At 22.8% G+C, this 72089-nt stretch overlaps 1 long non-coding RNA gene across 1 annotated transcript; it reads right to left on the bottom strand.

Annotated features, from left to right (window-relative positions):
• Positions 1-19214: 19214 nt before the first annotated feature.
• LOC145839432 (uncharacterized) lies at positions 19215-50055 on the bottom strand. Its single transcript, XR_014370061.1, has 4 exons — positions 49965-50055; positions 46222-46294; positions 38919-38983; positions 19215-19318 (listed from the first exon to the last, which is right to left on the bottom strand). It is a non-coding gene; the product is annotated as an uncharacterized LOC145839432 (long non-coding RNA).
• Between the last annotated feature and the right edge of the window lie 22034 nt (positions 50056-72089).

Raw genomic sequence — 72089 nt, 5'->3', positions numbered from 1 at the left:
AGAATATAAATATTATGAAGTGGAAAAATTGGAATCGTACTTTTATTTAAGTTGTAAAATAAAATAAAAATTTTGATATGTAAAAAACTTTTTTTTAACTAACTTAAAATCCAAAGTATCTATTTATTTAGCAAAGATGGTCTAAAAATAATTAAATAGATAACTTACAAACTTTGCTGAATTACTTAGAATAACTGAAATATTAAAACTTAACTACTACTAACTAGAAGAGATAAGTGCTCCTGGGACAATAAAATCCTATTTGTTTTGCAACTTTGACAGGCACTATCAAATTGGAACATTATCTTTAAATCTTAACAAAATTTTTGCGGTTGGCTTAACTGAAATTAGCGCTTTAAGTGATATGAATTCCTGTTAATTCAAAAAGGTTTTTAAAATAGATTAAGTTGAACTAGAACAAACACTTCAATTATAAAGTTAAACAAAAAATAAAATAAAACAACTTTTATACAAATACAAAATATATTTTATCAAACTTAAAATTTTACTAGAAAAAATTGTGTATTCACTGATAATACTGTTTATCATGTTTATAAGATTTTCGAAGTTAATTGAATTAGATTTAAATTGATTTCATATGCAAAAAATATACGTGAGGTACATTATTCTTCAATATTAAACGTTTTTAATAAATGAAAACTGTGGATTTTAATACACTTTGGAAAAGGTAATCTCTCAGTAAAAAAATTAAAAAAAGTTGTCTTTCGCACGTTGCTTGTGGTTGGTCTGATGGACCAGGTTGGCTACGGCGCGAAGAGTGTGAGTCAACACCCCTTTTGTTAATCCCTCTGTCTATGTTACGTTGGCTACAGCGAGTTTCGGGGTTGTTGACCTTGTCTAAAGTATGATGTATGTTCTCTTTAGAGAACATACTATCCTTTTTGGGGGGCTTGGATCTATTACTCATTGTGCTATACCAAGAGTTAGGTGTGGCCCACTAGTTTATTTTAAAATTAATTAAATTTGGTTTGTAAATTTCAGAGATTATTAAGAGCACCAAAAGCAGCTTGCTACTTAATTAATTATCAACAACAAAGCTTATTTATTCAATTTTATGTAAAACCAAATTACAGATAATTTCAATATAATTAACTATTAACACCAAAGTTTATTTATTTAAATTTATGCAAAACCAAATTACAGATAATTTCAATATAATTAACTATTAACACCAAAGTTTATTTATTTAAATTTATGCAAAACCAAAAGTACAATTAACTTCAATTTAATTTTATCAACAGCAGAGTTTATTTATTCAAATTTATGCAAACCAAAAGTACAATTAACTTCAATTTAATTTTATCAACAGCAGAGTTTATTTATTTAAATTTATGCAAACCACAGTAAAATTAACTTCAATTTAACTTTATTAGAAATTTCAATTTAAGAGACAGAACTAAAAAATAAGAGATTAATAACAATACTCACAATTTAGCACATAGAAAGTTCAGCTTGAGCTGCCACAAATCTAATAATATTCAATCTAAGGCGGCAATTTAGAAAGTTAACAAATTGATAAAAAACCCCTAATTAGAGAAAACTCTTTTGCTGAATTTAATTTATAGCCAGAGGCGTTACAAAGTATTGTTATATAAATATCTCACTAGTGGCCTGTGAATAAAACTAAATTATGGAAGTGTAAGTTCTTATTACAACAACCAACATCATCTTAGAAAGTATAACTTATATGCAGGGTTGCCACTCGTTTTTTCAATTTTTTTTCCAGTTTTTCTAAATTTCTTCAAGGTTTTTAAAAGTACACATTTTTAAGTCTATTTTTAGTTTTAAGTTAATTTCTATATATAATATAATACAAAGTATTTCTAAAAAAGAATATTTCAACTGCTTGTTGCTAAAATATCTTCATTTTTTTATGTTTTAGCATATATGATAAGAATTCTGTATACATATTTACAAAATCAAACAATCAATAGGAAATTAACTAATTTTAGGTTTATACAAGCAACATCCTGATGCCTATTGGCACTTTTTTTTTTTAATATCAAATAAAAAAATTAAATTAAAAATTTTAAGTTTTTAAAAAAATTTTTGTATTTACAAACACCATTTCAACAAAGTTTAAGAAAAATGCTAAAAAAGTTTTTCTAAATTAGTCTTACAGAAATTTTTCTCTAACATTCTGCAAGGAAATTTTGTCAAAACTATGAAGAATTTGGAGTAGTTTTCAAATTGTATAGGCAAAAACTAGTTAGATTTAAACTTACATAATTTCTTAAATACTTAAAGCAGAAAAAAACAAAACCAATTTTAAAACAAAGAAATCAAACTTTGTTAAACTATGTTTAACTGTTTGTACAATTTTTTTCAGCGAGATTATTTTATCATACTTAATGGACGACTGTGTTCAGGTAAAGTTTATACAAAATGATAGTATTTTAGAAAACAAGCATGCTTAATTAGGCCCATTTATGAAAAAAAATAATGATTTAACCTGTTACTGAAGTTTTAATCATGAATATCTATAAAAATTAGATGCAAATAATAGAGCAGCATGAAAATTAACTTAGTTATTTTTAAAACCAAGAAATGCTAACAAATTTTAATAAAAGTACCAAAGGCATAGGGGCGTTAAACACTTTTTTCACATTTTGATCTTATTTTATTGAGTTTTTAAGCTACAAGATGGTTTTTACTGATTTATAATAATAAAAAACAATTTTTGAGATATATCAGGTCAAAGTGGGAGGCAACAATAGGTTACTTTTAGGAGGGGCAAACTAAAACAGCAAAAAAAGAGTACTTCACTAAAAAACTATGTTCTCCTACTTTTTTTGAGATAAATACCTCAAACTTTCAGGATATGTTATTTAAAGAACTTTAAAACTTTTTCAGAAAGAAATGTTTTTAAAATTAATTTTTAACTTAATATATCTTATAAGTGAATTGAAACTGTTTTTAGTTGTATAAAATATCTTACTATAGACTTTATGGATGATACTATAAAAAAACTAATCTACTGATGTGAAATTTCTACATGATACAAACAAATTTTAAAACTGAAACATTATTTTTTAGCACAATCATTTTATCTAAAGTCCACCACAAAAATTAATGTACATTTTCATTGACTATTTGAATGCTTTAAAAGACATAATTTTATTTTTTTGCTCATATACTGTAGCATATGGGAAATGTGAGCTTAAAATTTTTAATGAAGCAAATCCATCAAATTTTCTTAATGAAAATTTTATTAAAACTGTTCTTAATGATTCCTCTTTATAATAATTAGATGATTAAGATCGATTATTTAACTACCATTTTAATATACTTATTACACATTATTATTTTACATAATACTTTGTTAATTTTTTTTAGTGAGTAAAAGACATTGTTTAGATTTTGATTTAAAAACAGCTTTTTTTAGAAAAATTTGTACAGTTCTAAACTTAAGCTATAAAATCATAACTTCTAGAATTCTTGAAAAACATGATTTATCAAAACCAAAATTGAAACAAAAGTATTTATCAAATAGCGGAAGAACTTATTTAAGAAATCAAAGAAGAGCTAAATAGAGTAAATAAAGTGTTAAATATTAAAAAGAAAACATTATATAACTGTTAAATTCTAAAATAATACGTAAAATGTTTTTTACTAGTCTAAAGTCATTTAGCTAATTCTTGAATAATTAATAAATATACAGTTAAAATATTTAGTTGTTACAAAAGGAGAGTCTTTAAAAATATATTTTAATAAGAGTTAGCTTATAAAACTGGACTAACTTAATAACACATGTTAACCAATTTTATTATTTTAATGGTTATTTTAATGGTTTAATGTGCAAACACAGTTATGCACATTTGTAGGCTACTTTGTATATGGCTACTATACAAACAGTCCTAGACTTTAAAAATGCGTGGCATTATTAAATTAAATTTTGCAGATAGGTTGTTTCAAGAAATCTTGATTACCCGTTTCATTTAGACTCAATCAGTTGTTTTTTTTTTTTTTTGAGTAAATAGTGACCAGCAAAAATGTGCAAAAATTAAGTCAAAGAAACATTTCTATAAATTAAAAAAAAAATTAAACCTTATTTTTGTTTTTGAAAAATTATAAACTTATGTTTGAATAAATAGTAATTTGAAATTTAATCAAGTCATTTAAAAATTCATTATAACATTCTAATATATTAATAGAATACAAAAATTAAGCTAAAAAGAAAACTTTTTGATAAAATCTTTAAGTAATTTAAAACTATAATCACAATTTATTTTTTTATTTCTAGGAAATTTTAAATTTTTATGGTAGACAACCATCAGATTTACTTCACCCTCTATTTTGCTTCTTAAAATTAAATGGAACACTTTGTAAATTAAAAAAATTGTATTTTCAGTGTAATTAAGGATTTGGCAATGTTTCATAAACAACTTACTAAGCTTAATATTTCGCTGAAAGTATTTCGTCTTATTTTTGTTAAACAATATAAAAAATTTTAAATAAGTTTAAATTAACATTTAAATACACTATTTAATTTTCTACTTGAAAAAATGAAAAATATATATATCTAACTGAAATTTTAAAACATACTAAAAATTAACTTTTTAATAATGATGATATTTTTAAAAAAGTTATGAGCATGAGCATTTTTTAAATATTTCCAAATTTAATTTATTTAAAGAGCAGTGTTCCTTTAAAAATTTTTATAATGTTTTAACTTGTCACAGTTTAAATTTATTATTTCAAACCTTACAACTTGTAGTTACAAGCATTGTTACTACAGTTTATAAAATTCGATAAATTATTTTTCAAAATGTTTTGTACAACGGGATTCCCCTTTACGTTTACGTGACGCCCCTTAAGGCCGTTCTGCTACAAAAATCAAAATTTAGGTTAAAAGAGGTTTATGCTAAGCTAACAGCTATTGTTTAAAATAGCTCATTTTTTAACAAATTTTCCGCGTCTCAGCTACATTTGGCTTCTATGATAAAAGTCTATAATATTTTTTATAACATCTTCATTTAAATTTTTTTTACCTGATATGATAGTCTAAATTTACTTCATAAAAAAGTAGCTTCACCTCAGAATTACAATAAGTCTCTTTCTCAGAGCTAAAAGAATTTAGTAGATATTTTTTAACCAATTTCGTTCAAAATCTGATTTATGTTGTTTTAAAAAGTTTTAAATTTTTTTTATTTATTCATTCTAAAGCTTTTAAAGACTTTTAAAGACTAAAGATGACTGAGGAAATTTTAAAGTCATATAATACAGTTTTTGATCGCTATATAAGGGTTTTGTCTATCAAAAAGTGACAATAGTGTAACATTTATCAAATAACAATATACTGCTATAAAGGGTAAGACCAAATTCTGAAAATGAAAACAAATATTACTAAACAATCAACTTTTTTATTTTAGCTAACAGAGCTTAAAATAGTATAGAAATTAATAAAAAATTTTAGCAATACTTATTGTTAAAAGATAAACCATTATGCTTGTTGTAAAAATTATGATTTATTGTTAATTTCTTATTTTATATAGAGTATAATAATACTACTTTGTAAGTATGTACAAAAATATTCCTAAGGTTCAAATACTTTCATATTAAATGTGTTTTTTTAATGCTTTAATTTAGCTCATCATCTATAAAACAATAATTCTGAAACTCATTTTATAGTTTGTATGAGTTTTGCAATTTCTTATTTAAATAAATGAAAAAATTTAGGAAAGTAGCTCAAAGATGAACTAATACAGAGTTGACACAGCCTTAGGCTGACATGTACTTTTAAATAGCAGTTTGAATAATTTAGATAGAATTTTTTTTTATTGTAGTTTGCAAGACTTTAGTTAGTCTGAAACTTTTTTCTCATACTTTAAACTAGTTTTTATGGCTAATTTCACAGGTTGACTTATATCCTTCAAAGCTAACAAACTGTTTCCTTTCATCTAAATACTAACTGTTTAGTTAATGCAAATTGCCTATTATACCATAAAATTCCAACTTCCTTAGTAAGATAGTTCTATTTACACCAGTGGTCGTAAAGGTGTACATTGATGCACACTAGTGTACATGAATTTTTTTTTTGGGAAATACCTTTCTGAATTAGGGGTGCAGGTATTTTTTAAGGTGTTTGAAAAATTTAAGTTAATTCAAGTTTTTTTTAAACGATTTGTTTCAATATAAAAGCTTAATACAGCCCTGGTTCTTTATTTTGCATTTTAGATATTAACTATTCTTCTCATTTGACCTTCTTTATATCTTAATTTTATATTACAATATTTTATATTTTTGAAGTTGCTTACTTCCTTTTAAATGGTTTACAATTCTAATGTTGTTATTGATTACTATTACATTCTTTTTTTACCTCTGTAGCCCTCTTTAAAATTTTTTTCATAAAAATTCCATTTAAGTTTTTGGGAATATTTTTAAATTGTTATAAATACTCCTTCTTAAAAATCTAAGCTTTATTACAAACATTCTATTCTAGAATAAGCAACTGTAATAAAAGTTTAGAAAATCTACAAGCTCTTTGTTGTTGTAAATTGGTTAACATTTAAAAATTTATACTTATTTCAACAAACACGAAGTAGAACCACAAAAGTCAGAAGCATAGCTAAAATATTAGTTTAAAACTGTTAACTAATTTATTTGTTAAATTTAAAAATTAAAGTTATATTTTTTATTGATGAAATATTTTAACTACTTGAAATGCAGTAAATTAAAAATTTAAAAAGTTAAAAATATCAAGTTTCTAGTAACTTTAGGAATGCCACAAACTCAGGATATTAAATCAGTTTGAAATTTTGAAAGCCTCAAAATGACTTAGAATGACTTGAGCTAGTCTTAAATTAAAAAATTAAACATTGGGATGACTTGTGCCAGCTTGGATATTTTATAATAAACAAAGAAAAAAAATGGTTTAATGATTGTTTGAAAATCACAAGCTATTTTTATCAAAATTCTAAATAAGTGTTAATTCTTCCTATTTCGATATATTGATATTTTGTAACAATTTTTTAAAAAATACTTAATTTAAAAAACCTTTTAAATTTTAAGTTTGTTTAGTATTTTATTTATTCAAATACGATTTTTTTTAAGTATAAACAACTCTAGATGACAAAGAACATTTAAGGTCCCTTAGTACAGTTTTTTTCAATTAAAAAGTGGCTACCATGTAACATTTTTGTAAAAATAATATTATGCTTGACAGGGCGTGTCCAATTTCTATTTTAAAATAAAAATTTATTAAACAATTATAAACTAGATTTTTGTATCCAATCTGAAAATAAATTACATACTAAAACCAAATTAAACAAAACAATATCAGTGATAGTTTAATTTAGGTGATTATACATTTAGATAAAATTAACGGGTTATTGTGATTTATTTTAAGTTTAATTGCACAACTTTATAATCATGTTTAAAGAAGTATAATTAAGGTTTAAAAATTTTCACATTTAGGAAATTTTTTTACTTTAACTTATCTTTTCTAAACATAATATTTTAAAAAACTTATTCATATTAAGACTTATATGAGTGTTTTTATTCTGATTTTAATAAGAAAATAATTAAATAATGGAAGATAGGCCTAGAATTAGATAATTTTTAAGTTGCCACAATCTCAGGCTACTTTTACCTTAACTGTTTAGTACTTTATTTTTTAGTAGTTTAATTTTTTGGTTCCAAGTTTTCTCACAACCTTTTAAAAACTTAAAATAGCTAGAGCTAGTTTGAAGTGACTCATACTAGTTTTTCAAAATTGTTGAGTATTTATTTCAAAAAATTTAAACTTGATAAAGTTATAATAAATAATTATAAATTCTTTTTGTTGGGACTTGAATACAAGTAATCTCTGTATTTTTATGCACCTACTAAAATATCTATTCAGTTTAATGAGATGGGTTTGTAGTATGACAGATTGATTGCAACGTTTTTATTTTAATTTTCTAAATATCCTTAAAGCTTGATATTTTGCTTCCAGCGATTAAAAGCTAAAGTTTAAGAATAAAAAGTAAGACCAAAGAATTTTGTAATTCACAAAATTAATATTAAAGTAGACAATTAACGCTTATCTTTGATATCAGAATAATATTTAAAGTTTTATAAGTTCTTTAGATTTTTACTCAAGCTAAAAGTTTGTAATGAATTGTTGTAATTAAAATGAAGTATTTAAACTGAAAAAATATTAACTTAGGTCATGAACAGTTTAAACATTTTTAAATAAATTTTGAACTCAAGCTGGTTAGGAAAAGTTATAATAATTCTAACTAGTTAAAACTTCTTTTAAACTTCAGACTAGTATTTTAGAATTGCATTAATTTTTTTCCTCTAGTAAGAGAAAATTTTAATTTCTTGTATTATGTTAACTTGTTATATCTAAAATATTTTTGGTTATCAATCTTAACTAGTAGTGTTGTGTTCCAGTTTTTGACTTTTAGTAATATTTTATAATTCTTTTTGTTAATAATTTCTATTCTCGGATAAGTTATTAAATCTTAGTTCAACATGTTAAAACAACTTACTTAATGTTTTTTTTTTTGGATTTTAACAAAAGTATTTATTCTAAGATCGGTTGGAAAGATATTTTAAAAACAAATAAACTTGCCATATATAAAGTGAGATATTTATTTTAATTGTATAACATTAACCTACAACTACATTTGTAACACTAACTAAGTTTAAGCACAACTTTTCTTCTGTTAGGTAATAAACTCGGAACTTTCATTTTATAGTTATAAAATAAGTTTAAATTACGTAAAAACATAAATTTTATATACCAACTAAGTATTTCACATATCCAGGATAACTAAGACTAGTTAAACAAATTCTAAATATATAAGACTGACATAGAATCTGATAGTTTTTTTTTGACTATTTTTCAACATTATTTATGTTAAGTTCTTTTGATATTCTATTCAAAATAAAAGCAGCAAAAATTTATAGTTTACCTATTACTTATAAATTAATTTTGAAAGTTTTAAATTTGTTGTTTTTTTTAGTAAATTTTTCTTAAAGTACCAAATATTAAAAAAAAACTCAGATAGAATTAAATCAGCTTTAATTATCTTAAACTTTTTTTTCTTGAAAATGCAATAATTGTAACACCTTTAGGATACAGAATAAGTTTTATCATATCAGCAACAAGTAAACAATTAAGTACAAATAATTTTGAAATCCTGCTTTTACAGTTTTAATCTTTAACTTCTGATAGAGTGTTTTTTTTAGCTTTTTCGTTTAAATTAATATTTAAGGTAAGGATTCGGCGGGCCGTACGTAGAAAAAACTTTGTAAAATGTGGGCTTGATAATTTCATTTTCATAACACAAAAATAACTTAGTTTTTTTTTCGAATAAATGCTAATCCTATGTGACTTCTTAATACTATGGAAGTTTTATATCTACCATAAGCTAATTTCAGGATTTTTTTTTTCCTTTTTATTCAATTATAGAATATCTAGTACAAGTATCAAAATTTGGTTTAGCAGACCAGGTTCAAATTCTTGTCGGCTGGTTTCCTCTTAAGTTTTGTAAACATTTGCGAACTGATCATTCTCGCTCCGCCGACCTGGCGAGCAAAGAAATAAAATATTATTAAAAAATAAGGATTTTTTATACAAAAATAAAACAATTAGAAAGATAAATAAGTGCAATAATTAAAGCCTTAGTTTTTGTGAGTTTTTAATTTTTGAATATGCTAGATTCAGTCAACAAAGCGCAGAAATTGGTGCAGTCTTCTTATAAAATTTAATTTAGTATCGTGTCCCGGCCATTTCAAACGCAGTATTTTGTAACTTGAGCACACATAAATTATAATGCGCAGTTATTTGTGCACATATTTTCAACAGCTTGACAACCACTGATCTACATTTCAAATGATTTTCTTAAATTCAAAAATTTTAAAAAAAACTTAACAGGCAATTGTAATATACTTATTTAGTTTTTTTCAATTAAACAGAAATGAGATAGGAGTATAATTTCCTGATAAAGTATTTGATTCTGCTTTAGAATTCGGAAATCTCTGATTTAAACGAGTAAAACTTATTAGTCTTATACATTTAGTTTTATTTTTATTTAAGTCAATATAATTGGGGTTGCTAGAAACTGACCGTTTATTTTGATTAAGAGGAATAAATTCTGGCTGTAGAAAATTTTAAACGTATAAAGGTTTATGGTGTTTTAATAAGTATTTTAGCTCAAATATGTATTAACTCAAATTTAAATAAAATAATTTAATTTTTGTTATTAATGTTTTATATAAAACTCAGAAATGAGATATGAAATTTTTTTATTAGCACCAATTTTAATTAATCAAAAAATTAAGATATACGTAGCAAAAGTTGTATATTGTGCTATTGTTTTAAATATATTATTCATAAATGTAATGTTTTCAGTACGTTTAAATAAAATAAAATAAAAAGGTTTTATAACTTACAGAACTATAACAAATAATTATAAACAAAATGGATATCTCCAACCAAGTAAAGATTGCAGCTGTTGAAAACGCCTTGAAGCCTTTTACTGAGTCTGAAAGATTTGAAGACTCTGAACTATTTCTATCAGATTTAGACTCGTGCAAATCTATAATCCGGTCATACAAGGAAAACAACTATAAAAACTTCATGTTATTTAGAGCTGTTTATAAAACTTTGTCTGCAACAATTGACAAGGAAGAAATCAAAGCTTGCAGAGAATATTGCAAGTTTATCGCTTACACCTGCCTTGGTGCTAGTAACAACGAAAACATTCTGGAAATTATGGCTTTATCCTTTGAAAAACTAGTCGACTTGTGTACTGACCACATACTATTTCAAGAAGTCGGTATTGCGTTACTGAAAAACATTATACATTGCAATTTTGTCAGCAAAGATGTAATTTTGAACACTCTGAAAAAGATACTTCTCAAAATTAAAATCCTAGAGAGTGATGTACATTTTGAAAACGCGAAGGAACTCGGCATGATAGAGGAAGAGCATTACGCACTTTTGTGGATGATATATATAATCCTGAAATACACAGACTACACGTTCAGTGAAAGTAGTTTCATTAAAATCTTGATACTTTTCTACCTCAACACTTACAAAAAATTTCAAAACAGAACTTACATTGAATGGAAAAACAGTGAAAAAGTACGCTACGGCTATGCAGAAGAAGATAAACTTGTTCTGGTTTTGAGCACAATCAAACACTTTATCCATGTTTTTCCATCGTACAAAACCTTTACTGTAGAAAGGTTGGTCAAGCACTGGCCAAAAAGCTTCTTCCACGAAAAGTTGGTAATTGAATTCTTTATGTCGATTTCAAAAATACTAAGTGAAAATGAAATAACAGAAAAACTTGAAGCCATTCTGGTCAAGCAGTTTGACAAACTCTTTCTTTATTCGCATAAAAAAATATTTGAATGCGCCTACGATTTTGCCATGGAATTGTTCGACAATCTTTTAACAGAAAACAATCAAAGAGTTTATTACGATTTCGTTGGATTTAAAAATTGCTTTGGTAAACAATTAAGTCTTTTTAGGGAAAATGAGAGAAAATTCTTAATTGCAGTTGATGGGTATGCTGCAAAAATTAGAAAAAAAGCTTTTATTCGAAAAAAAAACTTTGAAGTCGAATACAAAAAAAGGAAACAACAAAAATTGAAAACTTTATCCACAGATAGAAAAAAGCCTTTGAAAATACCATCAAGTACTAATAAGACTTTTAAGAAGAAAATTTATAAAAAGGAGGACAAAAAACTTGCTAGCGTTGTCAAAGTTGTGAAAAATAATAATTTTGTTAAAAGAACATCATCTTCTAAAGTTGAGTTTTCCGGAAAGAAGAAAAAAAACGACAAAGAACCAGTCGTTGATTCAGCTGAAGATTACCCGATCGGCTAGCAAACATTTGACTAATTTACATTAGATGACTTTAAAGATGCAAAAGAAGAGCGTTGTTACTTTTTAATTTGTTTTTGTTGTTTTAATAAAATTTTATGTAAGCTTCATGATTATAAAACTTTCAAGTTCGCAATTGTTCATTTATAAATAAATTACTTGAACAAAAAGTCAACTTAAACTATATATTTTTAGAAAAGATATATCTATATATAACTAAGAGCTATTCTGTCTAAAAAAACAGCGACGCAATCTTAAATGTAAAACGTAATGTTGTATTTATACATATTTATTTGTTTTTTTAAGAAAGTTTGACTTTTTTAAACCAAAACATAAGTTTCCTAAAAGCAAGAAAGTTGTTTTTAATTTAAGCTAGTAGGGTTGGAAAAGAATAAATGCAATTTTTTTTAGAAATACAAACAATGTATTTAATATGTTACACTGTATAACTTTGGGTTTGCAAATAGGGATGATAACCGACAAGGCAGCAACAATTAACATGTACTAGATACTCTTTGGGGACTTAAAATAAATAAAAACTGTTTGAGAGATAATTGATGCGATATTTAAAACTTTAATAAAGTTTTAAAGGTTCGCTTGCCGATAGCTATAAAAAAAGCTCACTAGTTTTTATTTTGTGCTAAAGGGCTATTTTAAAACAAACTTTAGAAGTTATGAATCTAATTTCAGCAATGCATGGCAGCCTTTTTTGAAAATATCAGGTATTTCATATCAAAAATAATAACTTAAGTTAAAAAGAATGCTTATCTATGTCTTACAAATATAATTAGTTAAAACTTAAAACACAAACATATAGACAAAATCAAAATAATTAATTTTAACCACATCAAGATTTTTTTCAAATCTAATAAAATAACTGTAATAAAAAGTATAATAATGTATAATGAAAAAAAGTATAATGAATATGATAATAAAAACTTTTCACATAGATCAATAGAATAAGCCTACAATAATAACTAAAATAAGAAAGAAAGTTGTCAAAAAGCATAATTTACAATAGCTCAGAGTTTGAATTTGAATTTCAATAATTTAAATGTCAAAAAAAGAATTTTAGTAATTGGAGCTATTTATTCAAACGTGTTTTATTGCACAACAAACTGTTTTTCTCAAAAACAAGTTAAGAAAAAAATAAAAATGTAAAGCTTTGTGTAAATTCTGTCTAAAATAGTTAGATAGTAAACCAATTAGCTTGTTTACTTATTATTATACTTAAACTTTTGTTTTTTACAAGAGCTGTTGTGTGAGAAAAGTTCTCATGTTTTGTTGATGGCTTAAACTGTTTATATGATTTAATTTGTTTTTAATTAATCTTCATGCTAGTTTATTGATCTGTAAACATGTAAATCTTTCTATCAAATACGTGTAACTAAAAAGTAAATAACTCTAAAATTTTATGCAACTATTTTTTTTGATTACAGTTAATTTATAAAATGAATTTAAAATTGTTTATTATAATTTTACTATAAAACTATAAATAAACATAAGACTAAGTTTAAGAAGCTTATTTTAAGATTAGAAGCAATAAGTGTTAATTTTGAAAAAGACAACTTGTGTTTGTTTACAAAGTTACACGAACTCCCTTAATTGAGAGAAACTTGCCTACATTCTGCAACAGAATTGGAGTTTGAACCTTATTTTTATTTATTCAAAGATGCATTTAGTTTATGTGATAGGTATAAACTATCTACAAAAAAAAAAGTTTATTACTATAATAAACTTACAAAAATATGAGGGTTAAAAACCAAATCATTTAAATATAATGATGATAATTTAAAAAAAATTAAGAAATATATAAAAATGTGGAAAATACCAAAATGTGAATGCTCACAAATATGGCCAAATGATTGGTGTAGAGTTTTGGTCATCTATGGTCACATTAAATAGTTTGTAAACAATTTTTTGACCAATTTTTATTAACATAGTAGTAAAACAAAACTTAAGTAGTATTTATAAACTAACTGTGGACATACTTCAAAATTCATCAACAAATGATAAAAAAACACTGGTTATCCAAAAAACCTGTGAACCTTGAAACTTCAAATTTACAAAGTTAAAAAAAAAAATAAAAAACTGGAATTTTGTACACTAACCAGGAAAAAAAACGTGGATTTATTTTTATTTTGAATAATTTTGTTTAGCATAAATTGTAAATTTATCATTTTTAGACTGTTAAAATGTTTACTACAAGTGTTAATTAGTAATTCTTTAATTATTGGTTAAATTATTAACTCAATCAATGAAACTACTTTTTGACATGGTTGTTTTGAATGTCATGTAAATTTAGTCAACTAAAACTTATTTTCTAATGATGCAACTTTTTAGAGTTAAAAAAAAGGAGAAATTAATAGCAAGAAAAAACTTAAAGCAAGAGCAAAATAAGGAAAGAGCCAAATAAAAATTTCTAATGCAATAAATAAGGACTATGTATTTATGGCAGCTGCAATATGTCTTAACTTTATAGTAAAACTTATAAGTGATTTTTTGTGCCTAGTATACTAAAGTAGCTATTATAATTATAATTTAGTTATGTTTAATGTTTTTTTTAAATTTTTGGTTAATAGTTTGAATTTCTGCTGACAAAACCATAATTTTTTCTTATTTAAGTAATCTAATATTACTGAGTGATTATAAGACTTTTCTAAGGTAAGTGCTTCATTTTATCATTTTTTTGGCTTTGTTGTTTTCTTTCTCATAAATTATTTTAATTAAGCAAAACACTGTAAATTAGAAAAATATACATCATAATTCAACTAAGAATTAAACTAGAAATGGTTTTCATTTTCAACAAAAAGGTTTAATGTATCAACAGCATGGAAATGCCAGTTCATAATTGAAGTTGCACAATAAATAAAAAGATTAAAAAGGAATAATAAATTATTTTTTAAATATTTTAAGTATTTTAAATAACTTCTTTTTAAGTTGAGACTAATTTACTACTAATAATGGTCAAAAAATGTACTTTCAAAAACCTGGAAAAATTTCTGAAAAACGGAAGAAATTTTGAAAACCTGGGTTGAAATTGCAAAAAATATTTAGCCACTTTGAATATCTGATTTTTAGTTTTTAGTTGATAAAAGCTTAGTACAAAAGTTTGCTTACACATCAATATTTAATTATTTAGTTTGTAACTAAATATTTTTTAGTTACGAACTCTTCTGCATACTTTTATTTTCAAATAATAAAAAAAAAATCCTATTTAGAATATTTAATAACAAGACATGGACTTTACAAAGAGTGAGCTAAAAAAGTTGAGGCCAAGGGGAGCAACAATGTACAGTTCACACACTACAACTAGCTATGTCGACGATGTGATTCACATTGAGAAGGACATTTCCAAGGGTGACACACTGCTATCATTTTCCATCAAGTTCAACTGTAATGTGAGTTGTTTTTTTTTTGCTTTATATTTTTGAATAAATGTTTCTATATTTATATAAAATTAGCTCTTTACTTTGATTTCTTTTAAATAATTTTTCATTTATTTCTTAGTTTATTTTTTAATACAGTGTTGTTTTCTATCAAATATCACGTTTGCCAATTAAAGGTTTCTTTTAGCCCCATTTTTTTTAAAGTTTTGCCACATTTTGTTCTGTCAACTCAAAACAGCTTGAGGTTTTTGAAAGTGATTCATTGTTTTCAAAATAGCTTGAGGTTTTGTGTGCACTAGGATGCATCTGTTGCCCTGACCTCGGAGTTGATCTTAGTTCAACTTTTTGTACTCGGAAAATTACATAAAAAGACAGAATAAAAAAAAAATAGCGTCTTTATTAAAATTTATAAATTACTTTAATAGTAAGATTTAATAAATGTTGAACAACTTGTGGGAAACAGTTTTTGAATTGGTTTCTTAAAATATGTTTTTATTAAAAAAAAATTATTTCAAAGATACACATAACTCAATTAACAAAAAGTATATTATGTAAAAACTCTTCAGTTGTTTGCTAAGCATTAAAAATAAAGTTTCAAATCCTGCTTATATAGCCAGAAAAAAATTCAGCTTTGGTCATTAATTTTTTAACTTTTATTTGTCAAATCATCACCTCACAAGTTTTTTGTATCATATAAAAGTATATACCCTGAAAATTGCTTTAAAAATTAAGGAGGAGAAGATTTTTGATAAATCTTTAAAAGGTCTGAGAAATCGGCCTTAAAAATTTTGATTTCATAGGGTTGTGTAGATTTTTTTTATAAAACAGGTTATATCTCAAAAGTTGTTTGGTTTTTGTTTGTTCTATAAAAAGTATTTTACAGTTTATACTTTTTAAAATAAGAGCCAATGTTAATTTTTGTAACAAAATAAAATTTGAGCTTCCCTACGCCCATCAGTAACTTCTTTCATCAAAAAACAAAACATTTTTAACCACTGAAAGGATTTAATTCTGGTTCTGTATCTAGTATAACAGAAAAAATCAAAAATGTAAGGCCATAGGGTTTACATATATTTTTCTTAACTTTCTTATTTTTTGCTCTAAATAAGGTATTTACCAACCGTTTTTAACTGTTTTTTTAACCACCTGAACTTTTTATATAAATATAAGAGATCAACGTTTATAACCTTCCTACAGAGAATTTAAACTGAAAAGGCAAAAATAGATTATTTCGCTAAAAATCAATTTTCTTCTACTGGTTTAAACAATATTTAAAACTTGATTAGTCTAATTATTAAAAGATTACTTTTATGAATGTTATGTTTTTAATTATTTTTTTCCATTGAAATTATTCAAAGAAAGTAGACCTTATCTTAAATTTTGGTCACAATTTTATTTATTTTTTAATAAAGTACAAATTGTTGATATAAGTATTATTTTTATTAAAAAGAACATTCTTTAAAATTATTAATTAAATTGTTTCAAAAAAGAAAGAGAACAAAAACATTAAAAATATATTCTATATTCCTAGAAAATGGCTCATGAAAGTTTTTTGTTTCATACGTTTGAATCAGTCACTTTTTACTGAACTGGTTGTATAAAAATTTTAATTTAAGTTTTTTAATCTATAAAATGTATTTTATATTTATGTTTCAGTTAGTAAAAAATATTAAAAAATTATCCATTTTGTAATATCATTTAAACTATTGCTGGTACATATTTAAGCAAACAAAAAAGAATACAAGACAAAAATAATTCTATACTTAATAAATAGTTTTAAATTAAAAATTATTTGTTTTTTGTCATTATTTAATATAATTGTGTTTTTTTATTTTTTAGGATAATAAAGTTATTAGAGATAAAGTGTTTTTTATTTTTAAATAACTTAGAATAGTATACGTGCAGTTAACTAAAATTTTACTTAATTACTTTATCAAGGTTAATTATTTTTTAAGCCAATCTTAACAGCAATTATATATTTTTTTAAACTTTTGCCGCAATTTGTAATAGACACAGAGAATTACACGGTCGAACTAGTAACTTTTTAACATTTGTAATTACTGTATAGCCACCTAAGCAGTGACTACAAAATTGGAATAACATCGATCAATTGATAGTTTACTGTTATATACACTGCTAACTTTTTTTTAATTTAAATTCAGTGGAAACAAAAATTTAATTTTTAAATTTTATGACGTCACTGGAGCTTTTAAAGTTGTAATTTATTTTACGAGAACTTTAAAAAATATACAAATGCTTAACAACTTTATGAAAGATTGTATGTCTTTATATTAATACTATTAACAATAAATTGTTTGACATCAATTACAAAAAGATAAATCATTTTATTAACATGATGTAAAATAAACAAAATAAAAATAAACATAATAAAAAACCTTATACCGACTTTGCTAAAATTTTGTAATAAAAAAACGGACAACAGTTGTTAAACCAACAATTAAATTTAACAATTTATAACTTTATCAAATAAAAACTATTCAATTAGTCCAACCAAAAAAAAAAAGTTTGATTAATTTCGCTTCATCGTGACGTCACTTAAAAGAACTCAAAAAAGTTTGAATTAAAGTTTAATATTTATACAGCGTTAACTTCAATACATTTATTCTCGGTGAGAAGTATTGTAATTTATGAGTATTTTAATACTACTGCAAAGTAGTAAACATATTTATTAATTTGATGACTCAGAAAAAGATAATGAATTAGCTTTTTTTCATTTTCTATATTTAATAAGTTAAACAAAATATTAAGAATTGTTATAGATATAAACAAAACTTAATCCACATTTATAACTACATATATTTTTGATAAATAAAACACAAATAAAAAAGCGAAAATCAAATTAATTGACTAACAAAAGCTTAATTGCAAAGATTACAAGCATTATTTATAAATAATTAATAATTTTATGACAAATTGTGAATTATTTTTAAACTAAAAAGCTATTTTTGATAAGCCTTGTAGATTTATATATAAACCTAACGTGTTTTATTATTTCTAGGTAAACTTTTTAAAGTAAAAGAAATTTAAAAAAATCTTTAAAAAAAATTTTAAAGTGTAAGAAGTTTGTCAGATAGTTTTCAACGGTATTTAAATGCATTATTTAGATAAAATTGTTCTTTTTACTACAGGTTTAATTTAATCACAAAAACAAACATACAACTACCTATTGAGAACAAAACAATATTTTTTTTTTAACAAAATAATTAAACTTTTTATTAGAAATGAACAGACTGATTTGAATATTAAATAAAAAGGTCATAAGCAAGATATTAAGTTTATAAATGTTTAAAAGCAAATTAAACAGCAAACTTCCTTTATTGTACCAACATATGTTTCTGTATGTTAACGAATCAACACACTTCAACTGGGTTCTGTAAAAATAAAATTACTGTAATGAAAGAATAGAAGCATAGAACAAAGGTGGTGTATACACGTTTTTTTTTTAATAAAAATAAAATTAAATAATTTCAACAGTTTTTTACAGGTTAATATTTGAAAATAGGTAAAATACTTAATGTTAAATCCGACTGTATTAAAACTATATAAAATTTGTAATTATTAAGCCTAAATTAAGTGAAGTAAATTAAAATACAAAATAAAAACAACAAATCATAATATAAACAAACAACTTACTTCAATGAAAAGAAAAACTGATTCAAATTTATATTTTGCCGTTATCAATGATTAAACTAACTACATTCAATAACTAAACTAATCTTCATAACTATATATGTGACGTCATTATTGAATGTAATCTTAAAAATAGACTGGCCAGATAAAAAATCTTTTAACATACTGATAAAAGAGTCATGATTAATAAAGGAAAAGTACTGCTTTAAAAATTGAACTAACTAAGTCAAATATCAAACTTAAAACACATTTTATATAAAAATACTTATCAGTTTTACTAACAAACCTTTGTTTTGGTCAAATTTTTTTTACATTGATCGAAATTCTTCAACCTTTTTGCAAGAAGTTAACTCATTTGGAAGTTCGTTCCATATTTGAAATGACCGATTAAAAAAATTATACCAAGCCTTATTACAGAAATGATGTCTGCCTGTAATTTTTTGCTATTTTCTCTTACTAAGTAATTACTTCTACTAAGTTCAAAAAGTGATTGTATATTTATCTTAGTTTTACCGTTAACTAGTTTTAAAAACAGTTATGAGGTCAAATTCAAGTCTCCTATATTCTAAAGATGTTATTTTAAGTTTAGTTAATCTATCAAGGTAAGACATATAAGATATGTATTATGGTTTTTATTATTATATGATTACCATTACGATTATTTTGGTATGTAAAGTATTAGTAATATGACAATAATGTCAATAATATATATTAATAATATACTTACATAATAAATGTACGAAACCAGACTTTTAAACTAGAATTATAATTTTCAAAACAATTGATTTATTTAGAATTATACTTCTTAATTAGAAAGAAGAACCTAAAAAGAAAAAAAAAAAAGTTAAGAAGTATAATGTAACATTAGCTTTTAAAAAATTTACATACATTTCAACAAGTCTATTATTTTAAAATAATCTATAAATAAAATATACTTAAATCTATTTAATCTGTTAGATTTATCATTTCTGAATAAGGTTTTTAACAATATATATAAGTAATTAAGCAAATACATACAACTTAGTACAATGACACAACAAGATTTGAAAATGATTCATATTATAAAACTATAACTAACAAATAGCGTATATTATATAGTATAAAAAAAAACTTAAGTATAATAATTAATAACTTATTCAGTGTAGTTTATGACAAAAAAAAATTAAAACATTTCAAATATCTTTTGATTGATCATTTATTTGCAGTTAAAACTATAACTACAAATCGGATTCAAATGACACCATAGAAAAAGCTGCAACAGTTTGAAGTAACATTCTTTGATTATAACTGAATATTGTTTATATAGTTATTCATCATTAAAAGCTTTCAAAAATTGCACTTATATCTTAAAACCTAAAACATATAATTCCAAAAAATATTATAATAAAAATTTAACAAGAGTTTTAACATATATATATAACTCTCAGCTTAGAATTGAAATAACTTTAGAACCCCAGCTTAAAGTAATATTAAGTTAAAAGTTTTGGTTAAAGTTCAGGAAATTTATACAAAAGATTTTAATTTAAATAAATATTAGAATTAAGCACTTTATTGTAGGTGCTGTAAAAAATAAAAGTTCCTGCCAAAAAGTAAGAAAGTTATAATTATTTATTTTGCGATATTCATAAATAACTGAATAATTAGAGCTTTCGCTGAAAAATTGAAGTGACGTCACTCCGATATAAAACAAAACTCGCGGTTGTTTAACATTTAGATTAACTTAATTATAACAAGTTTTTAATATTTTTTTTATAAGAAAACACAAATCAACTATGTTTTACCAGTTAGTTAGTGTTATTTTTTATTTACCTTATGTGTAAATTTTTTGATAACTAAATATAACTAATTTTATCAAAAAAAATTCTATGATAACAGTTATGCCTCTAAAATTGTTTTAAATATTTTTGCACATTCAATCTGGAATTTTTTAATATTAAAATTCGTATATATAAATATAAGTATAAATAAAATTAATTAAAATATCTAGCTAAAATAAATGTCTACTAGTTATTGTTAGTAGTACTATAAATGTCTACTATAGTTATTGTTTTTTTTATTATAATTGTTAACATTATTTATATAATAATAATAATTATTATTATTATTATTGATATTATTATTATTAATATTATTATTATTATTGTTATTATTATTATTATTATTGTTATTATTATTATTTTATTATTATTATTATTATTATTATTATTATTATTATTATTATTATTATTATTATTATTATTATTATTATTATTATTATTATTGTTATTATTGTTATTATTGTTATTATTGTTATTATTGTTATTATTGTTATTATTGTTATTATTGTTATTATTTTTATTATTGTTATTATTGTTATTATTGTTATTATTGTTATTATTGTTATTATTATTATTATTATTATTATTATTATTACTATTATTATTTTTGTTATTATTATTATTATTGTTATTATTATTGTTATTGTCATTAATATTACATTCAAGGTTTTTAACAATATACAAACGTAACTTAACAAATACATACAATTTTATACAATTACATAACAACATTTAAAAATAATTAATATTGTAAAAACTATAACTAAAAATATCGTATAATATATGGTACAGAGAAAACTTTAGTATTAAGTAAAATATTTTAAAATTTATGTAGTATAGTTTTTGACAATTATGTTAATAAAAAATTAAAATACATCTTGATTTATAACTTATTTTTGTTAGTTAAAACTATTACTACAAATCAGATTCAAATTACACCGTAGAAAAAGTTGCAAGCAATTTGAAGTAACAAGAATTTTGAATTTTTTAATTATACCTCGATATTGTTCTTATAGTTAATAATAATTATAAGCTTTCGAAAATCACAATTATATCTTAAATCCTAAAACATATAATTCCAAAAAATACAAATATCAAAGTTTCATTTTTAACAAGAGTTTCATCATATCTGTTTAAAATATTTTTATTTTTCAGTCTTACTTAACAATTTCTTGCTTCTTTTTTATAATAAACAAAGAGGAATAGATTCAAAAGATTCAAAGAAGTAAATTTTCTATAAATTTTTAGACACTTTTGCGGAGACCAAAAACAATTGGAATAACATCGGTCAATTGATAAACTAATAAAATATATAAAAACTAATATTTTTTTAAACAACTTCGATAAAAACAACAGCTTACTACTTTAAGCTGCGAATATTTTAACAAGTATGCACTTTATAAATAATAATTTTATGATATAATTGTTTAACGAAGTTATTAGAGCATTCGCTGGAAAGTTCAAATACAAAACAAAATAAAATTTGCGATTATTTATCAGTTAGTTTAACTTAGTTTTCAAAAAGTTTAAGTTCCAGATTTAAAAAGAAAAGAAAACTAAAATATACAGCTGTTGTTTCACCACGGAACTAGTATTATTTCTTAATAACTTATTATATGGAACTTTTTAAGAAGTTAATACAGTTTTTATTATAAAAAAGTGTTATATTTGATAACAATTATACTTTTAGAATTGTTTAAGTAAGTTTTAACATATAGTTATGATATAAAGGAGCTGAAAATTGGTATTAGTAACTATTAATATAAACAAGTTTAAATAAAAAATGACAACTAATTATAAACGTTTTTTCTAAGGAAAATAGTTAAAAAAGTTATTAAAACAAATAAAAAGCAAAAAAATGGTAAGAAAATTAAAAACATTTAAAAGTAAAATTCATCTTGCAATGTTCTGTTTGCATTTTAAAAGAAATTTGTTAAGTTTATTGAATTTTCTTAAACTAATTTCAATAACGAATTCAGTAAAATAAATTAAAAGAGAAACTTTATGTTATGTTATATTATCAAAAGTCTGTTAATTTATTTAGAAAAATGTTGGGTTTTATATGGAACAAATACAAAATAATTATAATATTTATACTTTTTGTGTAGTTTTTGACAATATAATTCAAATTAAAACAAATATTCTTTTTTCTTACTGTGTATGCACAACAACTGACATTTAATTTTGGTGCAATTGACATAAAAAAAACATTTATTCTGATGTAATAATTTTTCTGATTAATTTTTCTTACTAAACTAAACTAATTTTCACTGTACTTTTATAATTAAACATACTTTACAGTTAAGTCTTGCTATTGAAAATTATAGGTTTAAATGCTATCAACCTCCTATAAGTTTTCTGATTTAAATTCATTATATTCTTTTTTCTCAACTTCAAGATTTTTTATAATAACCTAAAATTAAAGCAAATTAAGTTAAAATAAATATCTTAAGTAATATAGAGTAACAAGGAATATTTAAGAACAATTTATAATAAGCGTTGTAAAAACAAAGGAAATGTGCGTTTGAACATATCGAAAGATATTGTTAAAAAACTGAAATGCTTTTTATTTAAACGAAGTTATTGTTCATTGGAACTTTAACGACGTCACAAAAATCTTACAAATGTGCGAGCAGAATTAATTGAATTATTTTAGCAAATTAATTTTAAAGTTCAATTTCAAAGTTTGACAGTAAAAGTTGCCGCAATTTTTTGTGCAGTTTTTGAAATTCTACTTTCTTTATTTAGGCTATTTTTACTCAAGAATTACTTTTATATAAATAGCAGCAGTAAAAGTTGCAACTAATAACTTACAAACTAAGTATCAAAGTTGTATTTCAGCTATCATAGTGATAAAAAAACTGAGAGAAAATTTTTAATAGTTTTATTGTGAAAAAACATAACTTAAAGTAAAAAAAAGCTTAGTTAATAAAAACTTATTTCTACACTATTTGGTAATTAATGAAATTAGCTAGAAATCTCCAAAAAATTAATTTGACGTCATTTAGGTGTTGCTGCAACTAAGTAGTTGCAAAAAAATGAAAATTTTGTATTTTTGATTTAAAAGCAAAAAACATAAATGGTGTTCTAGACCACTAAAATCTTTAACTCAAGTTTATGTTTATAGAAAGTAACCAATACTGGAATAAACAAAACATTTAACATATAACATTAGTTAATTTTAAGTGTTAAAATTTTGCTTAAAGTTAAGTTTATCAATACTTTTTTTTACAATAGCCATATCATTCGGAATAGTAGTGTGTGACTTTTTTATGATAAATATAAAAAGAAATATATGATTAACATAGCATAAATTTAACTTAATTAACTATTCATAATTTTAAGAGCTATTGAGCTAAACTTAACTTAAAAGCTACTTGACATGACTACTAAAATGTACGTTCATTTATTAAAAAATAGTTTGTTTTCTAGTGTTTATTAATTAGTTTAAGTATTCAATATTGAAAATAAAAAACTATAAAAAATTATAAAATACCACTTTATATAAAATAAACTATATGTATTAAACGAGTTAGACATATATAGAAAAAGTTTTAATTATGATTATTTATTATACACACCGTTTTTACAACGGTCTCTAATATGATTTCTGTGGAAAAAATGTCACTTTCATCAATGCATATTACAATTCGATATATAGTTAATTTATAAGCAACCATTTGCGTTTAAAATAGTGTGACGTCAGTAGGATGCTAAAATAACTATTAGGATCAGAAAAAATCATCTTAATTTATCTACTATATGTATATTACTATAACTTTTTAAAATATTTTGATTTTTGTTATTAATTATATTATTATTGTTATTGTTTTTATTATTGTTATTATAGTGATTGTTATAATTATTATAAGTATTATTATATTTACTATTATTATTGTTATTCTTATTGTTATTGTTATTGTTATAGTTATTATTATTATTATTATTATTATTATTATTATTATTATTATTATTATTATTATTATTATTATTATTATTATTATTATTATTATCATTATCAATATCATTATCATTATCATTATCATTATCATTATTATTATTATTATTATTATTATTATTATTATTATTATTATTATTATTATTATTATTATTATTATTATTATTATTATTATTATTATTATTACTGTTATTATTATTATTGTTTTTATCATTATTATTATCATTTTTATTATAATTAAATAAAAAAAGTTTTTCTTTGTTTTAATAGTTAAGACTTAAAATAAAAATATTTAATTCTGAATGTAAAAAAATATTTGCTTTTATATGGTACAAACAAAAAAATAATTATAATATTAATACTTTGTTTTTGAAAATATAATACAAAAATAAAACAAAAATATGTTTTTTACTGTTTACTCACAATAACTGACACTTAATTTTGATGCGATTGACATAAAAAAAAAATTACTCTGATGTACTTTTTTTTTCTGTTAAACTATGCTCACATAACTAAATTAACTTTAACTATACTTTTATACTCAAATTTATTTTACAGTTAAATTTCAGCTTTTGATACAATAGATTAAAATGCTATAAACCTCCTCAAAATTGTAAGTTAAATAATCAATATATACTTTTTTTTTAACTTGAAAAATTTATAAAAAAACCAAAATTTAAAGAAAATTAAGTTAAAATAAATATCTTAAGTATTATAGAGTAACGAGTAATATTTGAAAAACGCTTTGTAATAAGCGCTGTAAAAACAGAAGGAGATGTGAGTTTGAACATATCATAAGTTACTATTAAAAGACTGAAATGCATTTTTATTTAAACGAAGTTATTGTTCATTTCAACTTCAATGACGTCACAAAAATCTTACAAATGTGCGAGCAGAATTAATTAAATTATTTTTGCTAAATAATTTTTAAGTTTAACTACAAAGTTTGACAGTAAAACATGCAGCAATTTTTTGTGCAGTTATTGAAATTGTACTTTCTTTATTCAGCCTATTTTTACTCAAGAATTACTTTTATATAAATAGCAGCAATTAAAGTTGAAACTAATAATTTACAAACTAAGTATCAAAATTGTATTTCAGTTTTCATAGTGATTAGAAAAAACTGAAAGAAAATTTAATTTTTAAAATTTTCATTATAAAATACATAACTTCAAGGATGAGATAAAAAAAATATTTAATGAAAACTTATTTCCACACTTTTTTGTAATTAACGATTTAGCTAGAAATCTGCCCAAAATTTTATGTGACGTCATTTAGGTGTTGCTGCAACTAAGTAGCTGCAAAATAATGAAATATTTGTATTTCTAATTTGATGACAGAAATCATATAAAGTCTAGGTCTCTAAAATGTTAAACTCAAGTTAATGTTTATGCAGTGTTACCAATACTTAAATAAACAAAACATTAAACATATAACATTAGTTAATTTTAAGTGTTAATATTTTGCTTAAAGTTAAGCTTATGAATACTTATTTTTTTACAATAGCCATATCATTCGAAAATTTAGTGTGTCACCTTTTTATGTTTAATATGAAAAGAAATATATAATTCAATTAACATAAATTTAAATTAATTAACTATTTTTAATATTAACAGTTATTGAGCTAAACTTAACTTAAAAGTTAGTTAAAATCACTACTAAAATGTATGTTCATTTATTTTTAAATTATTAAGTTTTCTAGCGTTTGTTAATTATTTAAGTATTCAATATTGAAAATAAAATACTATAAAAATAATATAGTATCATTTTATATAAAATATACCTTAAGTTTTAAACACGGTGGACATCTATAGCAAAAGTTTTTACTTAAATATTTATTTATTTTACACACCGTTTTTACAACGGTCTCTAATATGACTTCTGAGGCAAAAATGTTACGTTTATTTATGCTTTAAATACAATTAAATATATAGTTAACTTAGAAGATACCGTTTGCGTTTCAATTTCTGTGACGTCAGTAGGTGGCTAAAGAAATTATTAGTATCAGAAAAAATCATCTAAGTTTATCTACTACAAGTATATTAATATAATTTTTTAAAATACTTTGATTTTTATTATAAATAATATTATTATTGTTATTATTTTTATTATTGTTATTATTGTGATTGTTATAGTTATTATTAATATTATTATATTTACTATTATTATTATTACTACTATTATTATGATTATAAATAATAATATTTTGATCATCATTATTATTATTATTATTATTATTTTTATTATTATTATTACTTACATTATTAATTTTATTATTATTTTTATTTAAAAAAGGTTTTTAACAATATACATACGCAACTCAGCAAATACATAAAATTTAATACAATGACATAAAAAGATTTAAAAATAGTTTTTATTGTAAAAACTATAACTAACAAACATTGTATATTATATGGTACAGAAAAACTTAAGTATAATATTCAAAAAATTATTTAGAGCAGTTTTTGACAATAATTTTCAAAAAATTAAAATACACTTTGATATATAATTTATTTTTGATAGTTAATACTATTACTACAAATCGGATTCAAATGACATCATAGGAAAAGATGCAATAAATTAACCAACAAGGATTTCGAGTTCTTTAATTATACCTTGATGTGGTTTTTAAAGTTATTTATTATTAAAAGCTTTAAAAAATTTCAATTATATCTTAAATTCTAAAACAAATAATTCCAAAAAATACTATTATCAAAGTTTCAATTTCTATAAGAGTTTTAACATATCTCTTTAAAATATATTTATTTTTTAGTCTTAATTAACAATTTTTTGCTGCTTTTTTATAATAAACGCAGAGGAATAGAGATTCAAAGTTGTAAATATTCTAACAATATTAGCCACTTTTGCGGTGAAAAATTTGGAATAACTTCGGTCAATTGATAACATTTAAAATAAGTAAATACTAGTAATTTTTTGATCAACTTCGGTGAAAACGACAATTTGCTACTTTAAGCTGCAAGTTATTCTAAGAAGTATGCACTTAATAAATAATAATTTTGCGATATAAATATTTAACTAAATTATTAGACCATTCGCTGGAAAGTTCAAATACGAAACAAAATAAAGCTTGCAATTATTTATCAGTTAGTTTGACTTAGTTTTAAAAAATTTCAAGTTTCAGATTTAATAAGAAAATAAAACTAAAATATTCAACTGTTGTTTCACCACGTAACTAGTATTATTTATTATTAAATTATTATATGGAACTTTTTAAGAAGTTAATGCAATTTTTATATAAAAAGTATTATATATGAAAACAATTATGCTTTTAGAATTGTTTAAACAAGTTTAAAAATGTAATTAAGATATCAATAAACTAAAATTAGTATCAGTAACTATTAACATAAAAAAATTTAAAACAAAAATTTCAACTAAATATAACGATTTTATCTAAGTAAAATTGTTAAACAAGCTATTAAAACAAACCAAAAGCAAAAAAAAGGTAAGAAAGTTAAAACATTTAAAAGTAAAATTTATTTTGCAATGTTCAGTTTCAATGCATTTTAAAAGAAATTTATTAAGTTTATAAAATTTTCTTAAGTCAATTTTAATAACTAATTCAGTAAAACTAAAGTAAAAGGAAAACACTATGTTATGTTATATTTCAAATTAATTAACTTTTAAAGTTTTTTTTTGTTCTAAAGTAAAGACTTCTAATAAAAACATTTTATTTTTAGATGCAAAAGAAAATTTGGTTTTATATGGTACAAACAAAAAAAGATTATTATATTATTACTTTTGTTTAGTTTTTGACAATATAATTAAAAATATAACAAAACATTTTTTTCACTCTTTAGTCACAATACTTGAAATCTAATTTTGATGCGATTGACTTAAATAAAAGAAACATTTATTCTGATGTACTTTTTTTTCTGTTGAACTATTTTTACAAATTTTAACTAATTTTCACTGTACTTTTATACTTAAATAATTTTTACAATTTAATCTTAGCTTTTCAAAACTATAGGTAAAACGCTATTAACCTCCTCAAAATTTGAAGTTTGAAAATCAATATAAACATCTTTTTTTTCAATTTGGAAAAAAATATATAGAAACCTAAATTTGAAGCAAATTAAGTTAAAATTAAGTAAAAATAAAAATCTTAAGTAAAACAGAGTAGCAAGAATATTAAAAAACGCTTTATAATAAGCGCTGTAAAAACAAAAAGAAATGTACGTTTAAACATATCATAAGTTATTATTAAAAGACTGAATTATTTTTTTTTAAACAAAGTTATTGTTCATTGGAACTTATTGACGTCACAAAAATCTTACAAATGTGCGAGCAGAATTAATTAAATTAGATTTACTAAACAATTTTCAAGTTTAAATTCAAAGTTTGGCAGTAAAAATTGCCGCAATTTTTGTGCAGTTATTGAAATTGTACTTTCTTTATTCAGCCTATTTTTACTCAAGAATTACTTTTATATAATTAGCAGCAATAAAAGTTGCAACTAATAATTAAAAAACTAAGTATGAAAGTTGTATTTCAGTTTTCGTAGTGATTAAAAAAACTGAGAGATAAATTTTAATATTTTCGTTATCAAAATACATAACTTAAAGGATGAGAAAAAAACTTTAGTTAATGAAAACTTATTTCCACACTTTTTTGAAATTAACGATTTAGCTAGAAATCTGCCCAAAATTTTATGTGACGTCATTTAGGTGTTACTGCAACTAAGTAGCTGCAATTAAATGAGTTATTTGTAGTTTTAATTTGAAAACATAAAACATAAAAAACCTAGGCTTCTAAAATGTTGAACTCAAGTTTATGTTTATGCAATGTTACCAATACTGAAATAAACAAAACATTAAACATATTACATTAGTTAGTTTTAAGTGTTAGGATTTTGCTTAAAGTTAAGTTTATGAACACTTTTTTTTTACAATAGCCATATCATTCAAAAATTTAGTGTGTATTTTTTTTATATTTGATAGGAAAAGAAATATATGACTAATATATCATATATTTAACTTAATCAATTATTCATAATATTAACAGCTATTCAGCTAAACTTAACTTAAAAGGTAGTTAACATCACTACTAAAATGAACGTTCATTTATTTTAAAATTATTAAGTTTTCTAGCGTTTGTTAATTATTTAAGTATGCAATATTGAAAATAAAGTACTATAATAATAATATGTTATCATTTTATTTAAAATATACCTTAAATTTTAAACACGGTAGACATATATAGCAAAAATTTTTACTTAAATTACTTATTAAACACACCGTTTTTACAACGGTCTCAAATATGACTTCTGTGGCAAAAATGTTACGTTTATTAATGCTTTAAATACAATTAAATATATAGTTAACTTAGAAGAAACCGTTTGCGTATTAATTTCTGTGACGTCAGTAGGTGGCTAAACAAATTATTAGGATCAGAAAAAATCATCTAAGTTTATCTACTACAAGTATATTACAATAACTTTTTAAAATATTTAGATTATTATTATTATTATTATTATTATTATTATTATTATTATTATTATTATTATTATTATTATTATTATTATTATTATTATTATTATTATTACTATTATTATTATTATTATTATTATCATTATTATTATTATTATTACTATTTTTTTTCTTATATTATTACTAACATTATTAATTTTATTATTATTCTTATTTAAAGAAGGTTTATAACAATATACATACGTAACTCAGCAAATACATAAAATTAAATACAATGACACAACAAGATTTAAAAATAGTTTTTATTGTAAAAACTATAACTAACAAACATTGTATATTATATGGTACAGAGAAAACTTAAGTATAATATTCAAAAATTTATTAAGAGCAGTTTTTGACAATAATGTTCAAAAAACTAAAATTCATTTGATTTATAAGTTATTTAATCGGATTCAAATGACATCATAGGAAAAGATGCAATAAATTTAAAGTAACAAGGATTTCGAGTTCTTTAATTATACCTCGATATTGTTTTCATAGTTATTTATTATTTAAAGCTTTCAAAAATTCCAATTATATATTAAAGTCCAAAACAATTAATTCCAAAAAATACTATTAACTAAGTTTCTATTTTTACAAGAGTTTCAACATATCTATTTTAAATATATTTATTATTTAGTCTTAATTAACAATTTTATGCTGCGTTTTTATAATAAACGCAGAGGAATAGAGATTCAAAGTAGTAAATATTCTAACAATTTTTAGCCACTTTTGCGGTGAAAAATTTGGAATAACTTTGGTCAATTGATAAACTTTTAGAATAAGTAAATACTAGTAATTTCTTGATCAACTTCGGTGAAAACGACAATTTGCTACTTTAAGCTGCAAGTTATTCTAAGAAGTATGCACTTAATAAATAAAAATTTTGCGATATAAATATTTAACTAATTTATTAGACCATTCGCTGGAAAGTTCAAACACCAAACAAAATAAAACTTGCGATTATTTATTAGTTAGTTTGACTTAGTTTTTAAAAATTTTAAATTTCAGATTTGATAAGAAAACAAAACTAAAATATTCACTGTTGTTTCACCAAGTAACTAGTATTGTTTATTATTAAACTATTATATGGAACTATTCAAGAAGTTAAAGCAATTTTTTTATAAAAAAGTATTATATATACCAACAATTTTACTTTTAGAATTGTTTAAACAAGTTTTAAAATGTTATTAAGATGTCAATAAACTAAAAATTAGTATCAGTAACTATTAACATAAAAAAATCAAAAAAAAAAATTTAACTAAATATAACGATTTTATCTAAGTTAAGTTGTTAAACAAGCTATTAAAACAAACCAAAAGCAAAAAAGAAGGTAAGAAAGTTAAAACATTTAAAAGTAAAATTTATCTTGCAATGTTCAGTTTCAATGCATTTTAAAAGATATTTGTTAAGTTTATAAAATTTTCTTAAATTAATTTCAATAACTAATTCAGTAAAACTTAAGTAAAAGATAAACTTTATATTATGTTATATTTTCAAAAGCCTGTTAATTAGATTTTAAAGTTTTTATTTTATTTTAACAGTAATGATTTTTAATAAGAAAACCTAAAAAATTGTTTGGTTATATATAATAGAAAAATAAAATAATTACATTAATTATACTTTTTGTGTAGTTTTTGAAAATATATTACAAAAAAAAAACAAATTTTTTTTTACTTTTTACTCCAATAACTAAAACTTAATTTTGATGAAATTGACATAAAAAAAGAAACATTTATTCTGATTTACTTTTTTTTTCTGTTTAACTATTCTTACAAAGCTAAATTAGTTTACACTGTACATTTATACTCAAATATATTTTACAGTTAAATTTTAGCTTTTGAAACTATAAGTTAAAATGCTATCAACCTCCTCAAAATTTGAAGTTAAAAGATCAATATAGACATCTGTTTTGTCAATTTAGAAAAACTATATAGAAACCTAAATTTGAAGCAAATTAAGTTAAAATTAAGTAAAAATAAAAATCTTAAGTAATAAAGAGTAACAAGGAATATTAAAAAACGTTTCATATTAAGCGCTGTAAAAACAGAAGGAAATGGGCGTTTGAACATATCATAAGTTATTTTGAAAAGACTGAAATGCATTTTTATTTAAACGAAGTTATTGTTCATTGGAACTTAAATGACGTCACAAAAATCTTACAAATGTGCGAGCAGAATTAATTAAATTAGTTTTACTAAACAATTTTCAAGTTTAAATTCAAAGTTTGGCAGTAAAATTTGCCGCAATTTTTTTGCAGTTATTGAAATTGTTCTTTCTTTATTCAGCCTACTTTTACTCTAGAATTACTTTTATATAAATAGCAGCAATAAAAGTTGCAGGTAATAATTTACAAACTAAATATTAAAATTGTATTTTAGTTTTCATAGTGATTAAAAAAAACTGAGAGAAAAATTTTAATATTTTCGTTATCAAAATACATAACTTAAAGGATGAGAAAAAATCTTAAGTTAATGAAAACTTATTTCCACACTTTTTTGTAATTAATGATTTAGCTAGAAGTCTGCCCAAAATTTTATGTGACGTTATTTAGGTGTTGCTGCAACTAAGTAGCTGCAATTAAATGAGTTATTTGTAGTTTTAATTTGAAAACATAAAACATAAAAAACCTAGGCTTCTAAAATGTTGAACTCAAGTTTATGTTTATGCAATGTTACCAATACTGAAATAAACAAAACATTAAACATATTACATTAGTTAGTTTTAAGTGTTAGGATTTTGCTTAAAGTTAAGTTTATGAACACTTTTTTTTTACAATAGCCATATCATTCAAAAATTTAGTGTGTATTTTTTTTATATTTGATAGGAAAAGAAATATATGACTAATATATCATATATTTAACTTAATCAATTATTCATAATATTAACAGCTATTCAGCTAAACTTAACTTAAAAGGTAGTTAACATCACTACTAAAATGAACGTTCATTTATTTTAAAATTATTAAGTTTTCTAGCGTTTGTTAATTATTTAAGTATGCAATATTGAAAATAAAGTACTATAAAAATAATATGTTATCATTTTATTTAAAATATACCTTAAGTTTTAAACACGGTAGACATATATAGCAAAAATTTTTACTTAAATTACTTATTAAACACACCGTTTTTACAACGGTCTCAAATATGACTTCTGTGGCAAAAATGTTACGTTTATTAATGCTTTAAATACAATTAAATATATAGTTAACTTAGAAGAAACCGTTTGCGTATTAATTTCTGTGACGTCAGTAGGTGGCTAAACAAATTATTAGGATCAGAAAAAATCATCTAAGTTTATCTACTACAAGTATATTACAATAACTTTTTAAAATATTTAGATTATTATTATTATTATTATTATTATTATTATTATTATTATTATTATTATTATTATTATTATTATTATTATTATTATTATTATTATTACTATTATTATTATTATTATTATTATTATTATTATTATTATTATTATCATTATTATTATTATTATTACTATTTTTTTCTTATATTATTACTAACATTATTAATTTTATTATTATTCTTATTTAAAGAAGGTTTATAACAATATACATACGTAACTCAGCAAATACATAAAATTAAATACAATGACACAACAAGATTTAAAAATAGTTTTTATTGTAAAAACTATAACTAACAAACATTGTATATTATATGGTACAGAGAAAACTTAAGTATAATATTCAAAAATTTATTAAGAGCAGTTTTTGACAATAATGTTCAAAAAACTAAAATTCATTTGATTTATAAGTTATTTTTGATAGTTAATACTATTAATACAAATCGGATTTAAATGACATCATAGGAAAAGATGCAATAAATTTAAAGTAACAAGGATTTCGAGTTCTTTAATTATACCTCGATATTGTTTTCATAGTTATTTATTATTTAAAGCTTTCAATAATTCCAATTATATATTAAAGTCCAAAACAATTAATTCCAAAAAATACTATTATCTAAGTTTCTATTTTTACAAGAGTTTCAATATATCTATTTTAAATATATTTATTATTTAGTCTTAATTAAATATTTTTTGCTGCGTTTTTATAATAAACGCAGAGGAATAGAGATTCAAAGTAGTAAATATTCTAACAATTTTTAGCCACTTTTGCGGTGAAAAATTTGGAATAACTTTGGTCAATTGATAAACTTTTAAAATAAGTAAATACTAGTAATTTCTTAATCAACTTCGGTGAAAACGACAATTTGCTACTTTAAGCTGCAAGTTATTCTAAGAAGTATGCACTGAATAAATAATAATTTTGCGATATAAATATTTAACTAAATTATTAGAGCATTCGCTGGAAAGTTCAAACACCAAACAAAATAAACTTGCGATTGTTTATTAGTTAGTTTGACTTAGTTTTTAAAAACTTTAAGTATCAGATTTAATAAGAAAATAAAACTAAAATATTCACTGTTGTTTCACCATGTAAATAGTATTATTTATTATTAAATTATTATACGGAACTATTCAAGAAGTTAATCCAATTTTTTTAATAAAAAAGTTTTATGTATGACAACAATTTTACTTTTAGAATTGTTTAAACAAGTTTAAAAATGTAACTAAGATATCAATAAACTAAAAAATAGTATTAGTAACTATTAACATAAAAAAATTTAAATAAAAAATGACAACTAAATATAACGTATTCATCTAAGTAAAATTGTTAAAAAAGCTATTAAAACAAACCAAAAGCAAAAAAAAAGATAAAAAAGTTAAAAACATTTAAAAGTACAATTTATCTTGCAATGTTCAGTTTGCATGCATTTTAAAAGAAATTTATTAAGTTTATAAAGTTTTCTTAAGTTTAATTTAAATAACTAATTCAGTAAAACTAAAGTAAAAGAAAAACTTTATGTTATGTATATTTTAAAAGACTGTTAATTAACTTTTAATTTTTTTTTGTTTTAAAGTAAAGACTTCTAATAAAAACATTTTATTTTTAGCTGTAAAAAATTGTTGGGTTTTATATGGTACAAACAAAAAAAGATTATTATATTATTACTTTTTGTTTAGTTCGTGACAATATAATTAAAAATAAACGAAAAATATTTTTCACTCTTTACTCACAATACTTAAAATTTAATTTTGATGCGATTGACATAAATTAACGAAACATTTATTCTGATGTACTTTTTTTTCTGTCGAACTACTTTTACAAAATTAAACTAATTTTCACTGTACTTTTATATTTAAATATATCTTACAATTAAATCTTTTCTTTTCAAAACTATAGGTAAAACGCTTTTAACTTCCTCAAAATTTTAAGTTGAAAAATCAATAAAAACATTTTTTTTTTCAATTTAAAGAATTTATATAAAAACCTAAATTGGAAGAAAATAAATTTAAAATAAAAATCTTGAGTAATATAGAGTAACAAGGAATATTAAAAAACGCTTCATATTAAGCGCTGTAAAAACAGAAGGAAATGTACGTTTAAACATATCATAAGTTATCATTAAAAGACTAAAGTGCTTTTTTTAAACGAAGTTATTGTTTATTAGAACTTATTCACGTCACAAAAATTTTACAAATGTGCGAGCAAAATTAATTTTAATAAACAGTTTTTAAGTTTAAATTCAAATTTGGCAGTAAATTTTTTGTTCAGTTATTGAAATTGTACTTTCTTTATTCAGCCTATTTTTACTCAGGAATTACTTTTATATAAATAGCAGCAATAAAAGTTGCCCCAATTTTTTGTGCAGTTATTGAAATTGTACTTTTTTTTTCAGCCTATTTTTACTCAAGAATTACTTTTATATAAATAGCAGCAATAAAAGTTGCAACTAATAATTTAAAAACTAAGTATTAAATTTGTATTTCAATTTTCATAGTGATTAAATAAAACTGAGAGAAAATTTTTAATATTTTCATCATCAAAATACATAAATTTAAAGATAAAAAGTAAAACTTTAATTAATGAAAACTTGTTTCTATCCTTTTTCGTAATTAATACAATTAGTTTGTATTCAGCAAACAGTTTTCCAATTATAGTTTTAATAAAAGTAAAACTATTAGCAGTTTAAATTGCAACAAAATTCTGGGAATAAAAAAGGTTTTTTTATTCGTAGATTTTTTTTATTCAGTAAAATAATTGACTAAATAAAAGTAATTTTAATTAGAAAATAAACGAAGTATATCTAATAATACAAGATAACTTCTTATGTTTATAAAGTAAATATACACGCCTTAACGTAACTAGAATAAGTAAAGTACACTTATATTAAATTATTTTCAAAAAGAAATATCATTACTACAGAATAATTATTAATTTCTATATATCTAGTTTTGTAATAAACAAAAATAAAAATATTAAACAAATAAATTGTTACCTATAACATAAAAATGGATTATTTAAATGATTATTTATATTCCACTAAGAACATTTTCTTTCATAATTTGGACTAAATTACCAATTCCTACAACATGCTTATATAATTAATAAAACCAACAAACACCTAATTAAAAGAAAAAAAAACACTATAGTATTTGTGCAAATAAAACAGACAATTGTAATCAAATCTAATTAGAGTACATTTTTCTAAAAACTTTGATTTGTTTTTTTAAATAAAGATTTCAACTTAGTTTTTTGCAATAAGACAAAATAAACAAACTAATATTTGAAACTTATTATTTTGCCACATATCTTATCAAGCTGGCTAAACTTGTGACGTTACTTGTAATTGTAATGACATGATAAATAAAAATAATAATTTTTGTAATTAGTGTTCTATTTAAATGTAGCTAGACGCTTTAAAAGGGTCTTTAATAACAAAAGAAAATTAAATTGACTTTTAATAGGTACAAAAGTATTTTGCTTCAGTATTATAAAAAAAAAGTTGACTGACAATATTAAATTTTTTGATTTTAAGTAGTTTACCACAAATCACAGTAAACCGGTTTAACTTATGAAGTCACTTAAAAATTGTTGATTTCAAGTTCAAGTTTACTACGTAACTGAACATTTCAGACAAGAAAATATTTAACAGTTATAAAACACGTTTGCTTCAACAATAACTTGTAAATACAATCTCAAAAATGCTTATACTTATACTGCAAAACAAGCAGAAAATTTTTGATTTCAAGGGTTTTAATCTCAATAAACCCGATAAATTTGTGACTTCACTAAAAAATTTTATATGTCAAGTTCAAGTCTACTGGATTACTAAATCACTAAAAATTTCAAACAGGAAAATTTTCAGACTTGTGAAATCACATTTGCTTTATTTTAAACTGAGATGTTCAATACAGAAAATTGTTATACATACAAATAACAATACCAGCAAAAAAGTCTCGAACGGACCAAAAAGTATAAACTTTTTCGTTAATGATCATAATTAGTTAAAGGGCATTGACTTTAGATTGCAATATTTGTAAATTAAGACAGTTTTGTTTTAGTAAAAGTTTTCATGCAAATAGAAAAGACAAGAACCTTAAATTTTGTCTTCCTAAAAAATTAAACTTTAATAATATCCCTAAACAACAATAAGTAATTATGAAAAATACTAAGTTGCTTATTTTTTATAAAATGTTATATGATTAGAAATAAAAAAATTGATATTCTTATAAAGATAAATGAAATTAAAACACAACTTTGCTTGAAGAAATTAAACGTAATTAAATATATATAATATGATAGCGGATTTTAACGTTATAGTTTTTTAGTTTGCACTTTCAAAAAAACTTAAAAGTTTAATTCAAAATGTTTTTCCACAAAATAACTAACTTCAATATGTTAAAGCCAACTTTGTTATAAAGAGATATAACATTTAAACTTTCATAATTCTTTTAAAAACAATTTATAAAAATAACTTAAAAGCAACAAAAGTTTGTATTAAAAAATGTTACAGATATTTTAAAAAAGTTTAAAATAAAAAACTAAAGTCGCTGTTTTAAACAGCTATATAAATAAAGTATTCTGAAATTAATATGTAGTTTTAACTAAGATAATATACAATAAAGTATAATTAGGTCTTGAAGGTAACGCTTTTAAAGAAGAGTGTTTATTTTAAAACGCTCGTTGCAAGCGCCATAAAAATTAGAATACCAACAGAAGCAATTAAGCAAAAACTAATTAAAAAAAAAACTAATTTAAAGTAATGGTGATAAATTTTTGCTTTGGCACTTGAATTAGCTGCAATATAGCATTTTTGTAATTTTCAAATATTCATTGTTTTTTAAAATAGATCATTAGTTAAAATAAAATGTATATTTTCTTTTAACATTTTTAAAAGTTATATATACTTTAAGACTATTTAAAAACAATACAATATCAGCTTTTTTTACTTATCTATTTAAAATTTTTAATACATTTTTGTCACAATATCATCAAAAGTTTTAAACCATATTCAAATATATGACTCATTATTGTTTGATTCTAAAAAAAACATATAATTTAAGTTTAAAATTTTTTAAAGGTCAAAACTTTTAAACATTAATATAAATGAAAAATTAAAAACATCTTAAAACTGTATTTTAAGAGAGTACACTAAAATAAACATAGTTTAATTTCGTTAACTTTAGATACAACAACAATAACTAATGAAAAATTTTAAGTTCAAATTTGCGAAAAAAAAATAAGAGGCGATAAATTAAAAAAAAAAGTTAATTATTTGTAAATGGTTATAACGTGCATTATACAGATTTATCTATATGTAATAATACAAAATTTTGGTAGATTTTTTCTACAACAATTTAGTGTTCCAATTTTTATTTATTAGTAATATAAGTATAAACTAAACTAACGGATTAAATTGACACCTTCAAATACAAAGTACACAAGCTGAGAGCTTTGTTCTCCTCAATCACACCTAAAGATTTATTTGTAAAATTGTTATTAAACAATCTGAGTTAAACATATCAAAAAATTTTTAGTAAAAAGCTATTAAAAATCAAGGTTTGGATATTTTAAACAAAAAAAGAAGTAAATACTCATAAATACAACGGAAAACGTCAAAAAAAAAAACAAAAGTCTGAAGAGTAACATTTTTGTAAATTATTTCAGATATAGAGTTTAAAACTTGAATAAAAATTTAAATAAACTAAATATCGTTTTAATGTTTACAATGTAGCTAAAGTTGTTTGCTAACATATTTGAAAATTAAAACAATAGGTTAATAATCCTACATATTATTATTTTTTTTTTCAAGTAAGTATATGACTACACATCAATGACTAATTTACCTAAAAAAATGTCAAGCAGAGAGTTGTACGCTAGTTTAAAATTTAGATAAAAAACAAATTAACATCAAAAACAAAAAAAGAAACTTTGAATGCAAAAAGTTTTGCGGAAACAAAATCCTTTTTAAAACAGCAATTAGTAAAAGCTTCAATAACAATTAAAGAAAAATGTGTTAAATCTCTAATAAATTTGTTTGACAGAAAAATTTATTAATGATACATTTAAGTAGCTTATGGAAATTACTGGTAAGCAAATATTTGAAACCATTATTTTATCCTACCCAAATTGTATTTAAATAATTCAAACCAAAAAAAAACCATAATAATTTTAATTATATATTAAACTCAAATAATATTATGTTATACCAAGTTATAAATAACTACAGATATTTAATAAAACACTTTCAAAACTATATCTTAAAATTTTACAGAGGATTTATACTTAAATCACTAAAATTGTTGTTTAATTTTAAAAAGCAACCAATTATTTAAAATAACTATAGAAAAGTAAAAAGCTAAAATGTAGTTGTACCATTAAAACTAACTTTAGATTTTGTATAAATTTTTGCCAATTTATATAAGTTGTAAATATTTAAAAATAAAATATTTTGCTTATTATCATTAAGGATTATTTTCAGTTACAGTTATATAGCATAAATTATAGACTGATATACTGTTTTTAAATGAAAAATAACATAAAGTTTTACTAACAATACTGGAATGTAATGATAAGATGATTATAAACATTTTTTAAAAATTCATCATATACTAAATTATACCTAAATAAACTTATTTTTTTATAATTTCTTGAAAGTTTTTGACCTGCAAATTTAATTAAACTCAATAATTTTTTATTTTATGTTTTTAAAATCAAAAATAAATTAATTATATTTTACTGTTTAAACTAGTAATAAGTGACGTCACTTGTTTGAAAAGTTAAATTTTCTAAATTCTGTAGAATTTTAAGGTTTGCTTAACATATGCATAAAATATACTTTAATATTGGTAAAATTATTTTATTTGTATATGATTTTATTGTTATTTATAAATTGAATGAAATTAGTGTCAATAAGGTATAAAAGAAGATTAAAGTTTAAATTATGTATATAATGTTAATGTTTCTACAGATATGACACTTACACTTTATATAAAAGTTTCAAAGATAATACTTTGATAAAATTAAACAAGACTCGTTTGATTAAGTTTGTGTGACTTTTTTTCAATATAAATTTATTAAGATAGACCTTCTTAATTAGCATTAGTAAACTCTAAACAAAATTCTAGCATAAACAGTTGATTATAAGATAAACAAAACAAAGTAGAAACATAAAAAATTGTAAAAATATAGTTATTAAGGATTTACTTCGTAAAACAACTAATAAACAGTTATGACACTAAAATGAAAGTCAATTTTTTACAAGTTTTTTCTCGACATATTAAAAGAAAATAACCAGTACACATAGAATTTTTAAAAAAATGTTAAAAATATTTTCAAAACATACCAAAGCCAGAAATAATAATACTATCTTAATTTATGTTCAATGTTACGAAAAATGCAAAGGTTAATTGTTTTAACGTAATTTAAAACAGGTTCTAAAAACTTAAAAGAGTTAGGGATAAGTTAAAAACAACAAGTTAAAGTGAACTTTAATGCGCTAAAAATCAATAACTTTTTACACTAACGAAAAAAATAACTTTTTTCAACGCTTTTTTGAATATAGTTTTAAAAGTAAAAAATGTGAGAATAGATTTTAGATTATAAAATATTAAAATACTATAACTGATACCAAGTAGATAAATTTTTGAAAACGGTTTTATATATTATCATCGTTTTAATTTTTAGCTGTTTTTACAACAGCTTTTAAATATTTGTGCTATTTTCAAACATTTTTAAGATTATAATTCTAAACAAACGTATACTAATACATTTACGAACGTTACAAATTTTTGTCGCATTTGCTCACTACGTCAACTATGAAAAACTATTTGTTTATAAACTCTTGAGCTTTCAAGTTGTACTAATGAAGAAAAAAAAAGTTTGAGTAAAAACGAATAAAGGATTTTTTTCTGTTTTAAATTCTAAAAATACTCCTTGAAAGTTCTAAACTATACGGTACAAATAGAGATCAAAATTAGACATAGGATTTTACAAAATATGTTAAAAATAATTTCAAAACATACTAAAGCCAGTTCAATGAAAGAAAAAATGTAAAGGATAGTTGCTTTATCGTATTTTAAAACAGGCTCTAAAAACTTATGAAATTTCAAGATAAGTTTAAAACAACAAGTTAAAGTGAACTTAAATGCGCTAAAAAATCAATAACTTTTAACAGTAGATAAAAAAAAACTTAATTCTTTTAAACACGTTTTTGAATATAGTTTTATGAGTAAAAATGTGAAATTAGATTTTAGATTATAAGTATTAAAATACAATAACTGATATCAAGAAGATAAATTTTTGAAAACGGTTTTAAATATTATCATCGTTTTAATTTTTAGCTGTTTTTGCAACAGTTTTTAAATATATGAGCTATTTTTTGATAATGAAAAAAAGTTTATAATAGTCAACAAACGTATACTTATATATTTACGAACGTTGCAAATTTTTGTCGCATTTGCTCACTACGTCAACAACGGAAAATTATTTTTTTATAAACTCTTGGGCTTTCAAGTTGTAATTATGAAGAAAAATAGTTTGAGTAAAAATGAATAAGTATTTATTGAGTATCATTAACTAATGTACTAGATGCATAAAGTTTTATTCAAAAACTATTATTTTAATTGACAAAGCTTTTGCTGTTTGTAACGATAAAAATTTAGTTTTTCTTCTAAAGTATTTTAAAAGAATAATTTTTTCTAGAATTTAATTACTTTTTTATAGGATTATTTTTGTTTGAAATTCTAAAAATACTACGTGAAACTTCTAAACTATACGGTACAAATAGTGATCAAAGTTAGACATAGGATTTTACAAAATATGTTAAAAATTATTTCAAAACATACCAAAGCCAGTTCAATGAAAGAAAAAATGTAAAGGATAATTGCTTTATCGTATTTTAAAACAAGCTTTAAAAACTTATGAAAGTTCAAGATAAGTTTAAAACAACAAGTCAAGTTGAACTTAAATGCGCTAAAAAATCCATAACTTTTAACAGTAAAGAAAAAAACTTAATTCTTTTAAACACGTTTTTGAATATAGTTTTATGAGTAAAAAATGTGAAATTAGATATTAGATTATAAGTATTAAAATACTATAACTGATATCAAGAAGATAAATTTTTGAAGACGGTTTTAAATATTATCATCGTTTTAATTTTTAGCTGTTTTTGCAACAGCTTTTAAATATAACAGCTATGTTCAGATATTTTTAATCTGATTAGAGTCAACAAACGTATACTAATATATTTACGAACGTTACAAATTTTTGTCGCATTTGCTCACTACGTCAACTATGAAAAATAATTTTTTATAAACTCTTGGGCTTTCAAGTTGTAATTATGAAGAATATAGTTTGAGTAAATATGAATAAGTATTTATTGAGTATCATTAACTAATGTACTAGATGCATAGAGTTATTATTCAAAAACTATTATTTTTCATTTACAAAACTTTTGCTGTTTGTAAATATAAAAAATAAGTTTTTCTTCTAAAATATCTTAAAAGAATAATTTTTTTAGAATTCAATTACTTTTTTATAGGATTATTTTTGTTTGAAATTCTAAAAATACTCCGTGAAACTTCTAAACTATACGGTACAAATAGTGATCAAATTTAAACATGGGATTTTGCAAAATATGATAAAAATGATTTCAAAACATACAAAAGCCAGTTCAATGAAAGAAAAAATGTAAAGGATAATTGCTTTATCGTATTTTAAAACAGGCTTTAAAAAACTAATAAAAGTTCAAGATAAGTTTAAAACAACAAGTCAAATTGAACTTAAATGCGCTAAAAAATCAATAACTTTTAACAGTAAATAAAAAAAACTTAATTCTTTTAAACACGTTTTTGAATATAGTCTTATGAGTAAAAAATGTGAAATTAGATTTTAGATTATAAGTATTAAAATACTATAACTGATATCAAGAAAATAAATTTTTGAAAACGGTTTTAAATATTATCATTGTTTTAATTTTTAGCTGTTTTTGCAACAGTTTTTAAATATATGAGCTATTTTTTGATAAAGGTAAATAGTTTCTAATGGTCAACAAACGTATACTTATATATTTACGAACGTTGCAAATTTTTGTCGCATTTGCTCACTACGACAACAACGGAAAATTACTTTTTTATAAACTTTTGAGCTTTCAAGTTGTACTTATGAAAAAAAAAAGTTTGAGTTAATATGAATAGGTATTTATTGAGTATCATTAACTAATTTACTAAATGCATAGAGTTATAATTCAAAAACTATTATTTTTCATTGACAAAACTGTTACTGTTTGTAACGATAAAAATTAAGTTTTTCTTCTAAATATCTTAAAAGAATAATTTTTTTTTTAAATTGAATTACTTTGTTTTAAGATTTTTTTTTTGAAACTCTATAAATACTACGTGAAAGTTCTAAACTATACGGTACAAATAGTGATCAAAATTAGACATAGGATTTTACAAAATATGTTAAAAATAATTTCAAAACATACTAAAGCCAGTTCAATGAAAGAAAAAATGTAAAGGATAATTGCTTTATCGTATTTTAAAACAGGCTCTAAAAACTTATGAAAGTTCAAGATAAGTTTAAAACAACAAGTTAAAGTGAACTTAAATGCGCTAAAAAATTAATAACTTTTAACAGTAATTAAAAAAAAACTTAATTCTTTTAAACACGTTTTTGAATATAGTTTTATGAGTAAAAGATGTGAAATTAGATTTTAGATTATAAGTATTAAAATACTATAATTGATATCAAGAAGATAAGTTTTTGAAAACGGTTTTAAAATATTATCATTGTTTTAATTTTTAGCTGTTTTTGCAACAGCTTTTAAATATAACAGCTATTTTCAGATATTTTTAATCTTATTAGAGTCAACAAAGTATAATAATATATTTACGAACGTTACAATTTTTTGTCGCATTTGCTCACTACGTCAACAACGGAAAATTATTTTTTTATAAATCCTTGAGCTTTCAAGTTGTACTTATGAAGAAAAAAAGTTTGAGTAAATATGAATAAGACATATATAGGAACATTGTTTAAAAAAAAGTTTTGACTTTTAATTTACAGCTAACTGTCAAGGTTTTAATGACTGTGAATTATTTATTATAAACTAATGTATTAAATGCATAAAGTTATTATTCAAAAAACTATTAATTTTTATTGGTAAAACATTTGCTGTTTGTATAGATATAAAAAATTTTTGCTACTACAATATCTAAAATTAATAATATTTTTTTTTAATTTAAGTACTTTATAATAGAATTTTTTTTTGTTTGAAACTCTAAAAATTCTACGTGAAAGTTATAATTTATACAGCACGAATAGTAATCAAAGTTAATAAACACAACTTACAATTCAGTTTTTCAAGTTATGTTAGCCCTATACTCTAACTATTTAGTAACAACCTACCGTAACAAATTATTAATAACAATATGAAAATATAAGTTAGATGCATGAATGTATAATTTGAAAAGATAACTTTTTAAATTATTCAAAAAATTGTTTAACAAACAAAATTAGTATTTGTATAAAACAACGTTTATGTGCATACAAATACTATCCATTTAACAAAAATAAGTGCAATTAGTAGTAGAAACTATCTATTATATAATATCATATTTTTATTTCATTAGTAGTAACATGTAGACACAAATTTATTGTGTAAATTCAATTGCAATTTTTACCTTTAATAAAAGTAAATACTCAGTTCAATAGAAAAATAAAATTAGTGAAAAACCCAAACCCTTTTTGAAACATCAATTCATAAATAATAATTTTTAAGAAAATTAATTGATGGATTTAGCATAGAACATTTTATTAATAGTATTTATTTAACAAAAAAATTTCATTAACGACTTTGTAATAGTTAAACGATTTCAAAAAAAAAATCAAATTTTATCAGTTCTTTAAAAAAGTTACAATGAAACTTCACAAATATTTAGGAAGTCCTTAAATATATTATTTAAGTGAAGATAAAATTAATGCTCATTAATGCTTTTGACAACTAAAACTCTTTAAAATAGTTTAAAAGAAAACATCTAAAAAACTTTTATATACTTTTAATTAGAAAAATTGTTTACATATGTCTTATTAATACTTAAATGTCTTTTTTTTATTTTTGCAAACTTTAAATACTTTTGGAGATACAGCTAAAGTAATTAAGAAGGTGGGTTATTTAATTATTTTATTTCAATTTATTAAAAATTTTAAATTAAAAACAAATAAAAAAAATTTGTAGATAACAATATCTTCTAAAATTTATAATGTTTTCCAATATATAGAACTTTTTGATATACTTTGTTAAGATTTTGATTTGTCGGAATTTGAACTTCAAGTAATCATTTTAAAAAATTGAAACTTTAGCTTGAGCAAAACAAGGTATAACAAAGTATTAAATTTTGTTACAAATTGTTCAATGTTTTAATGTTGAAGTAAATTCTAAACAAAAGTTAAATGACGTCACTGCTAAACGATTATGTGCAAGCATTTATTTTTCTAATTAATTTATTGCAGGTTTAACTATTATGCAACACATTTTTGGGTTGATAACAATAAATGATTGTGAAAAAGTCTTTTGATGTAATTTGAAGTTCAGAAAAAAATTTATAGAGTGTCATAGATTTATAGTTTTAAGTATTGGTAATTACTAATTCTTCAAATGTCTATTTTTCTATTAGCCATACACATTAAAAATAACTATAGCTAACCAACCTGATTTGATTGATACTATACAACAGAGGCAGACGCTCTGAGTGACTAGGAACTATGATGTGTTCAGTTCAACCTATAATATTAATTAGAATATTTATTGTTCTTATAATCAAATATACTAAAGTGTTAAGGTATTTTTTATGTTTTAGAACTTATTGTTTGTTAACATCATCAAAGGTTTAAACTGTAGCTTTTTCGAAAAAATCTTTTTTTTTTTGTGAAAAGAAATATTTTTAAGCTCGGAGTATAATTAAAACAAAATAAACGTTTAAAGTACAAACAGGTCTTGCAGCAATTTAACTAAAATAATTTTTTATTATAAGGTGCTACATTTTAGATGCAGTAAATATTAAAAATTTACAAAGTAGGTTTTAAAAATTGTAACATTTAACTTGAATATTAGTTAACTGATTAATTACAAAGCTAGCTTTCACGGAACAATTAACTAACTATTAAGCGTAACTAAAATGTAAAAACAAATTTTGGGAGAATTTTTAAATAATTAATTTCTCAGTAAATTAATATTTACGTTTTAGTCAGGAAAATTTTTTGTCAACAGTAAAACCTTTAATTAGTATTTAAGCAAATAAAAGTACTTTTTTTTTGATACATAAAGGACTTATCAAAAGACCTTTTATGCTCTTTATAGCCATCTCCAAAGTAGTGTGAGTATAAAACAATAACCTTATGGCTTCCTACTATTTGAAATTGCCCACTCTTGAAAACCTGATTTAGTACAAGTTTCAAGTGTTTCCTTAATATCTGGTATAACTTCCAAAATTACCCTTAAATAAGCACAATACTTTTGTTTGGTTTTTGATGAACTCCAGAAAAGTTAGTAAGAAATTAAAAGTTAAAAATTGAGGCCTTATGCCCCCTATGACGCTTTGACTGGTAACGCCTGTGGCCCCCTAAAATTTTGATATTACCTCTAAATCGTCTATCTGACCCATTTTGAAAACCCATGGCATAAGCTACAAATGCAGAAAAATAAAAAAATTAAATAAAAAAATTAAATAAAAAAATTAAATAAAAAAATTTAAACACTTCTATTTATTTCAGAACGATTGGTTTTTTTGTAATGAAGGTATTTTAGTCTACTAGGTTTCTTTAAACCTAATTCATAGAATAAAATAAAATACATTGTGACTCTTTTAATTTTTATTCCAAGGTTGCCACTCTTTGAATCAAAAAATTGTTTTGAAACTTTAAAATTTTAGTTTTTCTCTGAATTACCAGAAACTTCCTGATTTACCTTAAATTTAATTGAGTTACCCTGAGTTTTTTGTCAGATTGAGCGCAAGATACTAATACCTTATGCTCATTTTACTAATTTATAAATAAAAGGAAGGTTGTATGTGTGTGTTCCTGCATTAGATGCTTACTAAACTTATGAAAAAAACTGTTTTCAAAATTTCAATGTTAAAAGCTTAAAACATATTAGATTAAAAAACTAATTTTGTACACCGTTTTCTTTAAACATATTAAATAACTTTATATTGACATTTTAATTACATTTTTACTAAAAACAAGTAGTTGTAAACAAATAACACGTAACTTGAGAAATAAGGACTTATACTACAATATAGTTTTATTAAACTACATAAGTAACTAAAAATATAAAGTTTATTAGAACTTTTAATGGCATAGTTAATCACAACTTTAATATCTATAAACTGTTTTCTTTTGTTTAACTTTACTCATGATAAATATAAATTAAAACTTATAAAAACTACAATGTTAATTCTAAAAATATTTATGAACTGCCGCAAGGCAAAAAAAATATTTAATAAGCGCTAAAAAAAAAACGTAGAACAAAAAACTTAAATTGATCTAGAAAAATATTTCACCCTAGATCTAGAAAAAAGATTCCCTGGGACTTTTAGAAAAAACCAAAACTGAGTTTTAAAAGTATACAGAGTTTTAAAAAATCAAAATTTTTTGAGTTTTACTGAATACTCTGAGTTCGCTGAGTGTGTGGCAACCCTATTACTCGGGCAAAGTTTCATTTTTATAATTGTTTCTATAAATTTCACAGATTAAAATAAACCGGCTACACATTTCTCAAACTAAAGTATCTAAGACCGCTTAAGTCCGTGTGAACCGGTTAATGACAGATGAAAAACACGTTTTTTAACGTCACCGAACGTTTTTTTTTACGAAAAAGCGAGCGTTTATAGATTGGATTTATAACAAAACGCCCTCTTTAATTGTAGTATCATGTAATTAAGATAACTTTCATACAATCTGCAATGATAAAGATTGATTAAAACTTCTGTTTGAAACACAAAATAAAATTGTTTGACCATTTCTTTGGTAATTGTTTCTGTACTCTGAAAATGATACCTGATCATTACAGTATGTTATTTATGTAGTACTTTTTTTTTAATTAGACACTTAGATTTAGGCATATATTAAGTAAGAAATATCATTGCATCAATTATTCAATTTATCAATTTAAGCTCGAAAGAGCGATTAATATCTATTCTTTAATAGTTTCACACTAAGTATTCATAAACTGATTTTATTAGTATAAATTACTTTAAGTTCACTTTAACTTAAAAATAATTCATTCTCGTAAATTTGGTAAAAATTCAAAAATTCATTTTAATTGATTACGATATAAATTCTGTGTTACTTATAAACAACACTTCAATAAAAAAAATATATTAAGATCCCTTTAAAAGTTTATGATCATTTCTAGTCATATAGTGCTTTGAAGTTAACTTCGTTGCAGGTACATAAAATTTTACAGCAGAAGTGAATTGTTTAGAGTTTGTGGCAAGTTTTATAAAAGTTTGAAATTTGTCCTTAAATTTAACTACTTTTGTTTAAACTTTATTTTAATGTTTAAACACTTTTATATAATTACCAATATTTTCATTCAAAATTATATGAGTAGTTAATAAAAAAACTTTGTCAGTTCGTTGCATAAAATAATAAATGTTACTCAAACCTAAATACATTTTAATTAAATGCTAACTTTCGTTATTAAAAATATGTAGGTTATATAGTATTTTAAATTCTCATTTGAAGCAACATTATTAATTACTTTCATTGGTTTTTTTTACGTTAATTAAATGTTTTTAAAATACAACAAATAATTTTAAACACTATAACATACTAAACGATTAATACTTTTAAACATACATTTTACTTAAAAACATTTTCTTACTTTTTCTGCATTATATTTTGGTTAATAGAAACTTAGTAATAGTTTGATAAATTAGTTTTTTATTTAAACTGTTTTTTTAATAACTATTTGATTTAACATAGCGCAAAAGATATGTTTTAACAAATAATCAGAAAGTTATAACCAATGAATGGAATTTTTTGCACTTTTTAATTATAATTACAGTTATTTTTGCAACTAGGTCATTTTCTATTGAAACAATGTGAAACGTTTAAAACTACCACTATTTTTATGTTGTTCGAAAGTTTTATTCAATTTCATACTGAGGTCAGTTTTTTTTTAAGTTAATCTACGAATCAAAACTATGATGAAATTTACTTAAACTAAAAAAATGTGAAATAAAAAGTTACAATTCGTTATAAGATTGTGGCTGATTAAGAAAAAAAAAAGTTTAATTATACTATTTTCGTTCTCTAGAAAACCAAAAAATAGCTATACATCATCAATTTATAAAAACATTAAGCAAAGTTAAAAATTAATCCAAATTTATTATAATTAAAATTACAGTTTTTATAAGTTTTAAGTAAGATTCAAAAGCAATGAAACAAACCTGGTAAGTAAAATGACTAAAATCTTCATCCAATGTTAATTCCATATTTATTCATTAATTGACATTGATTATCATTCTAAACATTGAGGCTAAAAATATGTTTTAATGTTATAAACTTTTTTTTAAAACGTTAAGTCGTACCATTTAATAATTATTGTAAGAAACATGTATTGATTGTAAAGTTTAAAATAAAATGACTGTAAGGTAGGTTTAACAAACAAACAAGTTTGATAAAGTTAATTTTACAAAAATATTAAAAGTTTAAAACTATAAATGTATGTAATATTACATTTGAAATTTTTAAAGTTATCAACGTAATACTTCAAAGAAACATAAATATATATTAATATAAAATAGTATAAAGGCTAAAGATAAAGGATGATAAAAAAAACTTAAACCTTCAACAAAACTGAGTCTTACATAAATTAGCACTTAAACAAAAAGATCATCTAACAAAAGACTCCTAATAAACTTTGAAACTTTAAAACATTAAAAATCTTAAAAACCCTGAACACAATAATGCCTCAGGCACGTAAGCACAAAATAGGAAATATGATCAAACAGAACACCTCTAAACAAAAATGTTTAAAGCCATACTTTCAACTAGAAAAAAATAAAAATAAAAATCAATATAACTTTAAAAATTAAAAGAAATATTTGGTTTCTAAAATAAGCTAAAGTTAATAATTATATTAATGCAGCTATCTATGAATATAATAAATAAGACTACTGATTATCAAACATAAAACAGTTACTTATTTGGAAGTTTAACAATAAGTTATATTACTTAAAATTCTATTTACAAGTCAATTAATTAATTTTGTTTAAAAAAATATTAGCTTATTTTGTTTATGTTGTTAAAAAGATATTTAATCACTTAAATTGCTCAACAAAGTAACTTCAGCCCTGCTAACAAATGACTTACAAGAAATATTATAACAAATCAATTCGATTTTTTAATATCCATTAGTTGACGCAATAAACAAGTAATTTTATTTTTTATAAAGGTAAAAAAACAAAATAATTTTAATTAAAAAGAAATTTGTCTATCAACATATTTATAAAGTTCAAAATATAAATAAGATGGTTAAATTTTTATTTACATGTTCAAAAAACTTCTTAACGAAAACAAAAATATAGCTTATACAGTTTTATAAAATGTTTTTATCTATGTGGTTAACTTTAATGAAATACTTTCATAATTTTAATATAAAAATAATAACCTTAACAGCAACGATGACATATTGAGTATTTATAATTTTTAGTGAAATATTTTCTTTAAAATCAATGTTTATCATATTGATAGTGTTATATGTTTTGGTTTTAAGAAAAAAAATAGAGAGATCTCAACTGCTGAAGGAGAAGTAATATATTTATTTTTTCAAAAATTTATTTTTCAAACTAAGTTTCGGTCAAAGACCTCGTCAGTGTTTAAATAAATCTTATTCAAATAGAATCTTATTGATATCTTATTGATAGTGTTTTCAAAAGTTGAAATAGTAAACCTTGTTATGAATTAAAAGTTTTATATTAAATTTATAAGTGTAAGCAAACAACCATAAAACTTTCAAACAAAATAACAGGCATTAAAACTCATATAAACACTTACTTACGCAAGTAAAAAGAAGAGATTAAAAAAACACTGTGTAAAGTTTTTAATAATCTTAACAATTAGTTTATTAACATAGAATTAAAACCTAAGTTTAAAGTTTTGTATTTCAAGCTTTTAAAGTTAAACAGTAAACTTTTTTAGTAAGTTTTGATAAAAAACTTATATAATGCAGTTGATAATTTATCTGTAATAGCTATATAAAACAACAAAATAAACAAAAAATTTAAATACTTTACATAGAAGTATACAAATATTCACATTTATCTTACAATCACTAAAAAACAACTTTTGTTTAAGTTGAATTTTCACAAAAAGATACAAACAATCAAAATAAATCAAGCATAAAGTAAAGAAAAAAAAAACAGTTAACTCTTGAGAAATATTTTTACTAAAAAGTTTAGAAAACAGCCATATTACTGAACCAAATTTTATTATCTTAACTTTCTCAAAAAATTTTTTTTTATAGTTTACAAATTATAATTTAGACTTCTAAAACTACCTAAGTTTCATAGTACTAAAAGTTATCATCAGTTTTTCGTTAATAACCTACTTGTCAACAGTATTTTTCGTCAACAAAATTATATTAAATTATATACAAAAGAAACTCAGTGAAAAAAAAACAGATATACTTTGGCTATTATTATCTTTACATACATGGCAAAAAATTAAAGATAAATTTAACTTATGTAGTAAGACTAAGAGTCACCAAACAAATATTATTTACATACAAAGTCAATTACAAATAACTAATCGTAATAATTGTTATTAGAGCTAAATAAATACAATTATTTAAACACTAAAAAAAACATTTAGTAAAATGAGCAACACTATAGTCAAACTCTTTTTGCCTACAAAGGGTAGGTTTTTTATGTAAAACACATGAAGCTTTCACTTTGACTAAGTCTAAAACGTTACAACAACTTTTTATTATCTCCAATTTGAAGTTTTTAGCGCAACTTTGATTTGTTTTCAGATTTTGTTTATAGATAAGAAAGAGTTCAACTAACCTGTGTCATTAAACATAGATATCAAACTTGGATGCATTATACTGGACTGCAACCATCTGGAATAAATAGTATTGATTGAACTTTTGTATGCATATATAAATGAATTTGTACTAATTATATTTCTTAGTTAAAGTGGGTTGTGGTTAAAGCAAGTTAAGTTTTATTTGTCAAGTATAGTTTTTTAAACAAATACTGCTTAAATCAACTAAGCTTGCCTCTTAGTTGTTTTTACTAATTTCTTATACAACTTATATAGTAAATAATTAAGTAATATAAATTGAATACTAACATCAGTTAGAAAAAAAGTTTATTTTTTAAGTTGATAACTCTAAATCATAACACAAAAAAAATCGTTAATGAAAAAGTAATATATTCAAATTAAAAACTTAAGCTAAACAAACTTAAAATGAAATCCTCGAACCCTTCAAAAACATGCAAAACAATTAAAATCACTAAAAACTTTAAAAAACAAAAAAATTAAGCTAAATTTATTTTAAAAAAGGGATTAAAATTTGCTTACAAATAGCACTAACATCGATTTTATAATTGAAAATACAATAGACAACTACAACTAAACAAATCATTTTAGTTTGTCAAAATAGATGTAAAAATAAATCAATTCGAATTAGAGTGTTACAAACAAGCTTTAAATATTGTTAAAATAGTATTAGCAGTTTTTTTAAATAAGATTTATGTTAAAACTTTATATAAATAATTTAATTAAACAAAATATAGAAATTTCTATGAAGTAAATATTTTTAAAGTTAAATTTTAGACTAAAAATATTTCTAATTTTTGAATTATATTATCTCAAAAGTAAGTAAGGTATGAAATATTTTTTTCTGAAAACTTTGAGTAAAAAAGTTTTTCAATTTACTATAAACTAAAATCCAAGTATGGGTAACCATACAACAAAAATGAAGTAATCTTTGAACTTTGAATTAATATGTAAATCTAAATTTAGTTTTTTTAAATCTAAATAAAAAACTATGAAAAAAATTACTGCTGAAAAATAAAGTTAAGTATTTTTATATCACATTAAAAACTTTAGAAGCAACTTTCTAACATTAAAAATCACAAGATAAATCCAATATACTTGTTGGTTAAACTATGATGTTTAAAATGTAAGTAAAACTGTTTTTTTGCATAAAACTGTAACTTTTACAATTAAAGTAAAAACGTACATAAAAACAAATCTTAAATCATACAAACTATAAAAAAAGGCTTGATTAAGAAATAAATTAAACGCTAATAAATAAGTTACAACACTAAATATACTTCAGTTAGTAAACAGTTTTTAATGGTAAAACTTATGATTTAAGTTTAAGTCGTTAGGTGTTTACAAAACTTATTGATCATTTATTTTTCAACATTAATAACTTAAAAATAAATATTAACATATGACAAGCAAGTCTGTTTTAATATTTTTTGTTAGATAAGAAATAGTTCAACTAACCTACAATGATAAAATCTGTGTCAATTGACAAAGATAGATGGCAAAATAGGATTCATTCTAATGGACTGCAAACATCTGAAAAATATATTACTGATTACACTTTTGTAAAAATTTGATGTTAGTTAAATAAAAATAGTATTTCTTTGTTTATGTTGATTGTGGATAAAATTATTAATTAATATTGTTTAAATAATACTCTTATAATCAACAAAGTTTCGCTGTTAAATGATTCTACTAACCTCTAAAGAAACACATATACATATATATTTGATAAAAAGATTAATAATATAAACTGAGTATTAATATCAGTAAGAAAAAAAAAATCTTTAATTAATTAGTAGCTAACTTTAAAGAAATAAAACGGCTATATTTTGTTGTATTTAAAAACCGAATACTCAAAAAAAAAAACCTAATAAGTTTTAAAAAGTCATTAAACCGTAAAATAAATTATAATACAATATACTTAGTAATTTAAACCACTACTACCATTAAGAAAAGGTATATTTTTTGTTAAATTTATTTCAAATAAGACAGTAAAATTAACATAAAGCACTAACATTAATATAATAATTGAAAAAAAACAAAATTAAAAATTTTTGAAAGCTACTACTAAATAAGTCATTTTGATTTGTAAAAAAAAGTTAATAAAAATCAACTTTAACAATAAAGTTACATACAAGCTTGAAATATTGTTAAAATAATGTAAACATTTAGGTAATATTCTTAGTTAAATAATGTGAATAAATAGCATAGAGAAACTGGTATTAAGTAATTAATTTTCATGTTAAATTGCTAGTTTAACCATGAAAGAAAGAAGTTCAAGTTTAGATGAAAGATAATAATTAAATTTTTGTATATAGAATTAAAAACTTTTAAGTTTTTTAAATTATTCTCAGAAAAGTAACTAGTGTATGAAACATTTTTTTTAAAGTTGAAGTAAAATACTTAAAAAATCTATTACACAGAAATAAAATATCAAGTATAACTTACCAAAAAATAATATAAAGTTGTTATTGAACTTTAATTATTAATGTTGAAAAATATTTTTATTTTGTTTAAGAACAACTAAAAATATTTATACTAAAAACTCTAATGAAAACTTTTTAGAAATGTTACAAGCAACTTTCAATTATTACATAATGACAAGAAAAAAGTAATCTACTTGTTGTTAAAACTGTCAATAGAATACTTTTGCTAATAAAGAAAAAATAATTCACATTTAAAAATTTGTGAAACAAGATCAATTTCACACAAAGGTTTCTGATTTTTGAATAAGTCTTAAGAAAACTTTATTTATATAGTAATTTATTTCAAACTTAATGGAGTTCATATAAAATTCGTAAAATATATTGTAAAGTCAGAAATCGAAACAAAGTTTTTAGTACTTTTTTATTGTTTAAAAACCTCAATAAACATTGAAAAAAAAGTTTATGATTAAGTTTACATTTAAAGTTAAAACAATTACAGTATTAAGGCATTAAATTTCAAATGATTTTGATAACATGAGAATACTTATGTAAAAAGAAGTATAGATTACCAAAAAATTTTGATTTATAGATATATTAAAAGAAAACAAATAATTATTTTATACAAGTTTTCTTGATACCCAGGACTGAACTAAATTGAATTAAAAAAGGATAATTGTAACACTGTAACAACTGCTAGCAACAGTCCAAGCAAAATAAAGGTTAAGTTTTAACAATATATTATAAATAAAAAAGTTTATGTTATGTAAAGCAAATAATTATTTTTATTAGTTAAAACCAATAACTTTCTAAGTTCCCACACTTTAAAGCACGGTTTTTTTAAGTTTAAATTTGTACTTAGTTGCTTTAGAGTTTTTTTATTGTTTACTACTAATACTAAGTAAAGTTTTTTTTTTTAAACATTAAAACTATATGCTTATAGTTTCAAAATATAATTAATCTACATTTTTTGTTGTGTTACAAGTTCAACTAAACTTAAAGAAAATGTATATAGTTAACTCACATATAAAGGTGACAACACCAAGGCCTGAAATGCACACTTGAAAACGTTTTCCACTCATAATGTATATTTAAAAATACTAGTCTAATAAATGAATTTAGTGTTCATTAAATTAAAAAAATAGAAATTTTGGTATAAATACAATTACAGTTTTGAATATAAAATGTTTATTTATTTTTTTAATTTCAAATGAAGTTTTAATACAAACAAGGTTAATATAACTCATTTAACAGTATTTTCAGTATACTTTAAATTAAACTTCATAGAAAATAAAAATATGACATAAATAGTTTATACCTGAAAAGACTAACATTTCTTAACTTTAAAGTACAAAACAATTTATTGTAATGATAATTTAATTGAAATTATATGGTTGTTGTTAACTTACAGAGTAGCATTTTTTTAGAAATAGATACATTTTCATTTAAATTTTAAAACAAATTTAATTATATTTTCTAGTTATCTTTTGCTGTTATAAAAAAGTTTACTAAAAGTAACTGTTGTTGTTTAAGACCAACCTGTACTTGACTGTTGGCGTTTATTAAAAAACAATTATTAGTCTATAAAACTGCAGTAATATAAGAATAATGAAAGAGTTGTAGCTCTAACTGTTTTTCATTTATAATTATTAGTTTTTTATAATAATTTTCAAAACTTGATACTAAATATATTGCCGTACAGGTTGGTCTTACTTAATATTGTTAAACTTATTTAATTAAATTGAAAGATAATAAATCTAATCTTTAACATACAATCATTATTTTAAAAGCAAAACAAATACAAGCACCACTTAGTTCTTTGTAAGTTTTAACTTGTCAACTAATTGATAGTAACTAGCAATCTATAAAATGAAAATTACAAAACTATACATCTTATTAAATGATAAGGGTATTTTCTGAAAGTATATTTAAGATAAAATCTATGTTTTTTGCCTAAACAAACTAGATTTAAGGTAGCCAATTTTAAAAAATTCTCCTAGGTATTTAAAAGTACAAGATTTTGGTCTGTTAATAATTAAAAATTCAAATTTGAGGTAGCAAACTATGTTAAACAGTTTACAATGTTGAAAAGGTACTGTAAAGCTACTTTAAGTGTGTATTTTTATAAAAAAATTGGATGATGGAAAAATGATTTATATCTTTGTGATAGAGTTATTGTTTTATGTGAAATTTTCTACTTTACATGTAAAAATTGTTTAAAACTACCAAATTTTTCCAGTTTTTTTTAGCCACCATGCTAGGTTAAAAAAAAAATTAAATTGTAAAATGCAGGGTTGCCAAACAGAAAATAAAAAAAAGAAATTCATTAATAACCTCAATAAAAAGTCTGAAATTTTCATAGATCTTCCAACTACATAAAACTAATTCTTCATAAATCGATTCAAATATTATGTACATGCTTCATGGAAGTTTGCAGTATAGTACAAAAATAAAGATTTTGTTGTTGAGAATGATTTTATTTTTAAAAAATGAGAAGGAAGAAATTTTATATGCATATTCCATAAATTAGAATGCGATAAAAGATTTGTATATAAGATTTTACAAATTTATTTCAAACTATGAATTTAATTTCAATTTCTTTAAAGGCAATCTGTTAAATAAAAAACCTTAAAAATAGCCGAATACTTAATTATCTTTTCTGTTAGTTTTAATAACACTTAATTACAGGGTTTTTCAAAGTGGGAGAAGTTCTCCCTTGGGGGTCATGACAGATGTTCAAGGGGCCTTGGGCAACAAAGGGGTCAAAGGGGGGCTATGAGCAGTAAAGAAGCCACAGGGGAGCCATGAGGTCATATTTGAAACTTACATATTAGCTGTTTTATTAGTAGTTTTAAAATTACCCTATATATTCTGGAGTTGACATAACAATTAAGAGCAAAATAAAAAAGGAATTCGGTGTTTTTAATGATATTTTGAATAATATTGTCAAAGGTGGCCATACCTTTTTCAATCTATTCAAAGGGGGCCATTTAAAAAAAAATAAGGGAAACCCTGCTAATAACTAAAAACTTGAGTTTTGAACTACATTTACACTTTTCTACACTAAATTATAGAAATTTTTACTTGAATATTTTATTTCTTTGATAAAAATTGTAATATCTTCAGTTAAGAAAATACTCTTAAAATTGTGTATAAGTTTAGTGGTTTGTAGTCAGAAATGTTTTAAGTTACTGATATTTACTGTACTCTGTTTTTACTATATTAGGATATTTGATGTCTAAAAGTATACTAAAGTTTAATGGACTTAACAATTCAAATTTTCAGTTTAAATTTTTTTTCAATATACTAAGTTGTTAGTAGTTTGTTTACATAGTCAAAACTATTCGTTTTATAGATAATTTCAAATAAAAATTTTTAAGTTTGAAAGATAGAATCATTAAATAAAATCAGTACAGTATTTTGGGACAACTAGAAAACAGAAATCACAACTTTTAATCTTTTTTTAATGTTTAAATATTATAATTAAAAATATTTAAATAGTTCTAGTTTAAAAGGAAATCCGTTTATTTTAGTTTTCACTTGAAAAAAGTCAACTAAATAAAAATTGTACTGAAGTTTAGTGGATTTTGTAGTTTAAAATCCATAATTTTGATAATATATTTGATTTATATTTATTCAAAATTTCTAACAACCATTTTCATAAATGTATTTATAAACAAAAATAATCAAAATTTTTATTAATATACTAACGAATAATAAATATTAACATTTTCATAAACATATAGTTATTAAATTTAATAGATGGAAACATTTATATTTTTTTTTACAATGAAACATTCATCAAAGTTATAGTTGTAAGGTTTATAACTGTAAGCATAGAAAGTGTTTAAATTAATATATTTTCAATAGGAAACCCTGCAATAATTCACTTTAGTTTTAAAACTTAAAAGTGAAATATTTATGGATGTTTAAAATAATGATGCAGTGTCTCAACAATTTTTAACAAATTATTTTAAGCCTAGTTAAATGTTATTTATGAAGAACCTTTTTTGTTTTTTTTCAATAAATAAATGTGTACAGAAACTTTATTCATTATTTCTTTAAACACCTAATTTTTTTTTCAGTTTATTAAGTTAAAACTTTGATAGTTTATAAAAAGCGACATTACCATTTAAAACGCTTGACTAACAAATTTTTTCAATTTTTTTAAATATTTTATTTAATATTGAATTGTATTTTAAATTGATGTTGATCGGTTTTTTAAAATTAATAACTTTATTAATGGTAAAATGACAAAATCTTGCTTAGGTAATATTTTACACTTAAAATTATTACACCAGAGCTAATAAAAAAGTTTAAAAGTATAAATTTAAGTTAAAAAAATTGTAAATATCACTCTATTAATATTAAAAAAAAAACTGACAAGGGATCATAATGATTATAAATATTAATGAAAAGTTTCTTGTAGTCAACTATAGAAATAAGTACTTTTGAGAAAACAACACTGAACACTTATATATATGGCCCATGTTTTAGTGTGTTGAAATACTATTTGGCTATTAAGTTACACACCATTTGTATTCCTATTCTAAAAACAAAATTGTTCTCAAACTACTTTTGAGCATTTAAAATTTACTATACACAGTAAAGATTTATTAATATAAAATTTTTATTAAAGGCATACTTAAAAAATATAAATATAAAAAGAAAACAGTTAATTAGTTTTGAAAATGTTTTTATAAACTATTTAAAAATAACCATAAAAATATAATCAAGTCTGTTGTGCTACCCTACTTAAACATGCCTATGGCGACCCCTTGATAAACACTAAAACACTGAAGTATTTATTCATATACTTTTAGTATTGCTTCTAAAAGATTTTATTGATGTAGGTGGTTTTAATCTACAAGTATTTAATAAATACATGTTTATGCAAAACATGTTAAATTTTGTTGCTTGTGTTTCTAAATAATTATATTTATTATAAGTTTTATTACTATTTATATATTCATTATTTGCTGTACATATTTTAACTTTGCTTTGTTAATAACTTTGATGGCATTTATTTTAAACTTGGTTTTAATCCACAAGTCATAATCTCAAGAAAGTTTTATTGTATATATATAAAGAAATATTTAACTCAACTCAAAATAAACATGATTTTAAAATATTATATAATTTTAAGCTAAAACTACTATTAATTTTTATGTGTTCACAAAGTAGCTAAGGTTACAGGTGCATAGTAGTAATTATGGTAAGTGATAATTACCACTTTATGTTTTTATGAACATAAGTTTCATTAATATGTAAAGAAAAGAATTGTACTTCATAACTTTTTTACATTTAATAAAGTCGTCTGTGTTACATTAAAAAGAAAAAAAAAGTCTAAAACAAAATAATGTATAAAAAATTACTATTGGCATGAAAAGTTCAATTTAAAACTGCAGGCTTTTAAGGATAATGTGAATCACAATATTTACAAATGTAAACTAGTAGATAATTATTTTCTTAATGATCATAAATGCTTTTGACAGTGAATAGTGTGCTTATACTTTTCATTGTCTGAAATACTTGATAATTAAAGTTCTTTTGATAATTTAACAGGGTTTACAAAATTTTTTACTCTCTCTTCATGATTATAAAAAAAGATCAATGGCCCCTTCTAATAAAAATCCCAAGAAAATATTTTCAGACCTTAACTACCATTTCATCACCAACTCCACAATATTAAGTGCTAGTTTCAATTAACCCCTACCACTTTTCGCAGGTTATGACCCCCTAAAATTCTGAATTAGCCTACTTTGGGAAGCCCTGTTGAAGTTGAAGTCCGAAAAGTCCTTTAAATGCGTCCAAAAACTTTTTTTTGCTTTTAATGAATAACTTTAGAAAATTTTTTGTTTAGTTTGAAGTTTTCCCAATTATCATCTATTTTATGTTTCAAAACTACCCTTAAATAATACTAAAACCTTTATTTTTGCATACAGTCGATTCTAGAATGTGTAGGGTAAGTTTTAAAATATGGTTCAATATATTTCATTTTACTATCACAAGCTTCCTACCCCCCCCCCCCCCTTGAAACACTTAGCAGCTTCCGGTGGTGCCATCTGACCCACTTTGAGAAAACCTGCTTTACAAAAGAATAACTTAAAAATCATAGTTATATAAGTAAAATATATAAAAAAAAGTTTGTAAAATCTAATGAAATATATCTTTTTGGACCTCATTTATTATTTCCCTTAAAAATACTCTGAACTGAATCTGTATCATACAGTATTTGCTTAATATATAACAACGTATTGTTAGTTTTGAAACAATACCAGTAGTTTATATCCTGGTAGTGGAAAGCGTCAGCCTGGGAAGTGGAAAAATTAAAAAAATGTACTAAGAGCAAAAATTAGAAAAATTACTTTTAGACAAGCTTTATTAGTTATATTGAATAAAAAACAAAGGTATTTAATATTTATTAGAATGTTTGCTGAAAAATTCAAACCAGCTTAAGCTTTAAAAAAATTGTAAAAAACTCAGACTTAGTTAAATATCTCTAAAATATTTAACTACCCTGAAAAGATTGATTGTGTGGCCAACCTATTGTAAAACATAAGTTGGTTTTAAAACGAAGACAACCAAGTATTAAGTATTTATTGATCATATTGCAACTGATTAAAATAACTTAATTTAGTTACAGCAAAATTTATCAATTTTGAAATCATATAATACTTTAAACGGTCATTGACAGATATAGCACAACTCATTCACAGGGTTGCCACTTGTTTTTTCAAAATTTTTCCAGATTTTCTAAATTTCATCAAAGTTTTTAAAAGTACACATTTTTGGGTTTTCAGCTAACTTCTATATAAGAAACTGTAGTAAATAGTATAAAAACATTGAGCCCTAAAGTTATTTTAAATGTGTTTTTTAATAATAAATTTTTTTATGATGACAAAAAAAAATTATTTTAATGAAAGACTTTTGTGTCAAATCGAAATTTTACTGTTAAAACTGTTCAAATTATTTAAAGTATCAGGTTTTTCCTGGTTTATTAAAACAATTTAAATTTTCATGTTTTCCAGATTATTTTTGCTTAAAATTTTAAATTCCAGGTTTTTCCAGGTTTCCAGGTAAAGTGGCATCCCTGAATCTTAATGTATGTCCCTTACATTAGATAATTGTTAGTTGATAATCTTTTTAAAAACTAAAAATACAGAAATAATTGTTAGATTAGTTAGTTAAATCAACATATAACTTATTAAAACTATGAAAAAAGAATATAAAAAACACTATAAGCTAATAACATTCAAAAAAAGATTTTAAGGTAAAAACAACAAAAAAATCTCCCAACTGTCAAAAACTTTTAACAAAGTAAAAAATTTTGGGTAGAAATAATTCATTATAATGTTATTTTCCTTTTTATATGTTCATAAAATATAAAGTTTATTTATTTTACTTGCTGTGATCTGGCATATTTGAGGTTAGTTAGCAAATTTGCTGAATCACCAAAGTTTCAATATTTTAAAGTACATTTTATCAAAGCGAATATTCAAGCAGCACAACAAATGATAACTCGTTAAACTTCCATTTTGACCTTTTGTTATAGGTATAAAAACCAAATATTGTCAAATTTTAGTATCTTAGTATTAAGAAACATTACGAAGTTAAAAATAATAGTAAACAGTTATCCGAACAAATTTAAAAAAGTTAATTTAAAAACAAACCAACATAGTTTAAAATTTTGGTTTATTTAAAATTGTTTCTTGACAAAATTTATAGTTTTACATAAACCGGTACAAAAAATCAGAAGTTTTCTTTTAACAAATATAAATAAATCCAAAGTATTTAAGTTTTTACGAACTAGGTAAACGAAAATTTATTAACAAAAATCGGAAAAAAAAGTTGTAAATGAAAAATACTCCAAAAAGTAAGATTAAAAACGTGTTAAATAAAAAACCAACAATAAAACTTAATTTTAAATATTATAAAATAATTATTAATTTCTGACTATAAAATTTTAGAACGTAGTGTCATTTATTTCTTGCCTTATTATAACTGTTTAACTAAAAATAAAACTTTATACTTTTAAAATACTTGATCAAAATCTAAAATTTTGAAAACAAAAAAAAAACAAGTTTGTTCTCAACAGAAAGTTCGTACCTAAAATGTATAAAACCTAATATAAAAAGCATTTTAAAAAACAATTTTTTTTGCTTAATTATTGAGTACTTAAATTAAAGTGCATATTTACGGAATATCAAACCTTGTACTTACTTAATACCACTAGACAGCTCGTACATACGAATTAGGTACTCACATAATGTTTATATTTTTGAATTTTGAATCTAGTATAACTACGTTTTCAGCAATAAATGTAAGGGTTAATTAGATTGAAATTGTATTAATAAATCGGTAACGAGCTACAATGGAAACGTCCATACGAAGAAAAATCACTAATGTTTAGTATTATACTCAAAATAACCTTTGTATCAATTTATACAATCTTTTTTTAATATATTTTTAAGTTAAGCTGAACCAATTTATGTCTTAGAACTTCTTTTTTTACTCACTAGTTTAATCATTTTATAAAAGTTATTAAAATCGCTATTTTTACATTATATTATAATACGTTTTAAGCATCAGTAACTATAAAAAAACTGTAAATTGTAGGTAGGAATAATGTGGTAATTGTTTTTTTTTGCTTTGCTGCTACCTTTAATATTATATAAAGTTTTGGCAAAGACGTTATAATTTGCATTTAAGTGATGTCTGTCTCGCTAACCAAAATGTTCTTTGTGCACCAGGTCCTAGAAACAAATATTTTTTCTTGTTTAATAAAGTTAAATAGTATATTAAGATTTATACATAAAAATTTTGTTGTAAAGTCAATCAAGAAAAAAATTAAGTATTAAGAAGTTTTCAAGCTTATATTAAATGTTACTTAGTCTTTATTTTATTGTGCATGTTATTTTAACAGTAACTAAATTATATTTTACAAAATAACATATATTCAACAAAAAAAAAACAAAGCCCAGTTTAATGATTTTAAACTTTATTCAAAATTCTTATCTAACTATGTAAACTAAAAACTATTTCAAAAATTTAAAGTTATTAGATTTAATGTAGTTGTTGTCAAAAAATATACTGCTCTATGACAGTTTTCTAAGTAAGTTTTCAAAGTTATTTTTTATAGTTCGAATTTAGAAATGCTTTTATAGCAAGGTTTATACGTTTAAAACTGGTATGCATTTAAAATACACTAAATATAAAGTTTCAATTATGAAGTAAACACTTTTTACTTGTTTTGTTAAATAAACTAAAGGTTTATCATTTAAATTTTAGTGACTGTTTTTTATATTCAAGTAGTTACCGGTAACTCGTAAAGTTTTATCAAAAAATGTGGTTTGTAACTTAAACCTTTGAAACATAATATTAAATGGTTCTAAGTTATTACATTTCACAGTAGGGACATAAAGCAACGCACATATATTGTACACACTATATTAGATTGATGAGTATAACTAAAAAAAAGGGATTTTGTTTAAAGCGAACAAAAATCATATTCCTAGAATTAGAAGTTCTGAAATTATACCACTATTTAAAAAAATTTGAGTGTAGAACACCAACCTAATACTACTGTTTCATTTTAAATGTGCTCACTTAATTAAAGTTGTGAAACTAAAATGCTTTTCTAAACTTAGTAGCTTAACTACTAAATTATTATTTTAGAATATTCTGCTTATTAGCGTCAATATTTACTTTTTTTTCTTTAGATTTAATAGAGTATACTAGTTTATTAATGGTTTAATAATGTCAAGTAGCAGTTTTTTAGACACTTTATTTATAGAAGAAACAAAGTTTTGTTCAATTATCTAATTTGCTCTCCAGCAATTGTATAATATAAAGAAAAAAACTCCTGTGTCATTTTATACGAGGGTTTCTAAATTTAGTATTTTCATAAGCTATTTTTAAATTTAGATTGATTTTTTCTCTAAATATTTACTCTACTTTACGTTTGATGCTTTATTTAAGGTACATTCAAAGATGTATTGTATTTTTTTTAATCAAAATAGTTTTTATTTGTCGATAGTTCCATTATAAATTCAAAAAGAAATAACTTAAGTCGTATATGTCATTTAGTCCTTATTGTCTTTTTGTTTTACAATTTGTGTCTGTTATTTAAGACTATTCAAGTTATTTCAATGTTGTTTTTGGTTTTATGTTTTTTTAAAAGATTAATTAAATCATAAAATCAATAAAAAGCTCCACAATCATACTTTAATGATTTTATCCTTATTGTCAAATAATAAAGTTCAAGAAATTTTAACGGTTTTACACTTAACTTTAAAAAAAAAATAATGTAGTGTTAGTTTCAAGTTTTGTATCATAATATCAATATTTTTGTATATTTTTAGACTTTATTAAGTTTTAGAAGCTTTACTCGTTGTCAGTTTTTAGTTTCTCCTTAATAGTGTAAAAATCGCTATTTTTATTTGTTTACTTTAGTAAAAAAGTAAACTCAATGTAAGAAAAAGTTCTATCGTTAGTATATGAAAAATGAAATTATTATGTAATCTTGTTCTACTTTAAATGTGCAAAGTATGACAAAAAATTATATTATAAGACGTATGTTAAACTCAATTTGTTTCCCAGATTTAATTAGTTGTAAAGGACTTAAACTTCAAACGTTTGTACGTGGTATTGAAAAATTAATGTAAATATTTTTGAATTAAGTAAAGATTTAATCGAAATGTATAAATAGAACATAATTGAATAGAACTGGTTTGGTTTAGCCCTCAAAATGAAAGTTAACAGTTTGACAATGTTTACAAATTTTAAGCAGATTTCGGGCTTGTGAAAGGCAAGACTGAGAACTACGAGTGGGTAAACTCAGCCGCTTAACCAAAATTTGAACTTTACACTAAATAGTCTGGGCATTAAGTAAAAGAGCAATATACAAGGTTTAACAACAGTTTTCTGGATATATGAAACTTTTAATACATGTAATGAAAACGGTCACATAGATGTAGTATTTTGATGAAATAAAACTGATCGTGAATAACTTTTCTGAATTTAATGAAGTTGGAATGTTTTGGGCCAACAAAGATTAAGTTTTTACGCATTTGGTCTTCCCATTATAAATGTTTCCAATCCTTACTCTAAGTCTAAAGTTGGCTTAAAAACATGTTTTTTCTGTTTGCTTCCTTTAAGTTTTTTAGAGACTTTGATACTTTTTCTGAATGATGGTTCTAAAAACCTCTGAAGACGCCATGTAATAAATCTATGACAAGTTAGTAGGCTTCTACTTTTGAAATAACTAGTTTTAGTATATCAGTTAAGTTTGCTAGCATTTAGAGTCTGTTTTTGGTAGCTTTATTTAGTTGTGATGACTATTTGTATTCAGGATCCAAAAAACCTTATTAGTCTCTGGCATTAAGCAAGTTAGTTGCTAAGTAGAATTTATTAAAACTAATGATAAAGATGTACCATTAAAGCAAACTTATTTAGTACAATACTACAATTATGTTAGTAAAAACTACAATTAGTTTAAAAATCAAATCAAAAATACAAAACAAAAGCCGTTGCCCCTCTTCCCGCATGTAGTGCATTATATTCTGTTCAATTTTGAATGTTGTGCCTAGATATCAAGACAATAAAACTGTAAGTGCATTACATATCTCAGAAAAATAGAAATTTACAATGCTTAGACTTTAACTACGCGGTTTAAAAGTAAATAATCGAGTTATCCTCTTCTGTTGCAGTTTATTTTTAAGGCAAACTCCTCTGTTAGGTTTGAGAGAAAGTAAAAAGTTTAAGTTTATTTAAAGATACTCTGAACACTATAAGAACCTTTGTAAAAAAGTGACATTTTCTACATATATTCATAGATAAATATTTAAACATTTGAACAAAATTTTAATTAAGTTTTATATTTTTAGAGGTATTTTAAACTTATAAGAGTGCTAAAACAATAAATTACTCTAAAAAAATAATCTTTATACAAACTTTCTGTAATATACGTACAACTGTATAACACCTTATGTGCAGATTTAAACTAAGTTAATACTCAATAGGTTGGTGTATTGGTCAGTAACTGAAAGCTCTTTCTATATACCAAGTTCTTTGAATTAAAAAAGAATGTTAATATTTGTAGTGTTCGATAACCTATGTATGTGAATAAAAAAATAAACTCAAATTAAAAACTTTACATAAACGGTACTAAATAAAAAAATAAAACGATTTGTATCATATAAAAATATGTTAGTAAACACGAACAAAAAATAACAATTTTACAAAAAAATCAGGTTGCCGATCGTTTGTCTTATTCAGTAATATCTTTTTTTTTTTTCTTTAGTTCCAGACTATGTTCCAGACTATGACTTCATCACACGATTTAGTTCAAAAAAAAAATTGTGTTCAAGGATTTATAATGATATGTTGTCTGTACTTAGTTACTTTTTTTTTCTTCTTGAGTTTTTATCGACTATCCAAACATCAAATAAAAAGATATGCTTTTCTCTTTAACTGAATAGAGCATAATACATTTTTTTGAGGTTCCTGCTTGTTCAACAAGCTAATATGCTAAAAAATCCCTGAAATTTTACTAAAAGCAGTTATAGATGTTTAAAAAAATCTTAAATACGAAAATAGCACTTAACACGCTGTCAAATAAAAATAAAAGTCTTTAACGTTATACGTCACAGCTTGAATACTTATTTTAAAATCTTTACCAATAGTAATTGCAACAATAAAACATTAACACTTAATTTATTGTAAATTGCATAAACTAATTTTAACGTTTAACAAAAATAGAATTTATTTCTATTGAAAAATATTTTCTTACAAATTTAGTTTACCTTTTGTTCTTAAACTAAAAAGTTAGAGTTATTTCGTACATTATTTAAAGACACTTATTATAACTGTATGAGGTGATAGATTTGAAAATATAGTTTACAACCTATAGTTTCAATTTAAAGTAAATCTAAAATCTATAATTGATGTTACACGTACCTTAAGCTTGTCTATATGGTGTTATATATTTCATTTAGATTTCTAAATTAATACTTTTCTTATTCTATAAAAAAACTTTTAACATACTCTTAGTAAAACACGTAAACATTAGGCTCCATATTGTTTGTTCACAAACAAAACGTAGAAAGCTTGGACCATGAATGCAATCTGAATGTTAATACAAAATGTACTTGTTGTGTACAAATGAAGTAGATATTGACCTAACGAGAACTGTCTTCAAAGTATAATTTCTTTATTATGTCTAATTTATCACCAACAACTTTTACAAGATATGGCTTTAGCCTTCAGATTTATTGCAGTATATAGCTCAACATATTTAAAAGTCAAATTTCAACCACAGTATCAAGCTACTACTTTGTAAAAACTATTTTGTGTACTTAAAATGAGCCCGTCACAATTAATTGAGAGTTTTTATTAAAGCACAAACTTGTTCTTTGTGTTTTAATACATAAATTAATACATTTTATGCAAGTTTTTTTTTTTAAGTTATTTATAGCAGACTTTTTTTTTTGTAATACTTTAACAATATAATTTTTTTGTATAAGTTTTAGTAAAACCAAATTATAATGCATTTTTGTCTAAAACATTCTGGAATTCCTGAAATTGTTTTTATTCTTGATATCATTGTATAAGAATTTAAATCTTTAACATACTTTCAATTACTTTTATGCTTTTTAACAAATGATAGAACAAGTTAGAAAACAGCACTGTTATAAGTTACTAAATTTGGCATTAGATTGGTCAACATTTGAGAGAACGAATTAAGTTATTAATGACTAAATTAAAGTTTAAAAAAAAGCGTTTTTTTTAATCATTGGGAGAAATATAGTTAAAAGCAGTGGCGTCGCGTGGTCTTTTTATTAATTGGTACTGCAGAGTGGCATTGTCGAATTAAAAATTCCCTAGTTTGAAATTTAAATTATAATAATAAAGATAATATGATGAAATAGCAAATATTTCAGAAAAAAAAAGATTATACTTGTTTAATTAAATAATAAAAAAAGTCTTAAAAAACACATATCTCATACCTGTGTATATCATCATCCTTTCGTAACAACTATAGCTACTTTTATTTTCATATATCTCTATGTAAGTTTCTGTACTATACAGTTTTATAATTACAAATTTAATTTTATTACTTGTCTAAATAGTAATAAAAAACAAAAAAAAAAACATACAAATAACTAAAAAAAACGAAATTGCCCTGCTCAAGTTTTCCCTCTTCGAGTTTTCCCTGCTTAAATTGCTCCTGCTCGAGTTGTTCTTGCTCGAGTTGCCTCTGCCTGATTATTCTTTCCTCAAGTTACTTGTGCTCGAGTTCAATTTGTTTTATTGTTCTCGAATGTAGTAAATTTTAAACAACAATCATGATTTAATTAACATGGTGCTAAAAGTTCATGCAGATCCAGAATTCAACTTTTCAACATTTTTTGTATTTAAAACTTGCAAACATTTAAGATGCAGCGGACACAGATTAAGCATGCAGCTCTAATTTTACGAACATTTTGAACATCACATATAAAAATTTAAAAAAAAAATAATTTATCTGGGAAGTTAACGACGATTATGTACAAACTTGGCTGTATTTTTTGTATAATTCATGATAACATAACTTTCTTATTGTTTAAGCTAATATATAAAATTTTACAACATTTTAAAGCTCGATTCCTAAAATTTAAAATAAAATTACATTGACATAGTTTTGAGTTGTACAGCTGAAACAGGGGCCCATTTAAAGCCGCATGCATAAAGGCTTAAGCTCTAAAATTAAAATAAAATTAGCATAATTTTTTTATTTTTTAGGTGGAGCTACAGCTCCAGCGTTCTACCCCACGCGACACTCCTGGTTAGCTGTATAAAAAGCATTAATATTTAAGTTTGAACTTAGAAATAATTAAAAATTTACTTCAGTCAACAACTTAAGTAGATCGTTACATATCATTTAAGCTGAGTATATTTGCAACGTATTCTTTAGTTGACAGAAATTTCAAGAGCGAGCATCAAAACTGAAGTTTTATAAACGCTTATACAAGCTATTGTTACCCAGACTAGCAGCCTCGCTGATTTCATTCGAAATTGCCTCGGTCTAAGGCTCGACAATCTCATCAGATTCCATGTTAGCAGTAGTCTCGGAACAACTCATTTCGGTGCGCAAACGTGTGTGTGGCATTTTCAAGACTAATGCCTTTTTTAAAGACATAACTATATAATTCATATAACTAAATATATTAAAACTAACTAATGTTGTTTTAATATGTACAAATAAACGCAATGACAGCTCACAATAAGTCTAAAAACTTAAAGTTAGTTATTAGAAGGGAAACTTGCTCTGGATTCCCTACTTTTCGTCTCACTGGTCTCCGGTCGCTCAGTTTCTGGCACTCGACGTTGGTCCGTCTCGTGTACAGAATCTTGATGAATGTTTTCTTGGTCCATTTAGGTTCCTTTCCGTAATCGGAGCGTGGCGATAAAATACAAAATTAAATAGGCACGATGATATAAGTATATATAAATATTACAATACAAGTATAATAGTAAGTAGATACGATAATATAAATATGTATAAATATTATGACAGAATTAATTAAAAGTACAAAAATAACTTGTTTGTAGAAGTGTAGCTAAGGTTGACGCCACAGTCTGTGTGGGCTTACTCGATAAGATGTAATGAGTAAGATGAATGTTCAATTTTGTTTCTTTAAACGCTGTAGACTCAATCGTGGAATTCAGTGTTCAAAATGATCCAAAGAAGTTGTCTGTTACAGTATGCGTAGGCCTATGAGTATGGCACGTTAACAACTCAAATCGAGTTGTTCGCCCCGTCGACGTTGTTGAATAAGAAGGTTTTCTCGGATGTCATCTAGCTTTTCCAAGATGGAGACCTATATTCAGAGCGCCAAGAGAAGGTTTTCCCAAAGATCAGCTAGCTTTTCCAAGATGGCGGCTAACGCTCGAATTTGCGAGCAGCAGAGTGTCGCTTCGTGCTTGTTTCGAGGTAAAATGACCTGCTTCACGCTCTGATTGGGCGTTTTTATAGTTTTTCGATTCTTTTTCGAAATTTCTTTTGACTGTAGATCACGCGCTCTCTCATTTGATTCTCTCATTTTCCCTTAGCCAACAAGTTATTTCCAGTTCAATCAAGAAATCAAAAACACACTCATTATAAATTACATTATTTTGTTTGTGAAAAATATTTTTTTTTGGAATTAGTTTTACTATATTTTATTGTGGTTTTTTAATTGAAAAACATAATATCAAGTGAAAAACATTAATTTCTTTAAATTATCAAAATTTGGACACATAAGGGAAAATATAATTTTGCATAAGTGTCCAGCAAAGCTTTCAATAGACCGGCACCTTGGCTCAATGAATAAGGTGTTCGTCTTTAAACGGGACGATTTATGAGTTCGATTCCCATCGTGGTCACGTTTTTAACATAGTATAAGGATAGAAAACAAAAAATGGGACCTCAACTACTAGAGGATAAATACTGAAGTTTTTCTTTCAAGACTTTATTTCACAAACTAAGTTTTTCTTTCCTTTTCTTTCTGTGCTTTTATTTTCAAATGAATAATAAAAACATCAATGATTTATAACAATTAAACAAAAATAGATCGATTTGTGTTTTTGTTCTAACAAAAGTGCACACTCTATTTTTAGTATACATTACTTAATAAATCTAAGACAACTTCTCTAATTCACAACAAGTTATTTTCAAGTTATCGATTTTTGAAGTATCATTTTGATTAATTTCAAAAACAACTGTATTAAAGTTACATTCAAAACTCTAAAATTTGCAATTTATTCGGATTTCACTTTAAATACTAACTTCTTAAGAGTGGCAATTTTACTAAAACGTTAAACATTTAACACAAGTTGCGATTTAGTAATACTTTTTCATTTTTACTATAAACTTTTTTACTTAGGTTTTAGGCTTTTTTAACATAATAATAAGCTTAATTGTTATATAAAAGAATACAATAGATAGGCAAAGTTTTTCAAATTTAAAGTGCTGCAACTAGGACACCAATACAATGATACCCATAAAACAATATTGCAGCGCTATAAAATATGATTGCATAGCTAATTCAGTCGGAGTGAGTT

Source organism: Thalia democratica, chromosome 6 (genome assembly GCF_965202585.1).
Source record: "Thalia democratica chromosome 6, ktThaDemo2.hap1.1, whole genome shotgun sequence".
Lineage (NCBI taxonomy): Eukaryota > Metazoa > Chordata > Thaliacea > Salpida > Salpidae > Thalia > Thalia democratica.
This window is presented reverse-complemented; position numbering and strand designations above follow the sequence as displayed.